The sequence below is a fragment of the Stenella coeruleoalba genome, assembly GCF_951394435.1.
Source record: "Stenella coeruleoalba genome assembly, chromosome: 14".
NCBI lineage: Eukaryota > Metazoa > Chordata > Mammalia > Artiodactyla > Delphinidae > Stenella > Stenella coeruleoalba.
The window spans coordinates 71,126,361-71,198,449 of record NC_137160.1 but is presented as its reverse complement, the minus strand read 5'-3'; the positions used below and the strand labels follow the sequence as shown (position 1 = coordinate 71,198,449).

Here is a 72,089-nt window from a genome sequence, read left to right as displayed (position 1 = left end):
TCCTCCTCCCGTTGCCGGACCCCCAGGTTGGGAAGCCTGATGTGGGGCTCAGAACCTTCACTCCAGTGGGTGGACTTCTATGATATAAGTGTTCTCCTGTCTGTGAGTCACCCACCCAGCAGTTATGGGATTTGATTTTGCTGTGATTGCAACCCTCCTACCATCTCATTGTGGCTTCTCCTTTGTCTTTGGATGTGGGGTATCTTTTTTGGTGATTTCCAGTGTCTTCCTGTTGATGACTGTCCAGCAGCTAGTTGTGATTCTGGTGTTCTCACAAGAGGGAGTGAGAGCACGTCCTTCTACTCTGCCATCTTGACTGCTCTCTCCCATTTTATTCTTTAAAAAAAATTTTTTTAAAAGAACTTTTTAAAATATTTATTTTATTTATTAATTTTTGGCTGCATCGGATCTTAGTTGCAGCATGCGGGATCTTTTGTTGCGGCATGGGCTCTTCATTGCGGTGCATGGGCTTCTCTTTAGTTGTGGCCCATGGGCTCCAGAGTACGTGGGCTCTGTAGTTGTGGCACGCAGGCTTAGCTGCCCCGAGGCGTGTGGGACCTTAGTGCCCCGACCAGGATCGAACCCACGTCCCCAGAATTGGAAGGAGGATTCTTAACCACTGGACCACTAGGGAAGTCCCTGTTTCATTTTATTCTTAAAGTCTCCCCCAAAAGAAAACCAAACAAATAAATAAATAAAGTCCCCTGTGACATATACATTAGCCAATCTTACAGGCAGAAAAGCTGGGGCTTAAAGATACTAAAATAATCTGCCTCTAAATCCAGGATAACAATGATATCCAGCCAAATGAGGGGTCTTGAGACTAAAGGTATCTCGTGATGCAGCTTCTACAGCAGGGGGCCCTGGTGCAAGGTCCTGAGATGGTCCTCAGCGCGTTCATGACCTTTTTTTATGCACAACACGGTATGCATGTGCACGTGAGGATATTTTCTAAGGAAAGCCTCATAGCTCTGATAAGACATTGGAGGGGGTTCTAAACCCAAAACAGATAAAGAGATACTGGTCTAGAAGACAGCTTATACATGCTTGTTGACTTCAGGCAATCAGCCGTCAACACACATCTTTTCAGCACGTACTCTGCATGGAATACTAGAAAAACATAAAGATTGATATCCACCCATGTCTTCAAGGAGACAAATAACAGGAGGAACAAGATCAGGTCTTATCATTTCCCTGCTGAAGCCCTTCCACTGGTTTTCCAGCCCACTGAGAATAAAATCCAGACATTTCACTGTGACCTACCGACAAGGCTCAATAGGACTCCTACCTTCCCAACTCTTCACATATTGGGTTTCTTCTTATCCTCAGGACTCAGAACAAAGGTCATTTTGGAAAGAGCCTCCTTGAACTCATGTGAGTCTAGCGTATGCTGGGTTTCCCCTTAGCTGTATCGCAATCTCTGATCGTTGTGTCTGTGCGCTTACTTACTCAATGTCTATCTCCCCAGCTAGAATAAAAGCTCATGAGGGCAGACTAGTCCATCCTGGTCACCATTCCCAACACCTGACACTGTGCCTGGCACAGACTTGGTGATCAACAATATTGAGTGGATGAAAGGGCATGTCACTTACCCCCATTGAGCCTCAGTTTTCTCATCTATAAAGTACAGGTTTGGACAATGGATGGTTTCCAAATTATGCTCCCCAGGTCCCAAGTGCCTCCCCAAAGTGCCTCAAGACCCCATAGGGAAAAAGAGGTACAAATAGTGATGTTCTTGGCCTCCTAGCCCCACCCCAGCTATGTATTCTAAACAGTGCCACTTGGAATAGGATTTCATCTGAATGCAAAAGAATTCTTCAGCTTAAACCTGAAGTTTTAAACTGTTGGACTCTGAGCATCTTTGCAGCTCTAAAATCTATGACCTGTAACTAAAAACCACAAAGAGTGGTACAGAGGGGAAGGAGCCCCCAGGAGTTTTGGGGTTCGGGGAGAGATACCACACAGATGGGCTAGTCCCAAAGACCTAATGGAGGGAGACAGGATTTGAAGGACAACTTAGGAAAACAAGAACGAGGAGGCATAGAGTTTTGAATCACGGCAGTGAAGAGCATCTAGGGGGGACATTCAAAGAGCAAGAAGAGTCCTAAGACAGTGGTCTTGACGGATGGTCCCCAGATCGGCAGCATCAGCATTGCCTAGAACTTGTTAGAAATGCAAATTCTCAGACTCCATTCCAGATCTACTAAATCACAAACTATGGAGGGGGTGGAGCCCAGAAATCTGTGTTTTAACAAGCCCGCCACGACTGGATGCACGTTTAAGTTCTAAGGTTAAGGTTAAGGCAAGAAGGGTGAGATACCTGCCCAAATCCAACTAGAAGGCAGTCATGGAAGAATCCTGGGGGATGACTGAGTGGTTCTAAGTGGTTCTAACCACCTTAGTGGTTTTCAACCCTGGCTTCACATTAGAATCACCTGGAGAGCTTTTCCAACTCCTAATGCCCAGGCCACATGCAGAGAAATTAAACTGGAATCACTAGGGATGGGAGCAAGGAGTCTGCATTTTTTTAAACCTCCCCATACAATTGCACTGTACAGACATGGCTGAACAGCATAGTGTCTGTGCTTTCTTGTAGGACAGGTAGCAAGGGGAGCCAGGACCCAGTACACCTGGAAATTCTGCTTGATAATGTAACCTGCTGGGGTTCACCCTACTGCTACAGAGAGGTTGATGGTGGTACTGCTCAGGAGGGGGAATTAATTTATTACAAAGGGGAGAATGCATTTAGTTAATTAAGGATGGTAAATGTGCCTCATAAGTAGTTCTGTGAGAAAGAGGGTGGAGGGAGAAGGACAGGAGAGGTATAATCATGTGGTTGTTTAAGTTATCTCTTGCTGCTAGAAATAGAATGTACTGGATCAGTAGAATTAGAAGCAAAGGCTTAATAATGAAAAAGAAGAGAATGAACACCGAGGACATCTCAAGAGGAATATTTTAGACTGGAGTTTGAGAGGATGTTATGCAGAAGACAAGGAAAGATCATGCCTGTGTCATAGTGGTCAGGACTACGAGATCTGGAGTTGTACTGCCTGGGTTCAAATCCCATCTCGGCCATTTCATAGCTATGTGACCTCAGGCGTGTTGCTCAACCTCTCTGGACCAGTCTCTTCATTTGTAAAATGGGTGGGGGAGGGGTCATAAAAATTTCTATCTCATTGGGTTTTTGTGATGATTAAATGGGTTAATCTACACAATGTGTTTTGTACAGCAGCTCCTGGCACTCTACAGTGGGTTGCTATATTAATTGTTCTTGTTTATAAGGTTGTGGATAACAAGGGATGCACTGACCCAGGAGCTCAAGGATTTCTTGGCATGGGGCATGCTTCTTTTCTTCCCCCAACAACACGGCTGTGACTCTTGAAATAAGCCATGTGTTCATGAATCCATGTAGTCTCAAGAGTTCTACCGGTGTTGACTTCTTAACAATTGCAGAGATGGTTGCTTCAACTGCTCTCCTGCCTCTGGCCACCATCATAGAGTGTCAAATCAGCCCTAAGGGCATACAAAGAGCCCAAAGACCACCAACCAATGGAGTAGCTGAGCTGACATCAGAGCCCTCTCAACACTCCAAATCCATAGGAATGCTGGATAAAATATAACAAAACTTCACATACATAGCTCGGATCAAAAATAAAGGAAAAGAGGATCCCAGGTGCCAGAAAGGACAAGCAAACTACATGAGCCCAAAGGTCCATGTGATATCAGAACTGCATATACCTAGAGAGTCATAACACCAATGCCCGGAGAGCAGAGCTGCAGCCACAGGATGGGAGCTGATGAGGCCCAAAGCAGGGAACCATAAAGGGCTTTCTATCCATGAAAGGGGCACTAAAAAGCTCTACCTAGTGCCTTAAGCACATAGCTTTCAGGTGAATTGGCCACCCCAAACCACAGGTGGTAAAACACTCACTGAGAGAAATTTAAATATCGAGGCTGTGCCATGAGGTTCCCCAATCTTGGCTCCCTGGGAATCCCAAAGAAAAGAATCCCCACTGAAGATGAGCTCACAGTTAAAAATGATAAAGTACGTAAAGAAACCAAGCCCCCACAAGAGTCAGAAGATGCAACTAATGAAGGAATTCAAACCATAGAAACTAAATTCACAAGACCTCTTTAAAAGTCTCTTTGAAGTTATCTGAGTAATAAAAAAAAAAAAAAGGAAAGAAAATAGGGTCAATAGTAGCTACAGATCATTAACCATAGACACAAAGCCTGCATGAAGGAGACTGTTGCCTGTTCAGTTTCTGCCTGCTGATTTTAAGGATGTGATGCAGGAGAGTGAAAAAAGATACTCATACATGTGTAGGCTGATACGGCCTTTCTAGTCTTTCTAGAAAAGTCAAGTTTTCAACATGGATCAGAAGCCTTAATTATTTTTGCACACACTTTGGAGAAACCCACTTTTAGGGATTTATTCTAAAGAAATAATGATGGATATGAGCAAAGATTAGCTACAAGGATTTTTTTTTTCTTTAGTGTTGAACAACTGGAAACATCCTAAGTGTCCAGCAGCAGGGATTTATCAAATAAATGAGGATATATCCAGATGTTGGGGTTCTAGGCAGGCATTGAAATGGATGCTGTAGAAGAATGTTGAATGACATGGAAAGATGTTCATAACATTGTAAGTAAAAAGAAAACAGACTTTTTTTGTAATTGCATGGGCCATATAATTCCATTTTTATAAATGTAGGATAAATACTGTGGTTTAATATTTAACTGTGGAAACTCAATTATGAAAAATAGATGTAATACTGGAAACAAAAGTCACAAACAGGATTATCTGTGAGCGGTAATACATTATGTCATTGATGGAAACACACCACTGGCCCAGTTGAAAAATGAAAATTGTCTTTAATGGGAAAGGATATGAAAACTTTTGGAGAGCACTGCGTGAAGCAGAAAACAACACAGCTCCTCACAGACAGACACAGATTTACATTCTCCTGGAGCTCAGCATGAGGATGACAGCTGTCAATAATATGATTGTGTGGAATGAAGGCTCTCCCCATGCATTGCCCTCCAAGCTTCTCTTATCTGCCCATTCTGGAGCTCCTGGCTACCTGTCTGCTTGAATTCAGGTGAAAGTCACTGATGCAAAAGAGCCTAGAACATTCCTGAGAGTTCACTGCAAGACTGAGTTAAGAGGTGGTGTCTTCTCCAGGACCATCTCGTGGAGCATCATGGCCACCTGAATTCTAATAATGCAGGGATTACAGGAGATTTTCTTTTCTGCCCTTCTTTTTGCTTGTTCATATTTTCCAAACATATTATTCTGTGTATTAGTCACCACAAGCTATAGGGTAACAAAATAATCCCTAAATCAGTAGCTTAGCACAAGAACTGTTTTTCTTCAAACTAAAAGCCTGATACTATAACTATACCATACAGGATACACAGCTATGAAGGTTGAGGCAGCAGGGGAAGAGAGAGCATAGAGGTGGCACAACAGCTGCTAAATACCTTACGACAGGAGAGACACATCATTTCTGCTTACACTTCACTGGCTAGAATCCATTGGATAGAATTCCCAGTGCCCACATGGCAAGTTACTGGGAAGTATATTCCTCACTTGTACTAGAAAGTCTACTACACTATGTATAGAGAACACTGGTAATCCTGACCACCTCTTTAATAAATACTATTTTTAACACACTTTCTAAGGTGGGGAATACTGTCCCATTAGACTTAATATAAGAAGTAAATCCGGTACGGACACCAGGGCGGGAAAAGGGGGGTGGGATGAATTGGGAGATTGGGATTGACATATATACACCAATATGTATAAAATAGATAACTAATGAGAACCTTCTGTATAGCACAGGGAACTCTACTCAATGCTCTGTGGTGACTTAAATGGGAAGGAAATCCAAAAAAGAGGGGATATACATATACATATACATACATATAGCTGAGTCACTTCGCTGTACAGTAGAAACTAACACAACATTGTAAAACAACTATACCCTAATTAAAAAAAAAAAAAAGGTAAATCTGTATGTTGTCTCTACAGGAAACCCATTCACATAGGTCGCTGACTTTTGTAAAATAAGTGGATGAATTTCCAGGTCTTGAGAAGCTCTAAACAACCCATTATTCAGCCCCCTCCCACGGATACCTAAACCTCCCCCTCCTAGGGAGAGACCAAAATCAGAGAACAATTCTCTGTATTACAATGGGTCCAGGCTGGTCACCGGGGAACAACAGTGTCATCACAGCCCCAGTTGTTTTTCATTCTTTTACACTGCTACCCTCTGCATGGCCTCAGGATGGCTGGTTCTGCTTGAGACATCCTGGCCTCCCCAAATTTCATCCAAAGAGGAAAAAGAGAGTCTCCTGGTACAACAACTTTTATCAAGAAAGGAACCTTTTATACCAGTCAGGATGGCCATCATCAAAAAGACTATAAATAATGAATGCTGGAGAGGGTGTGGAGAAAAGGGAACCCTCCTACACTGTTGGTGGGTATGTAAATTGGTGCAGCCACTATGGAGAACAGTATGGAGGTTCCTTAAAGAACTAAAAATAGAGTTACCATAAGATCCTGCAATCCTACTCTTGGGCATATATCTGGAGGAACCATAATTCTAAAAGATACATGCATCCCAATGTTCACTGCAGCACTATTTATAATTGGCAAGACATGGAAGCAACTTGTATGTCCATTGACAATTGAATGGATAAAGAAGATGTGGTATGTATATATACAATGGAATATTACTCAACCATCAAAAAGAATGAAATAACGCCATTTGCGGCAACATGGATGGACACAGACATTATCATACTAAGTAAAGTAAGTCAGAAAGAGAAAGACAAATATCATATGATATCACTTTTATGTGGAATCTAAAAAAGTGATACAAATGAACTTCTATACAAAACAAGTATAGACCCACAGACATAGAAAACAAACTTACAGTTACCAAAGGGGAAAGGGGGAGGAGGGATAAATTAGGAGTTTGGGGTTAACATGTATACACTAGTATATATAAAATAGATAACCAACAAGGACCTACTGTATAGCACAGGGAACTACACTCAATATTTTGTACTAACCTATAAGGTCAAATAATCTGAAAAAGAATAGATACGTATATACGTATAACTGAATCACTTTGCTGTACACCAGAAACTAACACAACACGGTAAATCAACTATACTTCAATTTTTTTAAAAAAAGAAAGGAACCTTTTCCCAGAATCCCTCCACTCACACATCTAAACCAATCACTGGCTAGAGTTGTGAAATGACCATAATTGTATTTAAATAACCAACATACACCACCCTGGAATTGGGAAAGGGGCCATGAGGTACATGAAAGCCTACTACTTAGTCCAAATTGAGGTTCTATTAGCAAGAAAGAAAAGAGAAGTGGGAAATCAATAGTATTCTACAGATGTAATAGGCAGTACTTGTAGGTCAGTATCCATCTATATATTCCCTCAATAAATGTTTCTTGAGTGACTACTCAGTGCCAAGTGTCATGGTGGGCATTATGGAACCAGAGAAGGACTAGACACATTCCCTACCCTCAGTGAATTTTCAGTCCAGTAGAAATGGTTAGGCATTAATTACATAACCACAACAGATTGTGATAGATGGCCAGATTGATGTTTATGCTATATACGGAAGCATGGAAGAGAGACTTGAAGGCAATCATAGAAGGCTTCTCAGAGGAGGTGACATTTAAGCTGGACCTCGAAGGCTGAGGAGGAGTTCACCAGTTAGACAGTATAGAGACAGCAGTCCAGGGAAAGGCAGAAGTGAATGAATACATGACTGAATGAATCAATGAAAAAGACAATATGAAAAGATACTTCAAAGAAAAACAAGCCTGGTAAGAGAAGGCAGTGTGAGCTTTGTGAAGGCCTAACCAGTAAGGCCTTCCAGAACATCAAGAGGAGTCTGTGGGTTGTAGTACCTGTGATTATATGCACTACTGACTATGTAACTTCAGAGTAATTGCAGGGAAAGAAAATGAAGTGCATTCAAGTACAGGAAGACACCTTCACCAGAAGTAATAAATCTGAAAACCCTTCCAGACACAGACCTTTATGGGTGTGAAGTATCTTAGGGACAGTCAAAATCACGTACTATGGAGCAGTGCATCCTAATGCAGTGGAACCTAGGAACCACTTTCCCTCCTGCCTTGAATCTTTCCAAAACGTTAACTCTTTGGTGGCCAGTCCTCTTTCTGGCTATGGGGGAGGTTTAAGCAGTATTCTGAAAGCAAATGGGGGGACCTAGAGGAGAAAGGTGGCCAGGCCCCATTGCTGTCTCTCCCTGGGAATCTGGAATGCCCAGCCACATGGACTGACTGGAGACTCTGCCAGCCTGCGTAATTTTGTTGTCATTTTTTTCTGAAAATGATAATCAGCTGTTTTCAATGATTAAAATACAGGCTCACCTGGAGGCAGAAGGATGGCCAGTTTGACCTCTCAAGAGCTTCCTTCAGCCTTATATTTCAGGAGAGAGCATGGCAGAGGGAATGTGATACAATACAGAATGTATCTGCTTTGTTCTGTGTTCCTGGCACAGTGTTTCAAAATCCTTGGAATTTCTTAGTGATAGTAGTAGCTTTTGTTATTCATAATGAGCCCCTTTTGGTGGGGGGGGGGCGGGGGGGCATGAGGGGCGCTGGTGGCCAGGGGAACCAACAATGTGATTGGAGGGTTGAACCTTTCAGCCACCCGTTGGAGAGGGGAGGGGAGCTGGAGATTGCATTCAATCACATGGTTTAAATTAAATCAATGATTTAATCAATCATGCTGACATAGTGAAACCTGGATAAAAACTCTTAGGCACCAAGGCTTAGCGGAACTTTCCGGTTGGTGAACACATCAGTGTGCTGGGAGGGTGGTACACCCTGAACCCATGCGGAAGGAGTATGGAAGCTCTGAGCCCCCTCCCCTACCTTGCCTTATGCATCTCTTCCAATCAGCTATTCTTGAGTTGTATCCTTTAGAATAAAACTGTAATTTTGGGTATAGTGCATGCAGTGAATTCCTTGAGTTGTTCTAGTGAATTACCAAACCTCAAAGGGAATTATGGGAAACCCCAAATTTGTAGCAGAAGCATGAGTGGCTAGGGGACACCTGGGACTTGTGGTTGGTGTCTGAAGTAGGGGCAGTCTAGTGGAGCTAAGCCCCTTAGTCTGTGGGGTCTGCACTAATTCCAGGGCGTTAGTGTCTGAATTGAATTGAATTGGGCTGAAGTGAATGACACCCAGCTGGTACTGGAGCTTAGGGAATTAAGATGATGGTTGACACTTACTGAGTACTTATTATGAGCCATGTGCATATAAAATCTCTCATGTGCATTTTCTCAAACAAGAGTCCAGACCCCGCCCTGCTCCCAATATTGATGGTTGCAGTTTACATCGTAGATTCCTCAATATGTTATATATAGCTTTAAACCAGGTCGCACATTCCTTAGAATGGCCTTCAACTGGCCAGGGATTTCACACCTGTAGTTGTAGGTATCCCTCCCCATCTTCGGCCTTTCCAGCGAGCAGTTACAGATTTGTAAACACTCCAAGGGATGCTATTTAAAGACAGCCCTTTGTAAATCAGAGTGCTTCTGAAACACAAATGGATGTAATCACTCCCTAATTTGCCTGGTTTGTGGGTTTGAATTTGCTTGCTTGCTTTATTTAGACTGTTTTGAATCATTTCGTGGGCTGAGAATCAACAGCTTCAGCCATAAGTGCTCTGACTCTGTTTTGTTTTGTGCAACACCAGGTGTGATGTCAGATGAATAATGTTATTTTTTTCCCCAATGCTATACATTACACATCCAAGTGAGCCTTGTTTTTCAAAGTTCTCACCTCGAGGAGGCAAATGCTTTCCCCACCACTCCGTCTTGAGTACCTGGAGCACCCCTGGAGCACCCCTTCCCCCACTCCCTTCCCTAGAGCCTGAGGGCTCTTCCCACACAGCAATTGTACTGTCTGATTTCATATCAAATGTAGCACATGACTGGATTCTACACACCCCCCACTCTCTTCTCCATGGGTCTCGACATTCCAGTTGATGGGAAAGAATGGAAGCAAAGAGAAGAGGGTTGCAGGGGTTCAGGCGCAAGAGGGTTCAGGGGTTCAGGGCTCAGACTAGGGTGGTGGCAGTGGGGATCAGAAGAGGTGAACTATTTTTGGAGTCCACCATTCATTGGATGTATGGGATGTGGCAGTGAAGAAAAAATGGGTCACTTCTGATCTCTCACCAAAATTCTCAGTGACACTCAGAGCCCTTGTCATATTTGGTAATCAGAATTATTTGTGACTGTTTTTCTATCGTCTGTCTCCTAGACTGTGAGCTCCAGGAGGTCAGTGAGTAGCAGAGGGCTTAGCACCCCAGAGGACTCAGCAAATATTTGTGGAATGAAAAAATGAATGAACATCTTATCCCCCTGATAGAAGCCCATGCACAAACACAAACTTGCTGCATCCAGTGATCGAGCTTCCTAATCTGGCTCCAAAGCTTGAAAGGTCAGAGGTCATGGACACTTTTGAGAATCTGATGGAAGCTATAGAGCCTCTCCCTTTTCCCAAACGTGAACAGAATTTTCACAGTACTTCAGAGATTTCACTGACCACACATGGACCACCCAGAGTTCTTGGTCAAGAATTTCTGATCTCGGGCTTCCCTGGTGGCGCAGTGGTTAAGAATCCGCCTGCCAATGCAGGGGACACGGGTTCAAGCCCTGGTCCGGGAAGATTGCACATGCCGCGGAGCAACTAAGCCCATGCGCCACAACTACTGAGCCTGCACTCTAGAGCCCGCGAGCCACAACTACTGAAGCCCACGCGCCTAGAGCCCGTGCTCTGCAATGAGAGAAGCCACCGCAATGAGAAGCCCGCACACGCAACGAAGAGTAGCCCCTGCTTGCTGCAAATAGAGAAAGCCCGTGTGCAGCAACGAAGACCCAACACAGCCAAAAATAATAAATAAAAATAAATTTATTTTTTTAAAAAAAGGAATTTCTGATCTCTAATCCAAAGCTCTGGTTTTATAAATGTGCCCAGAGAGGAGAACTAACTTGCCCAAGATCACATAGCTAGAAAGAAAGAAGGGGAAGGAAACACTTTTTGAGCTATAAATGATCAGGACTTTTCTCATTTTTCCAGATCCCTCACTTCCTCTGGGCAGAGACAGCCAGCATATTCATCCAGAGCTGGACTTTTCTGCTTAAAAGTTCTTTTTTTTTGGCATGGAAATGTGTCTTCAGAAATTTTTTTTGGACCAAAATGTCCCCAAACTAGGTTTCAGGCTTTGGGAAGAGAAGAGCCGCATACTGATATGCATGTGTGTTGGGAGAGTTTGGAGAGAGTGGTTTCTGTTAGTTAGGGAAAGTACTTTTCTTTTTTATTCTCTTTTTACTGTTTTCCTAAGTGTTTTTCTGACTCAGTGGTGAACCAGAGCTCAGTTCTGCTCCATAGGATTAGTTAACAATCTTTGACAGTGCTGCATTCTCAGTGGAAGTCAGAACCCCTGCAAAACACTGAATTATTCACACCAAACAGGTCACATTTGCTGATGGAGCGAGTAGAATTTTGTGTCATGGAAAGACTCATTAAACTGAGTGCTTTGGTAAAACAAGCCTCACTGGGGTCTAATTGTTGGCACTGCTTGACATCTGCCTCCCAAAAGTAATGGGGGCCGCATCTACCTAACGGGCAGAGAGCGTGAGCCCATTTCTGTCTGTGGCCAGAACACATGTCTCATGGACCTGCCCCAAGCCCTGCCCTTCATCCATGCTATCAGCATTGGGACCTTGGAGACTTGCATGCTCAAAGCTCTGTGGAAGGCAGAAGGACAAGACTGGTCACTTTTTGGATGAGGATCCCTAATCCAATGATGCTCTCTTTACCAAGAATCATTTGGTTGCAAGGAACGAAAACCTCCTTAGACTGACTCAAGTAAAAGGAGATTGATTAAGTGGATAAAGGGTAATCTTGTGGATCTCAATGATGGAGAAAACCTTTTTTAAAATTTTACACAGCAGGTTCTTATTATCTATTTTATACAAATTAGTGTATATATGTCAATCCCAACCTCCCAATTCATCCCCCCACCCCCACTGGACCTTTTGAGAATCAAAACTCATTAGATAAACTACGTGTTTTCTCTCCTCTCTCTCTCTCACCATACGACAAGATGCATGAATAAATCCAGTAAACGGATACATAGGAATCCAAGCGCATCAGTCACGGCACTGCTTACATACAGCCCCTGATAACTTGGATGTAGCCTTACCTCAGCTGCTGGGGGGAGATGCAAATGCATGTTGCTGTCCAACAACAGCAAACAACCAAACAACCACTGAACACAATTTTCTTTTTCCCTAACACTGGGACCCAGATAACCTCATCCAAACTGGCTCAGGACATCTTAATCAAATTTTGAAAGAGGTGTGAAGGTAGAGAATGAAAAAAGAGGAAGATTGGGGAAAATGACAGGCCATTAGAGGCAAGCATGCAGGACCACAGTCCGCTAGAGATGATAGGAACTAAGCGTGACCATTGGCTAGGTTATACCAATGCACTCATGGGTTGTTTTGTTGTTTCATCTTCTATATTGATGAATAATCAGGTATTCTTCACAGTTGAAGGACAAATAGAATTACCAGCCTTGCTCCATTTTTTTTTTTTTTTTTTTTTTTTTTTTTGCCACACTTCGAGGCTTGCGGGATATTAGTTCCTCAACCAGGGATTGAACCAGTGCCCCCTGCTGTGGAAGCATGAAGCCCTAACCACTGGACTGCCAGGGAAGTCCCCAGTCTTGCTGCATTCTGATGCCATACTCAGAAGTGTCAGGAGCTCACCATTTTGTAATATAATCTAATTCCAGAGGTGTAAGAATCGGTTTTTGAAAACATTTCTTGTGTCAGACTTAACCTGCTCTCTTGTAACCACCACCCTCTGTTCGCAGTTCTGCTGCCTCTTCCACATGACAGCCCTTCAGACAATTAAAGCCCACCCTCACCTGTCCCCAGGTCATCCTTCCCCAATTGATCCTAGGACTCCTGTGCTATATCAGCTCATCCTGACTGAGCATCACGTGGAACCCAGAGATTAAAGTGAAACTTCTGAGATGAGAGTCTGTGCTAAAGACAGCATCTGAATGTTCAGTTTCAAGCAGTCCCAAGTCCTTCCCAGGTACTGATCAAAGATCCCCGCACTCTGCACAGAGCAGCGTTTCATCTGAATCCGCTCCTGGATGTGGGCCGTGGCATTAAGACATCAGCCTGGCCTCCTCTTTCTCCCTAACCTTAGACAAAGCGGGAAATGCTGTCATTACAGCAGAAAGGAGGCTAAACTGATGGCTACATCTTCACCTCAGTTCTCCTTGCTGCATCCCACATTCTATCCCATTGTCTCCATGAATTAGAAAATACAACCATCTGGGTGACATCCACTGATCTGTGGTCCCAATCATAATATGTAGTCTTTTGTTCATGCAGTGAACATTCACTGAGCTGCTATGGTGGGCCAGGCACAGATGGTTCAAAGACTCCTAACATCCAGACCCTGCTCCAGAGAAGCCCATGATCTGGTGAAGGAGAAAAAAGCATGTCAAAAACAAATGATTAAAATAAAATGGTCCTTTGAGATAAGGACCAAATTTGACACATAAGCAAGTTGCTTGGAAGAATTATGGAAAGAGGATAAGTTCTACTCAGCAGATCAGAAAAGGCTTTGCAGAAGAAATGACATATGGTCTGGGTACTGATGGGTGAATCAGAGTTTTCTAGGGGGCAAAAAGGTGAGAACAAGATTCCAGACGGTACTTGTCGAAGCACACAGGTGTGAGAATGCAGGGACAGTTGGGAGAAGGACTGATGGCACCATGGGGTGAGAATGTCGGATTCACACCACTTAGGTCAACCAACTAACAGGAATGAGCCCCCACTAAGGGCCAGGCACCAACAATATAGTAGTGAATATGCCAGGCTTGACCCGTAATTTCCTGGCGCCTCTACTGCTTCAGAGAAGAACTTCAGGAGATGATGTGCCCATGGAGATGCCTCCATAACACCTTGCGCGTCCTGGGGTAGCACGCGTCACTCTCCAGAGCTACTGTCTGTTGACCTATGATTAGACAGTGACTTCCTTAAGAACAGAACGTTGTGCCATTTACCACTTCTGTGTCCCCTATGCCCAGCGGTTTCTGGCACATACTGGCCGCTCAATAGACGTGCGATGGAAGAATAAATGAAAAGCTGGTAGGGCCAGTTTGTGGTCTGTCTTTCCTCCTAAGCCTCTTGAGGGAGAACTATTACTGGTACCTGTATTCAATGCAACAAGGCAGGGATTTTTTTAAAGCAGCAATGATTGCATTTCCCTAACCCAGGACTGAATTAAACACTACCTTTAACATGGGTTGTTAAAAATGTTTTACTTCTCCGGCTGGCACTTAGAAGTCAGCTCTTTCTCAGACATTCTCTTCCTTCATTTACTTCTTATCAGGGGCATCAAGACCATTGGCATTTCAAAAGCACATTATGTTGGCTCTTTTCTTTCCAAGCACTGCAAAGGAAGTGATTTGACCTTTCATAAGGAAAACGGAACCCTGAGCTTCCCCTACATGGCAGTGATGTCCGGGATTTCTTATCTCCGTGTCAGGAGACCTTCTCTCCAGCCTGGCGGGAGTGAGGATGGGAGATAGATGGAGCCTATCTGATACGGTCCGTCAAGAGAAAATGCTGAGGGGAAGGTTTATTAATAGTGCAGACCAGCCCTGCCGTAGGCAACTGTGAGGAGGAGGCGGGAGGGCACTGGCTCCAGGGTCACAGTGAACTCTGCTGACATTTCATTTCTTTGACATCTGTGCAGAGAATCCCAGGCTATTGTCCTGGGGGGATGAAAAGGAGAGGATGGCCACAGTCAGAAACCTAAAATGGAAAAAACTGACTGACCCAGGAGCCCAGACAGATAGAATGAATTCCCTCATGGGAAAGGGCAGGTCTCAATAAGTCTCCTGTTTGGCTTGGAAATATAAGAAATAGATCTATTGCCATCCTCTGCTCATGAGAGCTCCCTTTTGTGATTCCTTTTACAGGTAGCAAGAATTAGGAGTGTGTGAGTCCTTGGAGTATATTGCTAAAACTATGGCAATTTTTCCTCTCACTGTGCCCATGCTCTTTGCAATGAGACTCTGCTGCTTCTCCCATCAAGGTGTGGAGCCTCTTCCCCACTCCTGGAATCTGCACTGGACCCTGTGACTAGCGTTGGCCAGTAGAACATGGTGGAAGTGTTACTGTGTCAGTTCTAAGCCTGGGCCTCTAGAGACTGTGCTTACTTCCGTTCTCTCTGGGAAACTTTCCTGGCCACCACATGAACAGCCTGGGCTAGCCTATGGGAAGATGAGAGATTGGAGCCATTGAAGAACATTTACCCGAGCTGAGATCTCAAACATGTGAGAGTCCAGCCAGGATCACTAAAACTGCCTACCCAACCTGTAGCTTGAATGTGGATGCAAGAATGTATCCAGGTAAGATCAGAAGAAACACCCAGCTGAGTCCACCCTAAATTGCCAATGGCAGAATTTTAAGCTAAATAAACTGTTGCTATTTTAAGACACTGGGTTTTGAGGGCATTTTGTTATACAGCAATAGCTAAATGATACATTTGTATTCTTATTCCAGCACCCCTAGAGGACAGGAGGATTTAGCACTTAGATGAGAAGATACCAGAACTCTAAGCTGGCATGTAAATCCCATGAAGGCAGCAACCATGTTTTCCTGGTTCAACCCAATGGGCACAGCAAGTGACACAGAGCAGGTGACAAATAAACCTTGTTGTATTGAGTCTGAAAATTGTACAGAAAATTGGGTATCTTCAAGAGGATGCCCTCATGAGAATTTTCCCAACTTGCCTCCTGGAGTAATTATCACCCTGGTTAAAGCTTCAGTAAGAATGGCTGGCACGATCAATTGAGCTTCTTGAATTTAATCTGAAAAATTGTGTGTCCTGGTTAAGAAGAGCCAGCAAAGAGTTAAACATCTCTACCACATACACTCCCTGCCCCATCCATTACTCCCCCAGTTATCTAAACCTATAGTCATTCTTGACATCCCACCCCCTCCTCTCCTTCATTCAGTCTCCATGTCCTGTTGCTTATGTCTCTTACATACATCTCAATCTATTCACTTCTTGCCACCACCGTAGTTTAGGCTTGAACGATCATATCAGCTCTTAAACTCGTCTCTTAATTAGTTGCTTGACCCCTTCTCCCTGGAACAGCAATTATGATCTTTCCAAAGCACCAGTCTGATCATCCCTCCCCTGCTAGCCTTCAGTGGCTCCCCATTTCCCCCAACAGGGTTTCTTAGTCTGCGTATGCCCACTGATGACTTTCCTCCCTCCCTTCTCCTTGTTCTCTGTTTCCACCAAACCACATGCCTTTCCTGTGATACTGAATTATTTGTAGTTCTCCTGTGACATTCTTGAGCTGGGATAGTCTCTCCACTCCCTATCCTACTGCCCAGCTATTTCCTTTCTTCTTTCCTTAGATGTCATAGTTTCCTTCCCTGATCCTCAGGCTGAGTAAGATGAAAGGATCTCCTCTGTTGTCCTTCAGCTTCCTGTCCACTTCCCAGATCTCACTGAAGTGCCAGTGCCTGTTCTTCTCTTCCCTCCCCCTGCCACTAGCCTATGAACTCTGTGAGGCTGGGGCTATTTCTTTCATCTGTGTCTAGCAAAGGACCTGACTTACAGTAAGTGGTTGATAGAATGAGTGAATGAATGAACCTAAAACAAGAGGGACAGGGACTTCCCTGGTGATGCGGTGGTTAAGAATCCACCTGCCAATGCAGGGGACACGGGTTCGAGCCCTGGTCCAGGAAGATCCCACAAGCCGCGGAGCAACTAAGCCCGTGCGCCACAACTACTGAGCCTGTGCTCTAGAGCCCGCAAGCCACAACTACTGAGCCTGCACCCTAGAGCCCGCACGCCACAACTACTGAAGCCCGCGTGCCTAGAGCCCGTGCTCCGCAACAAGAGAAGCCACTGCAATGAGAAGCCCGCGCACTACAACGAAGAGTAGCCCCCACTCTCCGCAACTAGAGAAAGCCCGCGCACAGCAACGAAGACCCAATGCAGCCAAAAATAAATTAACTAATTAATTAAAAAAAAAAAGACAAGAGGGACTTTTGGCAGCCCCTCCTGAGAATGAATCAGACTTGAGAGAATCTTCTAGAGAGAACTAGAAGAACCAGTTCCCACTTCCAGGTTACACGATCTTCTGGGAAGTGGATTAGAAGGAAGGATGAGCAGTAACGCATGTCTGAATCAGGCACAAACATGGAGCAAATTCACGAATTGGTAGCTCTCATTAGACTTCAGGTGTCAAAAGTGAGATTTGCTAACAATCAATAAGGGTTGGTGTTGATCAACAACTTGTATTAGTCGCTGTACTACGAGCTTTACAAGTCTCATCGCATCTACTCATCTCAGCCACACCGTGAAGTATGTTTTATCACCATCCCCCACTTTTCAAGTGAGACTCCAGAAGCACAGAGAGGTTAAGTAACTTGCCCAAGGTCACTCAGTCAATGGATTAGGTTAAGCAGAGTCATTTCGCTTGAGTGCAGGTTATACAGTCTTTATCTGATCACCTGCTATGAAATGTATGATGTGGGAAATTCAATACAATTATACCATTGAAACATACTTTGCTTGCTTATGGATACAGATCAAAATAAAGCATCACATTTAAATAATTAACCTCGTCAACAGAAGAGTAAACAGGATGTCAATCAATATACAGAGGTTTTTTTTTTTCTTTCTGAGATTATCAATGCACTTTTAAAACTGAAGTATAGTTGATTTACAGTGTTGTGTTAGTTTCAGGTGTATATCAGTGCACATTTTTTGCCAAGACATAAGCATTCTATTTCTGGCCACCAGACTCCTAAGAGTGAAGAAGGGAAAATTATATATGCATTTAATGTGCCCAATTAGAGTACTGCATGTCTATTAGTTTCTACATGTAACATCAATGTTGTTTCCCCATTTTCCCTCATATTAACTGGCCCCCACTATAAACTAGTCACTTACCCTGCAATTCTACAAACCTTGCCACCTCCTGGGCCCTTATCCATGTGGCTTCCCTTGCCTGAAAGCCATCCCCATGTAAATCTGTCTTTTAAGGTCAAGTTCACGACCACCTCTTTCTGTCTTGCCACACCTTCTCATTCTAGGAAATATGATATGGGGCTCAGTGCTCTTTCCGTTCCATCTTGGGCTGGTCAAGGAGCATCCTCCCCATCCACGTGTGTTTTTATTTGGCCTGCATGATTTGGCTGCACAGATTTAAAATCTAAATTAGTTGTCCACTTCCAAAAATCAAGAAAGTTTACATCAAGATCCAGCCTTCTGATTTTCTTGAGGTCACAAGATTTGATAACTCTGTAACCGTATACCTTCATGGCCAAAAATACCCAGAACTGAGTAGCTGCTTCCTTCGACAGGGTACCACAGATGCTGGTGTGCCCCCCATCCCTCCTACTCCCTCATCACCTACCATTTATGGGCACCCAGAAGGCCGACTGCCTTCCTGCTTGTCCACTCACGCAATTCTTTGGGTGAAGATTCCTTCTGCCTATGGAGGCTGCTCTGTCTCATTGCAGGACAGACCAGAAGTGCCAGGGAATAACTGTCTTCTCATCTCCTCTCAAGAGCAGCTCTCAACCAATGATGGCAAGACGTTGGTGAGCTTCCCTCATCACCTAAATGTTCCTGAGTTCCAACATCCTGGTGGTCTGCTTATTATCCAGTGATGCACAATAATAACCTCCAAACACAGTAGCTTAACACAGTGTATTAACTCTCACTGTCCTGTAGGTCACCTGGGCAGTTCTGCTCCACCTGGCAGCAGCTGGCCATTGGGTGGCTGCACTCATGTGCAGGTTCATTTAGGCTGTACCAACCAAGATGGCTGGAGTGAGCACCGGCAGGAACTTAGTGCTGGAAGTCAGTGAAGGATGCAGCTGAGGATGACTAGCAGCATGTGTATACGTGGCCTCTCCACGTGGCTTAGGCTTCTTGCAACGTGGCAGCTGGTTCCCAAGAGGGAGTGATTTAAGAGTGAGCATTTCCAAGAGACCCACGCAGAAGTGGCAGGTGTCTCATGAACTGACCTCAGAAACCACATAGCATCCCTCCACCACCATCTCCCCACGCTTCCTCAGCCTCTCCTTCCTATCTTCTGAAAGCTGCTGTGTGAGGCCACGAGGTCTGGCACTGCTGCAGCCAGCTCACAACCATGAGGTGAGGGGCTGCCAGGTGGTCAGAGAATTGTCGAGCCATTCGGGAGCTCAGAGTCCGCCATGAAATCTTGGAACTACCTCTCTTCAGACCTCTTCATGATGGTGGTAACTGTGCTTAGAATTTGAACCGCAGTCAGGCTTTCTATTACTCATGGCTAAATGTATCCAACCTGATGAACCAACTGACTTCAAGTATGGGACCCAGGTGGGTGTCACTTTTCTATGTTCCCCAGATTCTGATTTATAGCTCCTGATGTAGTCGTTTGCAGATGTCAGGAACTGGGAGAAAGGTTGCAAGAAAAGGCTTGGAGGAATGTCTTCTTGCAAAATACCTAAAGGACCCTGATGGAGAAATAACGCACTCTGCTGAGTGCCTCTCCAGAAGTTTCCCCTGGAGACTAAAACCTCAAATGATCCAATTTAAACAGTTTATTCTGGCTGGACAGTTAAGAGCAGTGCATCTCAGCAACCCAGCACCCTTAGAATACTGCCTAGCCTCGCATAAGAGTGTTCTTCAATGGCATTTAGTATTGAAACCACCTTGGGTCCTTGCGAGAATTCAGATTCTTGGGCTCCCTCTCCTAAAATATTTGGATTCATAGGTCTAGGGTAGGGAGAAAAAATCTACATTTTTATTAAGGATTTCAGGTGACTCTGATGTGAATGGTCGATGGATCTCATCTTGTGCTTTTCAAACTGTATTTTAAAGGAAGTAATGTGTTGGGTCGTGTGTGTGTGTGTGTGTGTGTGAGAGAGAGAGAGAGAGAGAGAGAGAGAGAGAGAGAGAGAGAGACAGAGACAGAGACAGAGACAGAGACAGAGAGACAGAGATCTATATAAACACCTGTGATCAGCTGAATTTAATTGGACCACAGCTGGTGTTGATTGCATATTTTTTAATGTGGCTTTTGAATACTCTCCCCTAGAACAGCCTTTATGACTGAACATCGGCATTGGTCCAACCTTGGCTGTCAATTTTAAGGTTTATTTAAAGGCACATGACAGCCAGAGCTTTTTATTCTTTACCTAAATGACACTACATATGGACTTGGGAGTTTTAAGTGCAGCATGTTGAAAGAATAATTTCTACCATGATTGGGCAGCTGCCAGTTAGTTTTTTGTTTTTGTTTTTGTTTAATTTTATTTATTTATTGCTGCTTTGGGTCTTTGTTGCTGCTGCGGGCTTTCTCTAGTTGCATCTAGCAGGGGCTACTCTTCGTTGCGGTGCGTGGGCTTCTCACTGTGGTGGCCTCTCCTGCTGCGGATCATGGGCTCTACACACACAGGCTTCAGTAGTTGCAGCACATGGGCTCAGTAGTTGTGGCGCACGGGCTTAGTTGCTCCGCAGCATGTGGGACCTTCCCGGGCCGGGGATCAAACCCATGTCCCCTGCATTGGCAGGCGGACTCTCAACTACTGTGCACCAGGGAAGTCCTGCTCCTAGTTGGTTTTAAAAACTGTGAGTTGCTTGCTCTCAGAGTCAGCTTGGGCAGATTATGTCATGACCCCAGGTCAGCAGAAGGTTGTCTACCCTGAAAATAGTCATCAAGGCTGCTGCAAGCCTAGATGAGTCTCTGTATGTGAATCAGAAAAAGGTGCCTCTTTCCTCAGGCAGAAAGGACTTCTCCTGGCTTAGTGAGTGGTATGAAGGCTGAAGAGTGAAGGAAGGAGGCTCCTAAAACAAAACAAAACAAAACAAGAGGCAACCGAGGTATTGTTACAATGAAGGGGAAGTGACGTTGGATGTGTTCCCTGCCACTGGAAAAGAGATCTCAGGGTGCTGACTTTGTATATGATCCAGGTATCCTTATGCAGTGCACAACCCATACAACTACACATGACAGCCATGTACGAGTTAACACAAGTCTTGTTCAGAATTGGAAGGGCTCCAAACATCAAACTGGAGGCTGTGCATGTTGGTGGAAAAAATAAAAACACAGCAGCAATACCATTTAATGAGCCAGATGGTAGAGGCCTCTTCTGTGAAGGGTGACCACAGGGAGAGAGACCTGTGATGGCATTAACCTCTGAGCAGCCATGTGAGTTTCTCCCCAAGGCCACAGTGGATCACGGTCACGTGGGATCCATCTGAGAATGTGTTCTCCATCAGAGAACAGTCCATGGGGGTCTGGGTCCAGCAGGAGTGAACACACCCAGGATCCCTTCCCCACTTGGGGTACTAGTACCCTAAAAAGTCATCCTTTGAAGAACTGCCTCACTTCCACTCCAGTTTTAGTGATTTGGGTGCTGAAACTCACAGCAGCTCCCGAGATGAACAAATGACCCAGGCTTCAGCAGTCAGGATAAATCTCCCGGGAAGAGCTTTACTTTGGATTCCACAGACTATGGAATCAGCTGCAGGGGCAGCATAATGCTAAAAGTGTGGGCTCTGAAGTCAGATTTCAACTCCACAAACATCTAGTCGTGCGACCTTGAGTGTCTTAACCCTTCTGGGGCAGACAGACTCTGAAGTGGCCATGGTCCCCACCTCCCAGTTACACCCTGTGTAGCCCACTCCCCTTGAGTGTGGGCAGGACCTTGGTCTGGCTTCTAACCAATAAATATGACAAAGATGATAAAATGATGTCACTTCTGTGATCATATTATGTAAGACTGTAACATCTGTCTTGCTTGAAGTCCCTCTCTCTGTGACTTGGAAGAAGTAAGTGGCTATGTTGGGAAGGAACTGGGGGTGGGTGTCTCTGGCCAATAGGCAACAATAAATTGAGATCCTCAGCTCTATAGCCCATGAGTAAAGGGCTGCTGCCAACAACTGTGTGAGTTTGGAAGCAAATCCTTCCCCAGTTGAGCCCCAGATGAGACCACACCCTGACCAACACTTCATTACAATCTCGTAAGACCCCAAGCAGAGAACTCTGTTAAGCTGTGTCCAGAGTCTTGACCCACAGAAACAGTAGTATAATAAATGTGAGTTGTTATAAGCTGCAAAGTGTGTGGTAATTTCTGCAGCAACAGATGACTAATACACCCTCTCAGGAAGAGAATGGAGAGATAGTCACATGGTTGAGAGTAACGCTTTCAATATGATGTCAAGTACCCAGCAGATTGTTGTGAGACTGTAGGATGCTGCAGGGGTGTGCCTGGCACACAGTAGATACTCAATAAATTGCACTTCCCTTCCTCCCCTCAGTAAGACCAGTGTCATAAGTTGGCAACCTTGGAATAAGTTGGCAAACTCTGTATCGGAAGTTTCCAGGGTCACCCTAGGAAAACCAGCAGAAGTTAAAAAGCCAAGCTTCTTTTGTGGAAGGTAAAATCATTTTACATCATCCAAGAGGCTTCATACAAGGCAAAAACTGTTTCATAATCCTGCCATGTAAACCAGCTGGGATTTTCCTTCACATAAATTGGATTTTGATTTATATGTCAACAAATGCCCCCAGAAACCTCATCATTTGAAAGTTCATCAATCTCAGCTAGAACTGCAGATATGGCCCTACAGGTACCTCCCTGGGAAATACAGCTCTCGTTTACTAGCCCACACGCTGACAGGGGCATGAAAGAGGAAGCGGGAGGCAGGAGAGATAGGATCACCTACCGGGGCTTTGCAGTGTCAGGCTGAGGATGTGAGTCCCCAGAAGAGTGTGAGAGAGCCTGGTGATTTGGGGGACCTGCGTGAAGGTGTGGCACGGCTGGAGCATGCAAGGAGTGGCAGCTTGAGATCAGGGAGATAGGGAGGGGCCAGGTTATGACTAGCACTGAATGCCAGGACATGGGGCTTGGATTTTTTTTGTTTGTTTGTTTGTTTGTTTTTTCTTTTTGCTGTACGCGGGCCTCTCACTGCTGTGGCCTCTCCCGTTGCGGAGCACAGGCTCCAGACGCGCAGGCCCAGCGGCCATGGCCCACAGGCGCAGCCGCTCTGCGGCATGTGGGATCTTCCCGGACTGGGGCACGAACCCGTGTCTCCTGCATCAGCAGGCGGACTCCCAACCACTGCGCCACCAGGGAAGCCCGGGGCTTGGGTTTTGAAACAAGAAAATGGCATAGCAGAGGGGAATCTTCAAAACAGCGTTCTAGCTGCAGTATGAAGGACAGGATGGAGAGACAAGCCTGGGGACAGAGAGACCAGCTGGGATGCCACTGCCATCCTTTCTATGAGCAATAATGGCATCCTGGATGGTGATGGCAGTCAGGGTGAAGAGAAGGGGATGGATGGAAGGACTCTTGGGGGATTCATGTTGGCAAACCTGGTGACTGATAGGACTGGACAGAGAGGTCGGGTAGGATGACACTGATTTCTGACTTAAGTCAGAGGACGGTGGCAGCATTTACAACCTGAATTGTGGAAGAAAAGTAACATAGTCAATGACCAACCGGAAGTCTTAGAATAGTCCCAGAAGAGGTTTACATGGAAGAGAAAAGGAAATCTCAAGGCAGGAGAGTAGAGCCTCCAGCTAAGAGAAAATTGCCCCAAATCAGCTACTTCATGCATTACACCATGCAAAGCCCCCGTAACAGACACTTTGTAGAATGTCCTCTCTGGGGACATTATGGCCCAGCTCCAAATGAGTCACAACCTCCCTTTTAAAGCTAATAAGGCTCTTCTTATAGAGTAGTGGAGCCATGACTACTTTGGCAGCTCTGACATAAGGGATTATATTGATGTGGTTGAACATTTTACTGAGCAAGGGAGGTGTTTGGCTGGCCAGTAAAACTGAAAATACGTGCTGTGGGCTTGGGGGCTTGTCAATTCCATTTCCACTGTCCTTTCTTAAGTGAAGACTATACCAAGTCCCAAAAGACTCCAGTCGTTCTGCCCTTCAATCCACGCGGCACATGGCCAATTATCCAGTATCCAAGCTCAGAGGGTCTTTGTGAGGACTAGAGGCCATGATGGGTGTAAAGGACTTGGCACAGTTTCTGGTACAAAGGATGAGCTTAGATTTCCCCGTCATCAGCACCATCCTTCCTGATGTCACTAACATCATCACTGTTATCATATAGTGTGGAGCTGATCAGACCACTCCCCTGCTCAAAAGCCCTCTCTGGCTCCCCACTGCACATAGGAAAGAGTCCACACTCAAGCCTGGCCGTCACTACGCGACATCATCATACCAGTCCAGGTTTAACTTCTTCAGCTCCTGAACACCTGTCCTACATTTTAACTATACAACCATGTAGGCATTTGCAACAATTTGCCAAACAATAGGGAAGGGAATTAGACATGAATTAGACTTTCACTGGCCTCATGAAACTCATGCTCTATCTGTAGATTAAGACATCCCTAACGAGAGTCCAGAGCAAGCTAAATGTTGGGCAAGGGACAACTTTATATCTAACTGGGGATTTAGTGCCTGAGCCAGGTGGTCCCTGATGAGCAGGAAAGAAGTCTGTGGAAAATCCCCTTGCCTAGACCCAGTGCAGGGCATGATACCAGGCATTTCACACAATCATTCAGTTTGGGGCCAGGCACTATTCTAGGTATTTGACATATATTATCTCATTAAATGAATCACAACTCTACGAAGTATGCAATCTCATCCCCATTCTACAGAAGAGGAGCCTGAGGCTCAGGGAGATTAAGTAACTTGCCTAAAGTTTCCCAGTGGATAAATGGCAATGTCAAACAGAGCCTAGATATTTTTAACTGCAAATCTCTTAGTACTTTCAAGACCACTGGAGTGGCTTTCAGGTTTGGATTGTCATTGGAATTCACAAGACACATGATAGGCTCACCAGGCATGAGACTTCTTTCACCTTAAGAAGGGATACAGAATAAGGAGCACAGCAGCATCTTAGGCTAGCAGCATCACAAAGGCCTTGGACATCCAGAGCCAATGTCCAATGTCCTAATCACCATTCTGGTCTAAAGCACGAGAGCTGGTGTGACTGTGGGTCACACTGGCATAGGGAAGCTTCAGGATCTTGGAGCCTTGAATACCTTGCTAGTGACGTAGTGCCCTGAGGGGCACATGTTTCTCATTCTTCAGCAGCTGCACTCCATAAACTACAGGTCATGTAATAAGGAAACCCAACAAGCAAGTACAGTGGGCTCCGAGACATCATTGGATCAGTGATGAGCCTATAGCCACCCCAGGAACAGCATCATTTGTCTCTAGTGGATACATTCCTTCCGTCATTATCAGAAAGAGTCCAACTTTCCTCAAGCATTCCTGAGGATGGAAGAAAGATTTACTGTTCACCTGTGAGTCCCAGCCCCTTCCTTCTGATGATAACGATGATGACCAACACTTATTAAGAACTCACTATATGCCAGCTCTGTGCCAAACTTTTTATCTGCATTATTTCAACTAATCTCCATAAGCCAATAAAATAGGTCCAGTAAATATTGTTCCCATTCTATAGATGCAGAAACTGAGACTTAAATAGAGAGATTCCGTAACATTCCCAGAGTCACACCTCTAGGAACGGAAGGTGCCAGAATTTAACCTGGTGCCCTTGACTCCCTAACTGGTGTACCTAATCAGTCTGTGAAACTGGATGATGGAGTCAAAACCAAGTTCATCCCTCCCAGTTAAACTGGTTGCGTGCCTGAGTCCTAAATCAAACAATAAACCAATTCAACTGGAAAAAAACATCTATTAAACTAGTAGATTGTCTAATTTGGTCAGTTCCTGAACCAAATTGACAAGTCATTTCATTTAAAATAAGTGAGCTAATAGCCGTGTGTAGGGATGCCATCATGGCTTAGTTTCAATGATTAACAGCTTCGCCCAGTTTTATCACATAAAAGCTGTGTTCCTGAATGCGTTCTCTGAGGCACTAGAGCTTCTGCAGGGGCTGTGCTGTGGTCAGGGTCTGGCAAAAGTGGAATTAAGCCTTGTTACGGGGATCACTTTAATCTCAAGAACCTTGAACAGGATGCTTCCTATACGTTGTGAATCTCTCTTCTTGTCAGAAGTGCAAGGATTCCCCCAAATCCTGTTCCCACGGGCCCCTCTTTGGGTGAGAATATATTCCCAACACACACTGGGAAATGCTGCCCTATCCTTCTCATCTCCCTGCTCCTCTTGATTTTCTCTTCTCAGAACTGGAGTCTTTCTTCTGCTCCCATCACTCCTCAGGTCAGCTCCCAGCTTCCCAGAGCCCCATCTGCAGCGCAGCAGACGTCACGAAGAGTACAGTTACCCAGGGAACAGAGGCATGGACTTCACGTTGCATTAGGTAGACCCTGCCTAGCCACTGTTGAGTACATCAGCTCAAATAAATGATTTACAAAGACTACTAGAGCAAAAGAAATGCGAGTACACATACGCACGCGCACACACGTGCACACACACCCCTATAAATGTTATTGGCTTTCATCCATCAGGATGCCTTTGAACAGATCTCATAAACATTAAAAAAATGTTTACTAAGGTGAACAATGTACTGTAATATCTCCTGAATAATTTGTGCTCTCCGGAGCACCCACTGCGGTATTTTCTAGTTTTTGTCCTCTCCAGCAGCTGCTGGCCACTCCGAAAGAAACGAGCTTCCAACTGTATTAATAGCTTTTTCATCTTCCTGCCACTGCTCCCTCTAAATGGCTTGCCGTTATCTATTCATGAAATAAATAACTGCGCCTTTCACGTCTCCCAAACCTTCCTTGTGCCTGGTGAGATTAGAGAAGTCAAAATCTTTCCAAGGAGCTCTCTAAATGCCTGTGTTGCAGGAGAACCTGGGAAGGCTAGCTCTGTGTGAAGTCAGTGGAAACTAGGTAAGTCTGGACCTCGTTTTGTCACAGGGGAGTTCCCACAGGGCCTCGGTACAATGTGCTTCAGTGTGCCGGTATGTTGGATGAAGGCTTCACCGGGTTTGTTATCCTTTCCACCAGTTCCCTGTGAGTTTTATAGCCACCCCTCTGTCTGTGGGAAGCCACAACACGTGGCAGGTGAACATTCCATCCCCAGAGTCTAAAAGATGTGAATCCAAATCCCAGCTCTGACACTCACTAGCTGTGTGACCTTAGGCAAGTTGCTTTGCCTCTCTGAACCTCAATCTCTTCTAGTTGATACAAACAACAACAAAGCTATAATACTGCTTTTGTTGTTAATTTTATTATCCCCACATTGGAGCAAATGGATCCAGAGAAGTTCAGTAGCTTGCTCATGTGCACACCTGAGTGTGAGTGGCAAAGGTGGGAGTTTAATCCAGTTTTATCTGATGCCAAAATCTGTGCTCATTCCAACTACATGGTCAGCACCAGGAAGGCAAGGCCTTGTCTGTTTGTTTCCACTATGTCCCTAATTACCAGCCACGGGAGGTGCCCAAGTCTTAATCACCTCTTACAACTTACTTGGTAGGCAATGTTCTGATCATTTCCTAATATGCCCTTATTTAATCATTACAACAACGATATAAGCTGGGTACTGGTATTACCCCCACTTTAAAGATGAGGAAATGGGTGGATAGATGCATGCATGAATTCCATTACTGTTTTCCAGATTAGCCTGATCATAGAAACCACCTAGGTTCTTATTAAAAATCAGATTCCTGGACTCCCCATCACTTCCTCTAACCCCAGGGCTTCTGTTTCAGTAGGTTTCGGCGGGCTCCAATCCTGGGATATGTATACAACAGAGTCCACCCATGAGGTCTGATGAGTTTTTTAAATGGAACGAGGGTCTAGTTCTCAAAGAAAAATTCTGGTCCAAGGATGATACTCATAAGCACCTGCTGAGAAGGAAGCCAGTTCTTATAATTCAACACAGTCTGGGGAAGGGGAGCAGGTCTTGGAGTCCAGCTGACCTAGATATGACTTCCCACTTGCCCCTTAATAGATGTCTGATGGGAACCAAGTCACATAACCTTGCTGAGCATCAGTTTCCTCAACTGCAAAGCCTGGATAATCGTCCCTTCCATGAATGGTTATGGTCATATTTAGCAACAATATATTTACGATGTCTCCATGATGCCTAGAACATGGTCAGAGTTCAACAACTAAGAACTGATTACAAATCGTGTAGGACACAGCATGATCCAGAAAGGAAGCTTTTGAGCCAGGCAGACTTCATGTGTTTATTCAGCAAATATTTAGTGAACATTTAGTGCTTACTGTGTGTCAGGCACTGTGCCCAGAGCAGTGAATACAGCAGTTAACAAAATAAATTAAATACCCTGCCCTGAGGGATAGTCAAGTAGGAGTGAGACAGGCAATTAAATATATGCAAGATAAATAAGGAAATTATATAGTAAGAGATTGTGTTTTCGAAGGCAAAAAGTGCTTTGGAGAGAAGAACAAAGGAGGGTGAGGAGAAACAGACATGGGGGCAGAGAGAGAAATTTTAAAAGGATGGTCATGATACGTTGCATTGAGCGAGGGATATCTGGATAAGATTTTAAAGAAGTAAGGACTCGTGCTTTGCCATATCTGGCATTTGAATTCTAGCTTTTCTATTTACTTTCTGTGTGATTTTGGGAAAGCCATCTTATTTCTCTAAGTCTGCGTTTCATGATCTGTAAAATGGGAATAGTGGTACCCAGAGTCATCAGATTTCATAATAATGTATACTGTTTTTTGTGCATAAGATATTTTTAAGAAAACTGGACAAATAATGGCTAACATTTATCAGGCACTTCCTCTACCTACCAGGTCCCCTCCTAGGCATTTCATATGCAGTATCTCATTTTAATCCTCACCATAGCTCACTGAGGTAGCATTCTAGTCCCATTTTACTGATGAGGAAACTTAGGCTCAGATATTTGAAGTGACTTGCCCAACATCGCTAAATGAGGAAATGGTACAGCCAAGACAGGGACCTGGATCTGACTCCCAAATCTACTTAACCCTCTCCCTCACTTACTGACTGTGTGACCTTCAACAAATCACCCCCAAGCCTTCCTTTCTCATTATTTAAGAATCAGAGCACTACTTGTTTTCACATCAAATGATGTGAAAGCAAATCATCATCAAATCTTCATCATCAAATGATGATGCCTTGATTAGCATCTTAATTCAATCCATGTATCTGAGGCTGTCTGACAGGAAAAGACAGATGCCTAAACTCAAAGAGGACATAAAACAGCATCCAGAATCACTTGGAAAACTGATTTCACCTATAACCCAATTTTGATCAGTGGCAGAAGGTGCCTGGTTCCCTCTGCTGGGAAGGATTTTAAGATCACGACTAGTCTGAGCAGGCTGTACTGCCATGATCTATTAGTGATGTCTGGCACAGATGAAGAAGTGGAGAGCAGAGGTCTGTGTGATGCAAAAGTCACTTCTGTTGGTCCTAAATGGAAAATCCAAGTACCCTTGCAAAATTAAAACCTGCCCTCTTATTTTCTTTGATCCAGGTAGAAAGAAACTTAACTTACTTGAAGCCAGTTACCAACTTTGACAAAGTGAACATGAACTTAGGAGTCATCCTCTCCATTTTCTGGACATTATCTAGTTCTTGACGTTTATCCATCAATTAAAATATTTTTGGCAACATGGTAAAGACACGAAAATGGTTTTCAACTATTTTTGAATTGAACATAGAGGGAAACCAAAGACATTTCCTTGGTTAGAAAGGAATCTAGTTCTCTCTAGAATTACTTAATGAATGGCAACCCAAGAAAGGCAGAGAAGAGGGCGTCTCCCAAACTGCTGATTCAGGAACCCGTGTCCATCTCAACGAGGTCAGAGGGCCTCCCGATTTACAACTCACAGCACACCAAGGAGACCTTAAACCAATATGCCAACCAGGGAATGCGCCAAGGCAAGCAGACTCCTTCCTACCTTCCGAGAAGAAGGATTTATATAGAAACGTGCTAAAAATAACTCGCAGGTGTGACAGGCTGCGTTGGGTCAGGCAGCTCTCAATTATCTGGGATGGAGGCAGCCTAGGATGCTGGTAAAGTGAAGTAAAGGAAAGCCCAGCCCTCGTGTCTATCTAGCCTTAGGGTTCAGTGCAAAGGCTTGGGAGTTTCGGACAGATCTGGGTCTGGATCTTGTTTGAACCACTTCCTGCTGTGTGACCTTGGGCAAGTCATTTCACCTCTCAGAGCCTCAGACTCCTTATCTAGAAAGCAGAGAGCGTTACACAGAGTAGTTCCTCAGTATCCGTGTAAGATTGGTCCCAGGACCACGCCCCCTGCAGATACCAAAATCCCCAGGTGTTCAAGTCCCAAAGGTGGCCCTTGGTATTGGGGATGTGGAACCCACTGACACAAAGGGCCAACTGTACCTTCTTGCCAGCATGTATTTTGAAGATTAAATGAAATAAAAAACACAGCACTCAGCAGAGTGCCTGCAACACGGTAAACCCTCCATCAATGTGCGTTTGCTTATTGTTTTCCGGATGAGGGAGGGGAGCATATTTCTATTTCTTAATGAGTGTAATGCAGGCTAATAGTAAAGTGAGTCAGAATCCCCGTATTAAATTCAAGAGGTGCAGTGGGGAAAGCTGCTAGGTAAGATAGCTAGTTCTCACTCTGTCCGCACCTGCTGTTCAGGCTTGGAATTTTTCCCCACATCTCTAAGATGTGGATGGCCCATTTGTCACAAAGAAAAGGGTAGCACATGGTTCAAGACACAGACATAGGTTTCAATTCCCAGCTCTGCCTGTTCTGAGTGACTGAGTCTTGGTTTACGGATCTGTGAAATGGGGATGATGATAACAACACCAGCCTCCCAGTGAAATGAACAAAATAAGCACCACAAAATTTTAGTAATACTAATCCTTAGTTTCTTAATTGTTTAAGTGATTATAGCTCAGGTACTACCTTGCTTCAAGAAGCCAGTGGTGGCAGCAGGATGGAAAGCAATCAAATTGCAGTGGACAATTTGCCCCAGATATGCTGCATGTAGGGAGCTGGGAATTGCACAGGGGCCTCCAACACCCCAAGGCTCTCCCTCCCTCAAACACCCCATTCTCCCCTCCCCTCCAAAAACAACCAAGATTATTCAGAGAAACTTTGAAAAATATAAATGCCCACTTCTCACTGCTCTGTAGTTCAAATTCCAAGAAATAGCAAAGCTCCTATATCAGCATTAATTAAACCGCCAGCTAGTAACAGTCCCATCACTCAACCAGTAAATCTAATTCCTATCTGTTCAGCAGGGATCCCTGAACCACATAAACCCAGGCTGGAGTCTGATGTAACCTTAAAGGACTCTTGATAGCTTCTGGAGTCTTTCTCCTCCCCACACATCTTGCAGCATCGAGAAGGTCTACTCTGTGAGTTAATGGGAGAAATAGCTTCCCCTGGCACTTTCCACATCTGTCTTAATTTTTTAAATTATATTTGTATTAAACCCTTAAGGAAAATGGACTTGCAGAGTTCTCATTAAACAGGGAACCATGCACTGCATAAAACAGAGAGATGAAAATTTTTTTTGAAAGCAACCCTCACAATTTGCCTTAATGAATTCTCCCTCCACTGCTGTATTACAGAGTGTGTGCAGATAAATAGAGCACTTTGTGAGTGGTGGATGGGCAAATGGATATGTAAGCAGCTGATAATAGTTCTGGCAGCCTCCAATTGGGATCTTTCTTCCTAGGAACTTAAAGCATTGGGTGCATTACGCCACAGTCTTTTCTCCCTGGCTTAATGCTGGGGTGGAAAGACAACTCATCCCTGGAACCTCTCATGGAGGGAGAGTCACTCCCACATAACAGTTTCAGAGCAAGCTGCGGGAGTCTGCTTCCTAGGAGAATACACAGTGTTTATCAAGCAGCTACTCTGGCCAGGCTTGTTGCTAAGCGCTTTTCCTGGCATCTGTGGTTATCAGCTGTGGTAAATTGGATTATGGCTCCCAATGCCACATCCTCCCTTAAACAGAATTATACACCCATGCTCTTTGCCATGTGACTTGTGGGTGGAGTCTACTACCTTGCCGCATTAGAGCTTAGTCACGTGACTTGTCTTGGCCAATGAAGTATGGGAGGAAGTCTTAGTGTTACAGTTCCAAGCTTCAAGAGGCATCACGTTTCCAATCTCTTGCACTCTTGCCATCACCATAATAAGGGACCTGCCATCCCCCATATGAGATACACAGCCGAGAGTTATAACCAACTGAAATTAGCCAAATATTAGCCCATTGGCACACACAAAAGTGAAAAAAAAAAAGAAGGCATACAGATGGCCAAGAGGCGCATGAAAAGATGCTCAACATCACTAATTATTAGAAAAATGCAAATCAAAACTACATTGAGGTATCACGTCACACCAGTCAGAATGGCCATCATCAAAAAGTCTACAAATAATAAATGTGGGAGAGGGTGTGGAAAAAAGGGAACACTCCTACACTGTTGGTGGGAATGTAACCTGGCTCAGTCACTATGGAGAACAGTATGGAGGTTCCTTAAAAAACTAAAAATAGAGTTACCATATGATCCAGCAATCCCACTCCTGGGCATATATCCAGAAAAGACAAATGCACCCCAATGTTCACTTCATTATTCAAAAAGACACATGCACCCCAGTGTTCACTGCAGCACTATTTACAATAGCCAAGACATGGAAGCAACCTGAGTGTCCATTGACAGATGAATGGATAAAGATGTGGTGTATATATTTACAACCGAATATTACTCAACCATAAAAAAGAATGAAACAATGCCATTTGCAACAACATGGGTGGACCTAAAGATGATTATACTAAGTGAAGTCACAAAGAGAAAGACAAATATCATATGATATCACTTACATGTGGAATATAAAAAGACAGATACAAATGAACTTATTTACAAATAAGAAACAGACTCACAGACATAGAAAACAAACTTATGGTTACCAAAGGGGAACAGGGTGGTGGAGGAGGGATAAATTAGGAGCTTGGGATTAACAGGTACACACTACTATGTATAAAATAGATAAACAACAGGTCCTGCTATATAGCACAGGGAACTATATTCAATATCTTGTAATAACCAATAACGGAAAAAAATCTGAAAAAGTATATATATATACACATTTTTTAAGATTATTTTTTTTGATGTGGACCATTTTAAAAGTCTTTATTGAATTTGTTACAATATTGCTTCGTTTTATGTTTTGGTGTTTTGACCCAGAGGCATGCGGGAGCTTAGCTCCCTGGCCAGGGATCGAACCCGCATCCCCTGCACTGGAAGGCAAAGTCTTAACCCCTGGACCGCCAGGGAAGTCCTGACACACACACACACACACACACACACACACACACACACACACACATACACACACACACACAAATATATATATAACTGAATCACTTTGCTGTACACCAGAAACTAACACAACATTGTAAATCAACTACAATACAAAAAGAAGGAAGAAACTAAACCAGACCTCAAACAAATCATCAGTAGGTTAGGTTTGGGTTTTTGTTGTTGTTGTTAATGTTGTCTTGGTTTGAGGTTTACTTGTCTGTGAAATGAAATGGTGACGACAGGGTGTTTTGAAAACAGCAATGTCCCTAATAAGGCTTAGACCAGTGCATGTCAAACTGTCTGCAATGAAGGGCCAGCTTTGTTTTTTCCCAGGACATCACGGACTAATCCTAGTTGTGCAAGGAGCTACTTGTCACTCGATCCTACTCTGCGTGAGTAGTACCCACTCACGCCACAGGCAGCTCACCACTGAATTTCAACAACACTCTGACTGGTCTACACCTGGTTCAACAAGGCAAGTGCACTTGGCCCCTGTGCAGGGCTAGATTGCTATGGAAGTTTCTACATGCCAGGTCTTGATGTCTTACTGATCTTGTCCCAGAGTTGACAAAGCTCAGAGGCACAGCTCAGAGACTACACTTTGAGTAGCACTGGACTGGAGTCAAGCAGGGCTCTCACCCCTTCCCAGTCCTGGGAAGAGCCCAAAGATGACTCTGACAACCTGAAAACCCCTACATCAGCCACTTCATGCTTCTTTCCAGCTCAGATTCCCGAAATGCCAACCGAGGCAGGAAAAGGCTTTTCACTGTTGGAGATACAGTGTCCAAGGTGGGATCTCACAGGAGCTTGGGGACCAGAGTGGACTGACCTTGACATTCACAAAGTGTAAGTTTCAGGACTGTCATCTGAATGCACTGCTAAATAAACAGGTACTCCCATACCTAAGTTTCATGACTAATTTTCTTAAGAGGGTCATTCACCTTGTATCAACTTCAGTTCCTCAAACCCGATCTGACCCTGCTGGGGACTTGGGCTGAAGTTCACCAAGCCATCAGGTCTACAAGGTGAACCAGCACATAGGCTGCAAGTCTGCAGGCAGTGATGTTTTACCTGTACTCCAGCTGCCTTCTCAAGGAGGAAGTTTTAGATGCGTGGCCAAAGAACCCTGGCGTGGGATTTTGGCAACGCCATCTACTTGCTGAGCTTGGATGAGCAGCTGTACACTTCTCAGAGCCTCAGTTTCTTCACCTGTACAATGGAACAAGAACAGCACGCATCAAAGTTTAACGGGGATACAAGCTCATGGGCTCAATGCAGGGCTGCATGTTTAACAGAGGCAGCGCATAGTGATTTAGCACTTGGCCTCCGGAGGCGGAACACTCAAGTTCAAGTCCTGGCTCTGTCACTCACCAGCTGTGTGACTTTGCAAGTTTTCCCACATCTCTGAGCCTCGGTTTCCTCAGCTGTGAAATAGGGCTAACATTATAATTCCCTCCCGGTGTCACTCTAAAGATTAATAAGATGATGCCTGAAAAGGATTAGCAGACTCCATAGGGCAGAGTGGGTGCTTATAAACGGCAACTATTATTATTGTGCAAACGCAGGCTTTGGTCTGAAGGATGCAGGGAAGATGTCAGAAGGCCAAGATTAGGGTTAAGGGATCCCATGACTCTGGAGTTGAGTTATGCCAACAGGCTACCCAGACCCACAACCTTGGGCTGTCGTGCCGACAGAGCCCACGCCCCACAAAGCCAGCCTGCCATAGGCCACCAAGGCTGTTTCCCTCTGCAGAGAGCTGGCAGCCGTGTGCACCTGTTCTCAATTCACTTCCATATCATTCCCCTTAACATCTCCCTGGGAGCTGATTGATGGCGACAGGCGACAATCTATAGCTATGTGACCGAATGTTTACTACCAGCCCTCTAGGAAATGATTACTTCGAGGTAATTTTGAACCTCCAGACTATGATGCAGTGTCTCATATATTAAACTGAAGTGAGCAGTGTATAAAAGTATTTACAAGGAGACCTTGTATTTCACAGTTTACTGGGGAAGAAGCACACAGGGGCTCCTTGGTCTGAAGTTGGTTTCAGGGGAAGGCGAGCATGGAGGTTTCAAATTCTTTGCATCCAGCCTTATGGAAGGAACAGAGAATTCAGCTTCGAGTCTACAACACCAAGGTCAATGCCCATTTTATCCCCCTGGACCGCTCCAGGGTGACCCTACAGCCCTTGCCACTGAGGACCCGCACACTATAGTCCATACTACCGAGGCTCTAGGACCCTGCCACGGCTGCTTCCAGAGGCTGGATGGATTTCTTCCTGCCCCTTGCACAACCATTACCCAAAAATGGGTCCCTTGGGAGTACCTCCTTCTTCACAAACCTCTCTTTCATATGAAAGTTTTCTAAAGGTTAGACATATCGACCAATGGAAAAAAATAGGGTCCAGAAATCGACTCACTCATAGTCACCTGACTCATAACAAAATTCCCTGGAAGCAGAGGGAGAAGGATGTTGTTTTCAATTACTGGTGCTGGGTCAATCCATGCTGGAAAACAAAAATTCAGCTTGAACCCTACCTCACACCATACAAAGAAATCAGTATCAGATGTATTGTACAGCTAAATGTGAAAAGGAAAACAATAGAACATTTAGGCAAAAACACGGGAGAGCGTCTTCATGACCTTGGGGGTAGGCAAAAATGTCTTAAATAAGTCACAAAAGTGCTACCTGAAGGGGAATACTGATAAATTGGACTACAGCCAATAACTGTTGATCATAATCAAAAGATACCATGGAGGGAATGAAAACACACCCAGGAGAGTGGGAATGGATATTTGCCAATTCAAAAAGGACTTTTAACCAAAGTATTAAAAAGAACTACAAATTTGTAAGAAAAAGGCAGACAACCCAAAGAGAAAAATGGGCAGAAGACATGAATAGGAAGTGCACAAAAGATGGTCTCCAACTGGCCAATAAGTACATGAAAAGGTGCTCAGATATTAGAGAAATACAAATTAAAACCACCATGTTAATAGTTCTCACTCTTACCAGAACAGACTAACATGTAAAAGGCATAGACACCAAATGTTGGAGCAATTGCAAACTCTCATATATTATCGGTGGCAGTGTAAATTGGTATAAACACTTTATAAAATGATTTCACAGTACCTGCTAAAGCCAACTATGCATATTATCTTTGACTCAGCAATTCTACTCAAAAGAAATGCATACCTATGTTCACCAATAAACATGTACAAGAATATTCATAGCAGCCCTACTTGTATTAGCTGAAAACTGGAAGCAGCCCAAATGCCCATTAACAGTTGAATTAATAAACTAACTATGGTATCACCACACATTGGCATCCTACCCTGCAATGGGGATGAGTGATATATGCACAATATAATTTATATTTCCATATTCCATATATATATAATTAATTCTATTAATTTCCATATATATCTTCATATAATATATAACTTTATATAATTCCATTTCTATAAAGTTCAAAAACTAGCAAAACTAGCCTATGCTTTAGAAATCAAGATAATAGATACTCTTGGGGTGACTGGAAGGAGGCCCAACCGGGTCTTCTGTGGATCTGGTAACACTGTTTCATAGTTTAGGCACTGGTTATAGGACTATGTTCAATTTATAAATATTTAGCAAGCAACATACTTAGGCTTTGTGTGATTTTCTATATATATATGTTACTTTTCAATAAAAAGTTTACCCCTCCCCTCCCCAAAAATCCAAATTTTCCAGCACTGGGTCCCAAGACTGGACCACAAACTTACAAGGGAGATGGCAAAGTGAGTTTTTGGCTTTTCTCTTGGGGACGTGGGACTCTGGTCAAGGGAAAATTCCCCCACCCAGGAAGGACATTATACTGATGCTCAGTGGCCAAAAGGCATAAAAAATGTCCACTAGAGGAGATGGAGGGGGAGAGGAGAAGAGCATCCACCCTTAAGTGCCAGGCACTGTACTGAGTACCTCTGTGCACACCTGTTCATTCAAGCCTCACCTGGGCTCAGGGGGTAAGTACTTCATCATCCCATGAGCTAAGCACTGCTGAGGCAACTGAGGCTCAGAGAGGGGCCAGAACACGTGGCCAGGTCTCAATGGCTCCAAACCCAAGCTCCCAACCTCCAAGGGTAGCCTGTAGATTGGTAGCTGCTTACTGTGCAGGAGCAGCTGTCATCCCAGGGCCCTGTGTCTCCGTGACCTCCCAAGAGAAACGTGGGGACCACGTGGGCAAGAGGAGCCTGGCCTTCTCAGCGGGTGAGTACGTGCTACCCTCCTGCTCAGCCTTGTCTCTGCCTTTAATTGGCATGACCTGCTCCACAGCAAGAGAAATGTTTACAGTGTTAACAAGGCAAACTGTTAATTAAGACAGCGGTACCTTCAGGGGGTTTTAATTTAGGGTAGGCACCAACCGGGATAAAGAAGACATTCAAATCATAGGATGTGTGCATTTTCTATACCCAACTGGCTACCTTGCAGAATTTTAATAAAGATGATTTCTGCTTTCTAGTTATGATTTCAAGCTGCCTGCAAACAAGGCCTTTGCTGTCTCAGAAGGGTTTGGAGTCTGTACTTGGGGTGCTGATAACTAAGGGAAGATATGTGAGGCAGTGAAGGGGATGGTGAGGAGGTAAGTGGTCTTGGTTCAAATCCCAGCTCCATCACTTACAAGCAGTGATGAGTCAGTCACTTGGCCTCGATGAGCCCCAGATTCCTCAGCTATATAATAAGGTCAACATGCCCAGCTAATAGGGTTATTGAGATTATAAGATTAGAATATATATGTGTATATGTGTGTGTGTGTCTGTGTGTGTGTGTGTGTACACATTATATATGTACATATACATATAGATATACACATCTCATTTCGCACAGTTCTGGGCATATAGCAAGTGCTCAATTATTGTTAGGACTCTGCTTACAGCTCATTGTCCTGGGTTCAGCTTTGGGAAACTGACCTAGATGTTGTAAACACCTTAACTTCAGAGAAATTACCTAAGTTGCCCAAGGTCTCACAGCTAGTAAGGTTTGGTACTTGGCCAAAGTGAGGTTGGGTCCCAACTGTGTTTGACTTTTGAGTCCCTCCTTTTTCACGGCCATCTATTCCAGGTGTGACCTGAATTTAGATCACCCAGTACCAGCCCAGAAGCTCCGCGGGGAGTCATTTGCACAGAGGTCCCAGCCAGGCACAGAGCGAGAACACCTTTTGTTAGAAAGCGGATGACCTTCACACCAGTGGCTCCCCAGTCCCACGGGGCTTTCCACTCTGGCTGCTGTTCTTGGTCAAGGATGAGGTAGGTTGTGGATTTCATAGCATCAGGAGGCTCCATTAAGGGTTGAGGCATAGGAAGAGGTCAGAATTACCAGATCCTCTAAAAGCAGCTGCAAGGACTCCCCTTGGTGCAATCATCCTTTTCCCACACTCCCAGAGAGTGATGAGGTGACCAGTGAGACTGGGTCAAAGTGTTCTAATGCTGGATTCCAAAATAAACAAAGCTGAGCTCCTCTAATGTCTAGAGTTCAGTTGCTTGAGCTGCATCCCTGCCCATCCCAGCTCTGGCCTCTATGCATGATTGGATTCCAGCCATGGGACTTGGGATTCAGATGTGGATTCAAGTTCATCTATATCCCGCAGGGAGTCAAAAAGACATGAGTTTAATCTAATCTTCCACAACATTGATATACTTATTGTTAAATTACACACAAAATCCTATACTAATACATCATGTGCATTATGGAGATGTGTCTATTATAAAACATGGAGAAAATACATAAAATGTAAAAGGAAGAAATGGAAAATAGATATAAATAGACAGTCTAATCCTTTCTTCCCACACCCCTGTACACAGAGTCGACAGTCTTGGTGACCGTTCCCTTTCCCAGGGGGTATACTCATTCATAAAAGAGCTGTCCTCTCATCTGAGCAACTTCCCTTGGCTAAAGGGAGATGTCTCACTTTGAAGTTGACACCCCTCACCACCCTAGGGTCAGGTGGCTGACAGAGGGACACAAAAGGTCAACCCCCTGTGATGCAATTCACCTGCCAGAGATCCCGTATGGACTAGGCTGAAGCTAGACTCCAGCTGACATCACACCCTTGCGTAGGTTTTTTCCCTCTTCTCCATACTGCTTCCCTGACTCTCGCATAGGTTTCTCCTGAGTGCTCCCAACCCCAGTAAGTCACACGGATCCAAAGCCTTGCCTCAGGCTCCACTTCCAGGGAACCTGAACTAAGACAGTACATTATAAACTGAACTAAGACAGTACATTATAAAACATGCCCAGAAGTATAACTTTCAAAACAGATATAATAGAAAATACACAGAAACAGAAGTTCTTATACCTTTTTCCCACACCTGGGAGGATACTCCTGCGTTGCCCCCAGTTTGCAGATGCCCCACTCCAGAGACCACTGCTACAGGCAAGCTGAGCCTTGGCAGGGTTTGAAGGAGGAAAGAGGCTGGGGTCAAATCTGTGGTTTGAAAAGAGGTCTCTGGTTGCCCGATAAAGAATAGAATGGGACGGGGGGAAGGTTGGAAGCGGGCAGAGCAGTAGGAAATAGCTATAGGCATCCAAGCAAGACACAATGGCAGCCTGGACAAGGGTGGTGGGAGGATGGAGAAAAGTGGCTGATGGGAAAAAGACTTAGGAGGTGGGATCTCCAGCATGAGGAGGTTGAGTGACTGTCAGGGGACAGGGAAGGAGGAAAGGGACAGAATGCCTGGGTGTCTTGTATCCGCAGTTGGTGCACTGTGCTGTGTTCACTGAAACCTTGAGGAGAAGCAGGTGCATGGGGTGGGGTGGGGGAAAGAAGAGTTGCATTCTGGACTCACCTCCACCACCTGAGCCAGGTTCTCTATCCCTGAAGGGAACTAGGAGTTCAGAGAAGAGCCACACACATTCCCCATCATGGGAGTAAATACCAGGGCACACACCACAAAGCGTATTCAAGAACGCTACAAGACCAGATGCAGTTTATTTTGTTGGCCCTTTGTTGAGCACCTACTGTGTGCAAAGCTCCTTGCTAAGCCTGAGGCAGACACGAGGCTGAAGACACCAGGGGTGCTACCCACCAGAAGCTCATGGTCCTAAGGGAGAGACAAACGCACTCAGGCAAGGCTCCGGGAGCCCTCACTAAGAACCCTGCGGACTTTGGAACCACATCTCCTGCTGGGGTCCTATCCTATCTTCTCAATTTAATTATTGGTTTAGCTTGGGTATGTTACTTAATCCCTCTGAGCCTCAGTTTCCTTGCCTGTAAAATGAGGATGAAAATCGTGATACCTACCTCGTGGGCTGCTGTGAGGATTAAATAACAGTAATAGCAGTAACTAGCATTTATTGAGCCCCCAAAGCTCCAGCACTGTGTACCTGGCACATAGCAGATGCTTGACAACTATTTGTTGAATGAATTAATTGAGCACTTACTGTGCTCTAGATGCTGGGGAAACTCAATAAATGTTATTTTTTATCCTTTTTTTATTACTGAATTTTCTCAGCAACTCTATGAGACCAACATGACTGTTTCCCCCTCTCTCAGGTGAGAAAACTAAGACCCTGGGACTTTAAGTGCATCATCCAACATCACACTGCTAGTAAACGACCGAACAAGATCCAAACCCAGGATCCAGTCTAAGTCTGGAGCCGGTGCCCTTGGACCAAAGGTGATTAATAATTTAATGTATGTGAATTACACCCTGGTTCAGGGCGTGCTGTGTGTGTCCCCTCAATTCCAGAAGCCTCTCTGAGCCAGGCTTGGGCACCGGGACTCTTTCCTGTAGGTAATAGGGAGCCCCGGGAGGGATTCGATCAGGGGCCTGATGTGATCACATGTGTGATTAAGGGAGATAATTCTGGCTCCCATGCAGGGCCGGAACTAAGGTGAGGCGAGCAAGGCACCTACCCCAGGCACAAAATTTAACGAAAAGCTGAAAAGACTCATTAACATGATAAATAAAGACAGAATCTGTATTACTGATATTTCCTTTCTCTCCAGGCTTCAATATGGCTCAGCAAAGCCCTGTTATTAATCCTGTCTTAATTTAAAATGTTGGTTCTTTGTTCATCATAGATTTTTTTTGCAGTAATTAAACAATATGGCATTAGAATATCATTGCTCTTGATTGCCGAGTTTTTCTGGTGTCCCCTTAACTTTGTGCCTGAGTCCAGGTCCTCCTCCCATGACTTATTTATTCACGTTTCCTCAAAGCAAAACTTGTCCAAGTCTCATTTTCTACATCTGTGAAATGAGTATCTTAATACTTAACCTCTCAGAGTTGCCGTGAGTTCTAGATAAGATTCTGCAGGTTTAAGCCTTGCTTTGTGAACAATGAAGTGTGTGACTCAGGGAGGTGACTGATCTCATGAAACAAGGCACCTGGCAATGCCTTTGGCAGAGCTGGGAGTCATTCAGGATTTTCTTTCTAAGCCTCAATTTTGGTCACGCTGTCTCCCATCCTATTCCCTCATCTGCACCTTCCAACCCCCGCTGCCCCCCCACCCAGTAAAGACAATCACACAGAGTGGCTTATTCCCAAAGAAGTTCTAGAGCCAGAAGAGTTCCCCAAGAATGTACTGCAAAACAGAGTCTTGATCTTTGACAAAATCCACTCTGAACCAGGCAGCTGAAAACAAACATTGCTTCCTCCACTGGTGTCAGAAAACCATATATTGTGTTTTGAGGCCTCCTGGAGAGGGCTGAAGTATTCTTTTTCTCAGGAGAAATTAAACCTGGCCTCGTACACTGCAGTTGGAACTGCTTCCAACCCCACACTCAGGATATTTGCTATTCTGATTGTATAAGCTTGAGTCAGGTACACATGCTGGGGCTTCTGAATATATTTACAAGGAAATCAGCATAATACACAGTTAATATTCAGCATATGATTAATCCAAAAGCTCCGCTCCATATTCCAATTACATCCACTGCTCCACTACGTCGGCCAGGTTTTGCTTAAATGCATTTGGAGTCAGTGGAGCGCCAGATTTACGGAGGCTGCCGAAAGGATGGTGCTCTGATGGTAATAAGTTATATTCCTATTATGTGGTGGGCAATAAAGAATCTGATATTTATTGTTCTGGATTTTTGAGAAACTCTTGGAAAGAATCTAGGCTGCTGGAACACAGTGACATATTTCACAAGCAAATGTCCCCACTGCAGTTTGACTGTTTAGAGGAGCTGGGGCTGCCTTTGAAACCCAGCACCCTAAAAACTTTTTTTGATTTTAAAAATAAATTTAAAAAATTTTAAATTTAAAAATAAAGGGACTTCCCCGGCAGACCAGTGGTTAAGACTCTGCACTCTCAATGCAGGGGACACAGGTTCAGTCCAGGGTTGGGAAACTAAGATCCAACATGCCGCACGGCACAGCCAATAAATAAATAAATAAATAAATAATAAAAATTAAAATAAGAAGTAAAAATAATTTTAAATTTTTAAAAAATTAAATAAAAAAAAAGAAACCCAGTGCCCAAGTACTCGAGTAGGTCAACCAGCACCTCCATCATGGTTGGAAGTTTCTCACTACCCTTAGAGAGACACCTGGTTCTGTCCTCCTGGAAATCACAGGCTGTGTGACCTCGGGCAAGACCCTTACACCTCTCTAAGCCTTTTTCTCCATCTGTAAAATGGGAATAGCAATAGTAACCTCAGAGTTCTGTTGCCAGGATTAAATGAAATACTGAGCGTGCACCTGCCTAGGCCGGTGCCTGGCATGTCGTGAGCTTCTAATGGATGGTTTTTAAAGAAGAACTGGAATTTACAAATGAATAAGTGGATCAAAGTTAATTTCTTCAACTCATGAGGGCACTTATTAGAACAGTGTGTCCTCAAAAATGTGGTAACCAGGGACTTCCCTGGCGGTCCAGTGGTTAAGATTCCACGCTTCCACTGCAGGGGGCACGGGTTCGATCCCTAGCTGGAGAACTCAGATCCCACATGCTGCACGGTGCAGCCAAAAAATGAATAAATAAATTGTATTAAAAAAATTTTTTAATGTGGTAACTGTACTACTCGGGGGTGTAGGGAATGATTTTTGATGGAACGTGGATGGTGAATTTTATTTTTAAAGTTATGTGCTTATTTTAGTGGGTCTTGAAGGGAAATAATAAACACTCAACCTCGTGATTTTGTGAACATGACTGCTTGAGCCAAAACTATAGAGGAACGACTCCTAGAACAAATCTTAGAAAAAAAGAATGTGTAACCAAAGATAGGGCAAAAACCTTGAAGGTGATATTAAAATAACTGGGGTTTGGGAAGCACTGTTCTGAAAGGAGAAAAATAAAAACTCTTGGGGTTAGCAAAGCAAATCGTGGGGTCAGCATAAACATATGTTTATGTTTTAAACATAAAAAAATCAGGAACCATGAAGGGTAAGATTGTGGGTATCTCAGGGTTGTTCCGAATTCCCCAGATGGTACCCACTGCCTATTCCCACCCATCCCCCACCCGCAGGAAAGCACATCTGGAAGTAAAGCATTGAAAACAGCATCATTATAGAAAGAAACTTGAATGTTCTCAAACTTATTGTTTAAGCAAATAATCTGCTACCTTTGGTATGTCACCAATAGCTCAGACTATTTTCCAACGTCCTTGATAACTTATGGCCACCCAGTGGTGACGCCATGCTGTGGCTGAGAACTGCTGGTCTCCAGAACCATGCCACGTGGTTAAATTAAAACCACCTTGGGTATCAAGAAGCTCAACTCGGACTGTAAACGGAGGGAGTTGTAAACGGAGAGCTCTTTCTGCTGGTGTTTCAACATCTAGAGTGCTGCTAAGGCCTTTGTCCTCTGCTCTCCTAATTCCAGAGCTCCCCGCTCCCTGGAAGAGAAAGTCATTCCAGGCTGGAAACTGCAGAATGACAAGCTTCTGAAGCAGCAAGCATGGGGTTAGGTTGGTTAGCGGGGCGGGGGGAGAGAAGTTCTCTCATGCACGTGGTTAGGAGGAGAAGCTCTTTTCCTTTGGCAAATGCTAAGGAGCTGACGGCTTTTCAGATTGCCAATGGCGGGGGTTCTCACTCAGAAACTGGGGTAAGATTCAGGAGGTCTATGGACCCCCTGAAATGACTGGCAAACCAGTGAAACCAGTGTGTGCGGGGGGGGTGGTGGTGTGGCGTGTGTGTGTGTGTGTGTGTGTGTGTGTGTGTGTGTGTGTGTGTGTGTGTGTGTGTGTGTGTGTGTGTGTGTGTGTACACACATGCGTTTGAGTACTTCCCCAGGGGAAAGTCCATGGCTTCCACCAAACAGTCAAAGGGGCTGCTTTGGGTTTTGTCAGCTGTTTGGAGCTTCAGTGATATGGAATCTTAATGCAAAAGGTAAGAGAAGGGAAGCAGATGCATCAGTTAAGAGAGGAGAAGGTGGTTTGGGGTGTGACTGGGATAGAGGAAGAGGTTTAAGAAATACTTCTGTGGAGCATAAGTCGTCTCCTAGTGTTGGGGAATTACGATAAATGAATGTAAGTTATTTTGAAATTATTCTTGGGATCATGAGACTCTTCTGTTGATCTCAACAGCTCTTGAGACTGGGTCACATGGATCCCTGAGGTATAAGCACTACATCAACACTTCTCTCCATCTCTCTTTTCTTCTTCCAGGTGCTCATCCCCTAGAAGGCAGGAACTCTGGCTAATGACACATCATATCCTCCACCACCTCCAAAGCTGGTGCTTTGCTACATCCTTGTGGAAGGAGTGACTGTGCCGATCTTTAGGAGTCATTGGTCAGAAGAGCACGAGCTCTGCACCCAAATGGACATGGACTTAAATTGTGATCTCCATCACGTAGTCAGAAGGTTTTCTTGGGCAAGTTATGGAGCCATTTTCATCCACAGTTTCCCATTTGAAAGATGGGGGTGAACATTTCTAGTTGGCATGGCTCTCAAGATGATTAAATGAGTGAGTGGATTTCATGAGCTTAACGCCGTTCCTGGTACATGTGAGGCACGCGGCCAATCGTAGTTATTGCTCTAAAAACACATTTGTTTGAAAGACCGACCCTACTTAATTGTTTAAAAATCATTTAGGGTCAGCAGCATAAATCTCAAACAGAAAGATTTGCTGAGAGTCTTCTGCATGCTTTCTGTGTAGGGCAGCAATGATGCAATTCTTGCTTTCATAGGCTCCCGAAGGAGAAGCGATGGGTAAGCTGCACTTTGCAAGCTCAGTGAGAGCTCGATGCCATGAGCACCCCCCTGGACTTGGGGTCAGAGAAGAATTCCAGATGAAAAGACATGAGAGAAGATGTAAGAAAAGAGTTGGAGAGGTAGCGAGGGAAAGGTGCTGAAAGAGGATTGTAGGTGAGGGACCTCCATGTGAGGAACCCTGAGCCAGGAAAGGGCTTGGTGAGTTAAAGGATCTGCCAAGGATCGCAGTGGGATGAGACAAATCCCTCAGAACGTCCTGTGCTAGGACTGCTGCAGGGTCTCCTACCTGTTCTCAGTACCATCCTTCCAGCCGCCTTCTCCGTCCTGCCCACAGCAATCAGAGGGATCACTGAACAACATAACTCGGATCCTGCTGCTCCTTTTTTTTTTTTTTTTGCGGTACGCGGGGCTCTCACTGTCGCGGCCTCTCCCGTTGCGGAGCACAGGCTCCGGACACGCAGGCTCAGCGGCCGTGGCTCACAGGCCCAGCCGCTCCGCAGCACGTGGGATCTTCCCGGACCGGGGCACGAACCCGTGTCCCCTGCACCGGCAGGCGGACTCTCAACCACTGCGCCACCAGGGAAGCCCCCTGCTGCTCCTTTTTATGGCTCCCTGAGGCCAGCAGGATGAAGTCCAAGTTCCTTTTCTTACCCTAACTGACCCCTGCCGACCTCATCTCTGGCCCTCCTGACACACCAGGCTCCTCTGATTCACCACACACACTGTGTGTCAGCCTCCTAACAGCATCCTTCCGCTTCCCTGTCTGGCCCACGTTTGCTCCCACCACAGGGCCTTTACACCTGCTCTTCCCTGTGCCTTGAATGCTCTGCTTCCTCCGGTCCTGGCCTTGCTGCCTCCCTCTCTCCATTCATGTGTCAGCTCTGCTGTCCTCTCCTACTTGTTTTCTCCACGTAGATCCCACAGTTGCCCCCTGTCACATCACCCTATGCTTCCTTCACATTCCTTACTATCTTCTAACACTTGGTTGCTCTAAATCAGACCTTTACGTAAAAAGAAACAGAACTTTCTTCTCCCGACTCTACAGTGGCTACATTTATCCAGCGTCATCAGGGCATCCATGGGTATTTGCCCCAATTGCCATGGAAAACTTGATTTCAAATCCAGAAAATCCCTGACAAATCATAAGGCCCAAGAATTAGAAATTCTGATTAACTGGATTTTCCAGTCAATTGAAGGCTAATCAGGAAAGCTTTCGCGTTTTAATCCCTCTGGCTGGTTATCTTTCAATACCATGTTGTGGTTCTCTCCTGCTCTGAATCCCAGCTCTATCCTTGAGGAGCTCTGTAGCCTTGGGCAAGTTACTGAATATCTTAGTTATCTATTGCCACATCACAAATTTCCTCAAGCTTAGTGTCTTAAAACCACACGCAATCAATATCTCGCTGTTTCCATGAGTCAGTAGTCCAGGCATGGCTTAGCTGGGTCTTCTCAGGGCCCCACGATGATTCAATCAAGGTGTCAAGCGGGCTCCTTCCCAGAGCTCAGGGTCCCCTTCCAAGCCTGCAGCAGTATTGGCAGAATTCAGTTCCTTGTAGCCGTAGGACTGAGGTTCCCATTGTCTTCCTGGTTGTCGCCTGGGGCTGCTCTCAATTCCCAGAGGACACCTACAGTTCTTTGCTATGCGACCCTTTGTAAACATGCTAATTTCCTTAGCATTAACTTGTGTAGTGTTCACCAAGATCCTCTGAAGGAGATGCAATTATTATTCCTACTTAGCAGATGAGGAAACTGGGGTTTAATAATGTGCTACGATTGGTACAAGGATATCCATCTGGCAAGTGGCAGAGCCCAAAACAAAGTCAAGTTGGTCTGGCTACAAAACCCATGTGCTTACGTAACCACTACAAGATTCCGCGTGTTGTATCTTATTAAAACCTGGCTGAGGGCTTCCCTGGTGGCGAAGTGGTTAAGAATCTGCCTGCCAATGCAGGGGACGTGGGTTTGAGCCCTGGTCCGGGAAGATCCCACATGCCACAGAGCAACCAAGCCCGTGCGCCACCACTACTGAGCCTGCGCTTTAGAGCCCACGAGCCGCAACTACTGAGCCTATGTGCCACAACTACTGAAGCCTGCATGCCTAGAGCCCGTGCTCTGCAACAAGAGAAGCCACCGCAATGAGAAGCCCGCGCACCACAATGAAGAGTAGCCCCCGCTCGCCACAGCTAGAGAAAGCCCGCGCGCAGCAACAAAGACCCAACGCAGCCAAAAATAAATAAATAAATTTATATTAAAAAAAAAAACCTGGTTGAGTTTTGTCTTTTTTATTCTAGAGTATAGCTCTTGCACACAGGATGTTCTTGGGAAAAGGAGCCAGGTCTCAAGTTATATGTGTCCTAGATCCATAACACAAGTTGTAGCACATAATGAGTAATTCATAAACGTTTGCTAAATGGATGGATAGGGTGGGCAAGTGGTGGATGTCTGGATGGATAGATGGATGGATGGATGGATGGGACAGATGGGTGGGTCTGAAGGGAGATGGAGTGGGTAGAGGAATAGATGGATGAAGAATGGGGTGAGTATTAGGTTGGATATGGACTGGGCAGTGGGTGGAGGGATGAACGTGTGGCTGAGTTGGTAGGAGATGGGTATGGGTATGAGATAACTGGGTAGAAACAGATAGTAACTTCTCTCTGAATAGCTTCCTAGACATTTTCTACTTTCCCCCTGTAATCCTCTTATACTGTACACATCATGTATCTACAAGATTCAGGCTGGCCTAAGTTCGTCATTGGCTTGATACCCATAAATGTATATTTGGATTCAAGAATTCACAAATCCTAGGCTATTACAGGGACTGGCAGAGCCCTGTTTCTCTAGAACGTAGCAAGCTGAATGGCTGTTTACTAGGTGGATGACCCCAGACCACCAAGAGGTTGATCCTAGGAGAAATTCCCTGCCCAGTGCATCCCAGAGCTTTGGAAGGCTGAGGGATGCCTCAGCTCCTACCTGCCTGGAAAGGAGAAGAATTTTACTTTTCTAAGAGCCGATGATATCCCACTGACCGAAGAACTGTGCACAGCCCTCCCGATAGCAGGGGTGGGTAACCCAGTGCTGCAGCATCAAATGGAGCATTCTGTGATATCCCAGCCTATTCCGGAGTCTCAGTCTTTACCCTGAGCTCATTTAGGACATGTGTAGTTACAATAACAGTTTAACAAGCATTAGCAAAGAACTCTGCCAAGGGCATTAATGTACATCCCATTTAATCCTCAAAGTGGCCCATTAGTTCAGGAATCAGGTGAGGTCATCCTTCAAAGTCACCCAGCTGCCAAGAGGGGAACTTGGGCTTCACAACCACTTCGATCTGACTTTAAAACTTTCGTTCTGCACTTGTGTTCTAAACTGTTCCCGTCCAAGGAGAAGAAACGCCTTGTCTCTTGACTAGCAAGATACTTGGAGAGGACAGGACAGAGCTGGGCCTCTTGTGAACAATCTCTTGCAACACATGGTTTTGATAAAGACATTGGGAGGCACAGATTCAAACAAATATTCTCTAAATCCCCCTCTCAACCATAATAATCTTGGGAATGGCTCTTGCTTGGCTGATGTATTGGGGAGGGGGGAAATTCCTGAAATAACTGTAGGATTGTTCAAGGAAGCCCTTCTGGCTAAGTCCACGGAGAGATCCCAAAGACCGTTTCCCATCACTGGCCAGAGCAAGAGAAAACCAGGGAGACTGAGAAGGTGCCCAAAGGGCTGTACATAGATGGGGCTCCTTGTGCAAAGCCCCACAGTGCTTTGTTAATTCAAGTGCTCCACACACCCTCTTTTGCTCTTAACTGCGCTGCCAGCTTGGGGTAATTAAGAATCAGATGGACAAAAATCACGCCATCCTCCTGCTGAGCTCACACTGTATCCTGTGCGTGGTGCTGATTTATCTTTATGTGAGTTATCTCATTTAATGATCATAGCCGCCCTGGGCAGGGACTTCTATTACTATCTCTATATATGAAAACTGAGGCTCAGAGTGGTAGAGTAACTTCCCAAGGTTACTCAGCTTGGAGGTGAAAGAGGCAGGATTCCATGCCAGGTCTGCCTGACTCCACAGTCTCTTAAGGACTGCACTTGACAGCCCCACATTGCAGTAAAAACAAGGGCTTTGCAAACACAGACTCATTTCGTCCTCATCTGTGCAACTGGTTCAGCTAATTGCCCATCTTACTGAGGAGAAAACCAGGGAACAGGGCCCAATTTCCTCAGAGAATCACAGGTAGAAAACAGCACAACGAAAATACAAATCCAGTTCTGTCCACTCCAGAACTTAATGTCTTTCTTCCACGCCTCACTGCCAATCAAATCTACTCTCTCAACGAGACGATGTCCTGAGCAGGTCCCAGTGGGAACTCTGGGCAGCTCTGTCCACAGCCCCTGGACAGAGGTCTGCCTCCTCCACCCTCTGCCTCGTCTCTCCTCTAATAGCCCGGCCCCTCTCCAGACCCTGCAAGCTCTCCACCCCCATGTCAACTGCTTTTCAGGCTGCCTGTCACCCATGATTTACAGCTCACTCGATGAAGAGCAAATTCGTATTGATCTCAGAACAACTCAGGCTGTAACTAACTGGTCATGATTGGCTTGGTCACCTCAAGATGAGGATCTATCCACTGCACCAGGGGTCTAAATCTAATTATCATCCCAGAAAACCCACTGGCAGTGTGACCCAATGTCTACGTGAAAAGAACTATTAAGATGGCCAAGAGCTACCTGTAAAAATACATACCACATGATGCAGAGCTGGCCCTGGTCTTGGCTGATGGATCAAAGTCTTAGCGGCTTACTTTGGCCATTGAATTAAGTTTGAGACCTGACCGTGAGCCATTTCTGTTATTAATAATAGTGGTAATAATGACCATGGCACAACAATATAGCTAATACTCACTGACCCCTTTCCATGCAGTATTTCATGCTCACAAAAGCCCTGTTACTTATTAGCTATGGGATTCTGGGCAAGTTACTTAGCTTCTCTGCACCTCTGTTCCCTCAGCTGTAAAATGAGGAATAATATGAACAGCTCCCTTATCACAGTGGGGGAAAGGTTAAATGAAGTGATTTATGTAAATTGCTAAGATCAGGAGCTAGGTGTACTCTTACCCTCACTATTCATGAAGAAACAGAAGCTCAGGGATGTTAAGAGACTTGCCCAAGGTCACACAGCCAACATGGGGTTTTATTATAGATCACAGTGCATTGTTTATAAAATGTTCAACTGCCAACACCGAAAAATAGAGATGACTTCCTGTTTCTCTTGAACATTGGGGAAAAAAACTGGCAGCACTGAGCTCACCTTTCTTTCCACCATATTTTTCTGCTAACCAAATCTGTTCCCTCCCATCAGCTAAGCCCCACAATGCCTAAATCTGCCCACAGACTCTTGAAAAAAAAAATTCTGGGATTTTGAGGTTTACTAGAATGCCTGGATCAAATGCCTGAGTGCCCTGGAGCAGATGACGCTGGCCAGCAGCTGCCACCACTCCACGGGGTTAGGGCTCCTGGTTTACCACAGCTCCCAGCACTCCCTGCTGCCCTACACCTGGCCTACTTCTCACGTTCACAACGCCTGCCTGGCCCCTGGAGGCACCTGAGACTGTGGAATACATTAGCACACTCGAACCCCTGAGGGGATGTGCCATCGTCACTCCCAGGTGCAGAAGCACGGTCAAGGAGACCGTGACTTGCCCAAGGTCACCCAGTCAGTGAGCGTCAGGACCGAGATTCCAACGTAAGCCTACCTTCTCCCAGAGCCAACCTTCTTTGTCCTTTGCCGAGTTTCCTTCCCAGGCTCGCGGGCTACGTGAAAGTCTGCAGGCAGAGACAGGAAAGAAAAATCAATATCAATCTCTCACCCTGGGGAAGGAATGTAAAAAGAGAGTCTTCAAGTCGTCTTTCAGGTCTCACAGCCTCTCCTGAAATGACTCTTCTGAAGACAAAGGGCTGTTTCCAGTGGTTAATGGCTTGGTCTGTGAAAGACCCATATCGGGGAGAACACTGAGCTTACATGTGTCCCTGTTTTGTGACCGTCACAAAAAGGCTCCCACGTTCAGGTTGCCGTCCCTTTTTCCATCTTCAGACCTCGCAGGAAAGAGGCAAGGAGGGCTGTGGCTGACAGCCACCCCACGCCCAGCCCCGACCCCAGTAGGTGACAGCACCTAGGCCCGTGAAGAGACGGCTCCCCCCACCCCAATGAAAGCAGCCCCCCTTCCTGGCCCCAAGGCTCGGGAGGTGGGGCGGAAACGGAGGCGGCGCCTGGAAGAGAGATTTCATTTTCTCTCCTCTTCCAGAGCTGACAGCTTGGACAGTAGCTTCTGAGGAACAAACTTTATTCTCAGGCAGACCGACAGGCCTGAGCTTTAAGTGATGCCATGAATATTTATGGCTTTTCTCCCTGCTTCTTCCTCAGCCTTGGCCATTACACAAGGTTCCCCTCACTGCCGGCAGATGCCTCATTATTGCTCCGCGGAAGCCGCTTCTCTGTCCCCGGGGTGAAGAGCCACCAGGTGGCGCTGTTGTCTCTCGTGAATGTCGGCGACGATAAATCTACATCAGCCTCTGTAGTTTATGGAGTGTTCTAAGAGCTTTACACAGGTTACATCATTTAATCCTCGAAACGACCCCGAGGAGGAGGCAGTGAGGCGCAGAGAGGAGAAGCTACTTACCCAAGGTCACACAGCTAGGAAGTATCGAAGACAAGATTCAAATCTATACGCCGGCGGCAGAAAATTTCTGTAGCAAAAATGTCAGTATACAAACACCGACTGTCCCTGCCTGGGAAAGGCTATGGTTTTTTTTTTTTTTCTGAAGTTATGTCCTTCTAACGTTTAGGTGTTAAGATGGATTTTCTTTTTTGAAATGATGGAGACGGGATGCGTGGTGGGTTTTCATGTCTTTAATAAGCAAAATTCTAAATTTCCTATCCAATGGACCTAGAGATTATCATACTAAGTGAAATAAACCAGATAAAGACAAAAATATCATATGATATGGCTTATATGTGGAATCTTAAAAAAATGATACAAATGAACTTATATACAAAACAGAAATAGACCCACAGACATAGAAAACAAACTTAAATTACTGAAGGGGAAGGAGGGGGGAGGGATAAATTAGGAGTTTGGGATTAACATATACACACTACCATAGATAACCAGCAAGGACCTACTGTATAGCACTGGGAACTATACTCAATATTTTGTAATAAACTATAAGAGAAAAGAATCTGAAAAAATATATATACGTATAACTGAATCACTTTGCTGTACACCAGAAACTAACACAACTTTGTAAATCAGCTATACTTCAATTAAAAAAATTTAATAAATAAAATTTCCTATCCAAAACTTTTTCCCCCCAATTTTCAAGCCCCAGATATTCAAGATCAAGGACCATTTCCCTTAATGGACAAGCTCTGGTGTTCAGTTAGGAGGAAATTCAAGTTTGTACAACAGAATTCTGTTGGTACCCCAGTCACACAGGAGTACAATCAGTAACGCATCGTCTGGTACAAGTGGATGTAGACGGGACCCAAGCTCTCTGGGCCTCAGTCTCCTCACTAGTAAAATGGGATAATTACAGCAACTCACCGTCTTGTGATGAGGACTGAGTGAGATGATGCGTGTAACTTGCTTATCACATTATCTGGCCAACAGTAGGTAATCTGGTGTCTGATTTCCTTCCTCTGTGAGGTTCATCTATCTTGTTCCATGCAGTTGTGGTTTGCTCATTCTCTGCGTGTGTAGCGTCCCACTGTGTGAATATGCCACGCTTTATTCATCCTGCCATTAATGGGCATGTGGACTGTTTCACGTCTGGGATTTCACAATCTTAGGGACTGTGGTCCTATGAACATTCCAATACATGTGTATTTGTGAACATAAGTACACATCTGTGTTGGGATTATGCAGAGCGGAGACTGTAGTGTCCAAGGTCTGGATGTACTCACTTTTAGAAGATACTGACACATAGCTTCCCAGAGTGTGTGTCAACTTACCCAACTGTCAGCCCTGGAGGAGTTCCAGTTCCTCCACATCCTCAGCAACACTAGATATGAGAACTTTTATATACTTTCGACATTCTGGCAAATGTGTGGAACTATCACATTGGGGTGTCAAACCGCATTTCACTGAAGAATAATGAGCACATTTTCATTTGAGTTTTAGCAATGGATATCCTCTGTTGGGAAATGTCTATTCATGTCCTTTGTTCATTTTTCCTTTTTTTTTTTTTTTTTGCCACATCCTTTGTAGGAAATGTGTTTTGCAGAAAGCCTTTTCCATTGCACTTTACTGTTTCTTTCACTTAATGGTGTCTACTGATGAATGGAACTTCTTATTTTAAAATAGTCAATTTTTTCCCTTCATGGTTAGCACAGTTTTATCCTAGTTACGTAATCTTTGCCTACTCCCATAGTCATGAAAACGTTCTCCTTTGTTTTATTCTACAAGTGTATTGTTCTACCTTGCATAATTAGATCCACAACAGACCTGGAACTGATTTTGAGGTCGGTTTAAAGATTTCCATATGGAAAATTTATTGAAAAGCATGGCCAAATTTATTTTTGTTTTCACTTCCAAGAGTGAGGTGTTTTAGCTGCAATCATCTTTAAGTGCTTGTCGTAGAACCTGCAGTAGTTTATTCATTTATTCAGCCAACATTAACTGAGGTTGTACTTTGTGCCAAGCTCTGTGCTGGGCACTGTAGACACACGGGTGCTGCCCTCAAGATTCCCTGGGGAGTGGACACAGGACATACGGTCCACTGAATGGATCTGTCATTCATCTCTGTATTCTCCAAGCCCCACACAGTGCCCAGCCCATAGTAGGAGCTCAATAAACAGCAACTGCCTTGGGCAACAGAACAATATTATGTCTCTGGCATCTGGACTTGGACAAAAACTTTGTCAAATCACAGCCTGTCCAGTTATGTGCTGTGTGACTCTGGGCAGGTCACACCATCTCTCTGAGGCTCGATTTCCTGGTACGTAGGATGGGAATTTACATCGCAGGGTCTCCTGGGGGTTTAAGGAGCTAATCCATGAAAAGAGCCTGGCACACACTGAGTGCGTGACAACTTATAGTTTTTGGAGTTAATATTGTCACCATGATGTCAACAAGCCCTAGTAAATACTACGGTCTCCATTCTCCCTTCTGGAAAATAAGGAGGACGGACCACATCACCTCTGTCTCCTCCGCACCAGGACCCTAAAGGATCAGACACGGCTGCTGTGAGACCTTCAAGATGGCGGAAGAGTAAGACGCGGAGATCACCTTCCTCCCCACAAATACATCTACATGTGGAACAGCTCCTACAGAACCCCTACTGAACGCTGGCAGAAGACCTCAGACTCCCAAAAGGCAAGAAACTCCCCACGTACCCGGTTAGGGCAAAAAAAAAAAAAAAAAGAAAAAACAGACAAAAGAATAGGGATGGGACCTGCACCTGTGGGAGGGAGCTGTGAAGGAGGAAAAGTCTCCACACACTAGGAAGGCCCTTCACCGGTGCAGACAGGGGATGGCGGGGCGGAGGGGGTGGGTACGGAGGTGGGGGGGCTTCGGCGCCGCGGAGGAGAACGCAGCCACCGGGGTGCGGAGCAAAGCGGGGAGATTCCCGCACAGAGGATCGGTGCCGACCGGCACTCACCAGCCCGAGAGGCTTGTCTGCTCACCCGCCGGGGCAGGTGGGGGCTGGGAGCTGAGGCGCGGGCTGCGGAGGTCAGACCCCAGGGAGAGGCCTGGGGTCGGCTGCGTGAACACAGCCTGAAGGGGTTAGTGCGCCACAGCTACCCGGGAGGGAGTCCGGGAAAACGTCTGGAGCTGCCGAAGCGGCAAGAGAATATTGTTACGGGGTGTGTGAGGAGAGGGGACTCGGAGCACCGCCTCAATGAGCTCCAGAGACAGGCGCGAGCGGCGGCTAACAGCGCGGACCCCAGAGGCGGGCATGAGACGCGAAGGCTGCTGCTGCCGCCACCAAGAAGCCTGTGTGGAAGCACAGGTCGCTCTCCACACCTCCCCTCCCGGGAGCCTGTGCAGCCGCCACTGCCAGGGTCCCGGGATCCAGGGACACCTTCCCCGGGAGAACACATGGCGTACCTCAGGCTGGTGGAACGTCACGCTGGCCTCTGCCGCCGCAGGCTCGCCCCGCACTCCGTACCCTCCCTCCCCCACGGCCTGAGTGAGCCAGAGCCGCTTAACCAGCTGCTCCTTTAACCCCGCCCTGTCTGAGCGGGAACACGCCCTCAGGCGACCTACGTGCAGAGGCGGGGCCAAATCCAAAGCTGAGCCCCGGGAGCTGTGAGAACAAAGACAGAGGGAAATGTCTCCCAGCAGACTCAGGAGCAGCGGATTAAATCTCCGCAATCAACTCGATATACCCTGCATCTGTGGAATACCTTAATAGACACCGAATCGTCCCAAATTGAGGCGGTGGACTTTGGGAGCAACGATATATATATTTTTTTCCTTTTTCTCTTTTTCTGTGTATGTGTATGCTTCTTTGTGTGATTTTGTCTGTATAGCTTTGTTTTACCGTCTGTCCTAGGGTTCTATCTGTCCATTTTTTTTGTTTGTTTTTTAGTACAGTTTTTAGCACTTGTTATCATTGGCGGATTTGTTTTTTGGTTTGGTTGCCCTTTTTTTCTTTTTCTAATTACTTTTTAACTTTTAATTATTTTTTATTTTAATAACTATTTTATTTATTTTTCTATCTTTTTTTCTCCCTTTTCTTCTAAGCCGTGTGGCTGACAGGGTCTTGGTGCTCCAGCTGGGTGTCAGGCCTGTGCCTCTGAGGTGGGAGAGCCGAGTGCAGGACTTTGGCCCACCAGAGACCTCCCAGCTCCATGTAATATCAAACGACGAAAGCTCTCCCAGAGCTCTCCATCCCAATGCTAAGACCCAGCTCCACGCAACAACCAGCAAGCTACAGTGCTGGACACCCTATGCCAAACAACTAGGAAGACAGGAACACAACCCCCCCCCCCATTAGCACAGAGGCTGCCTAAAATCATAATAAGGCCACAGACACCCCAAAACACACCACCAGACATGGTCCTGCCCTCCAGAAAGACAAGATCCAGCCTCATCCACCAGAACACAGGCACCGGCCCCCTCCACCGGGAAGCCTACACAACCCACTGAACCAAACTTAGCCACTGGGAACAGACACCAAAACCAATGGGAACTATGAACCTGCAGCCTGCAAAAAGGAGACCCCAAACACAATAAGTTAAGCAAAATGAGAAGACAAAGAAACACACAGCAGTTGAAGGAGCAAGGTAAAAACCCACCAGACCAAACAAATGAAGAGAAAATAGGCAGTCTACCTGAAAAAGAATTCAGAGTAATGATAGTAAAGATGATCCAGAATCTTGGAAATAGAATGGAGAAAATACAAGAAACATTTAACAAGGACCTAGAAGAAATAAAGAGCAAACAAACAATGATGAACAACACAATAAATGAAATTAAAAATTCTCTACAAGGAATCAATAGCAGAATAACTGAGGCAGAAGACCAGATAAGTGACCTGGAAGATAAAATAGTGGAAATAACTACTGCAGAGCAGAATAAAGAAAAAAGAATGAAAAGAATTGAGGACAGTCTCAGAGACCTCTGGGACAACATTAAACGCACCAACATTCGAATTATAGGGGTCTCAGAAGGAGAAGAGAAAAAGAAAGGGACTGAGAAAATATTTGAAGAGATTATAGTTGAAAACTTCCCTAATATGGGAAAGGAAATAGTTAATCAAGTCCAGGAAGTACAGAGTCCCATACAGGATGAATCCAAGGAGAAACACACCAAGACACATATTAATCAAACTAGCAAAAATTAAATACAAAGAAAAAATATTAAAAGCAGCAAGGCAAAAACAACAAATAACATACAAGGACATCCCCATAAGGTTAACAGCTGATCTTTCAGCAGAAACTCTGCAAGCCAGGAGGGGGTGGCAGGACATGTTTAAACTGATGAAAGGGAAAAACCTACAACCAAGATTACTCTACCCAGCAGTTGTCTCATTCAGATTTGATGGAGAAATTAAAACCTTTACAGACAAGCAAAAGCTAAGAGAATTCAGCACCACCAAACCAGCTTTACAACAAATGCTAAAGGAACTCCTCTAGGCAGGAAACACAAGAGCAGGAAAAGACCTACAATAACAAACCCAAAACAATTAAGAAAATGGTAATAGGAACATACATATCGATAATTACCTTAAATGTAAATGGATTAAATGCTCCAACCAAAAGACATAGACTGGCTGAATAGATACAAAAACAAGACCCGTATATATTCTGCCTACAAGAGACCCACTTCAGACCTAGGGACACATACAGACTGATAGTGAGGGGATGGAAAAAGATATTCCATGCAAATGGAAATCAAAAAAAAGCTGGAGTAGCAATTCTCTTATCAGACAAAATAGATTTTTTTTTAACATCCTTATTGGAGTATAATTGCTTTACAATGATGTGTTAGTTTCTGCTTTATAACAAGGTGAGTCAGTTATACATAGGCATACGTTCCCATCTCTCTTTCCTCTTGCGTCTCCCTCCCTCCCACCCTCCCTATCCCACCCCTCTAGGTGGTCACAAAGCACCAAGCTGATCTCCCTGTGCTATGCGGCTGCTTCCCAGTAGCTATCTATTTTACGTTTGGTAGTGTATATATGTCCATGCCACTCTCTCACTTTGTCACAGCTTACCCTTCCCCCTCCCCATATCCTGAAGTCCATTCTCTAATAGGAAATAGACTTTAAAATAAAGACTATTACAAAAGACAAAGAAGGACACTACATAATGATCAAGGGATCAATCCAAGAAGATATAACAATTGTAAATATTTATGCATCCAACATAGGAGCACCTCAATATGTAAGGCAAATGCTAACAGCCATAAAAGTGGAAATCGACAGTAACACAATCATACTAGGGGACTTTAACACCCCAGTGTCACCAATGGACAGATCATCCAAAATGAAAATAAATAAGGAAAGACAAGCTTTAAATTATACATTAATTGATATTTATAGGACATGCCATCCAAAAACAACAGAATACATTTTCTTCTCAAGTGCTCATGGAACATTCTCCAGGATAGATCATATCCTGGGTCACAAATCAAGCCTTGGTAAATTTAAGAAAATTGAAATCGTATCAAGTATCTTTTCCGACCACAATGCTATGAGACTAGATATCAATTACAGGAAAAAATCTGTAAAAAATACAAACACATGGAGGCTAAATAATACACTACTTAATAACCAAGAGATCACTGAAGAAATCAAAGAGGAAATCAAAAAATACCTAGAAACAAATGACAATGAAAACACGATGACCCGAAACCTATGGGATGCAGCAAAAGCTGTTCTAAGAGGGAAGTTTATAGCAATACAATCCTACCTCAAGAAACAAGAAACATCTCAAATAAACAACCTAACCTTACACCTAAAGCAATTAGAGAAAGAAGAACAAAAAACCCACAAAGTTAGCAGAAGGAAAGAAATCATAAAGATCAGATCAGAAATAAATGAAAAAGGAATGAAGGAAACAATAACAAGGATCAATAAAACTAAAAGCTGGTTCTTTGAGAAGATAAACAAAATTGATAAACCATTAGCCAGACTCATCAAGAAAAAAAACCATTAGCCAGACTCATCAAAAAAAAAAACCATTAGCCAGACTCATCAAAAAAAAAAGAAGACTTAAATCAATAGAATTAGAAATGAAAAAGGAGAAGTAACAACTGACACTGCAGAATACAAAGGATCATGAGAGATTACTACAAGCAACTATATGCCAATAAAATGAACAACCTGGAAGAAATGGACAAATTCTTAGAAAAGCGCAACCTTCTAAGACTGAACCAGGAAGAAATAGAAAATATAAACAGACCAATCACAAGCACTGAAATTGAGGCTGTGATTAAAAATCTTCCAACAAACAAAAGCCCAGGACCAGATGGCTTCACAGGCGAATTCTATCAAACATTTAGAGAAGAGTTAACACCTATCCTTCTCAAACTCTTCCAAAATAGAGCAGAGGGAGGAACACTCCCAAACTCATTCTATGAGGCCACCATCACCCTGATACCAAAACCAGACAAAGATGTCACAATGAAAGAAAACTACAGGCCAATATTACTGATGATAATAGATGCAAAAATCCTCAACAAAATACTAGCAAACAGAATCCAAGAGCACATTAAAAGGATCATACACCATGATCAAGTGGGGTTTATCCCAGGAATGCAAAGATTCTTCAATATACTCAAACCAATCAATGTGATACACCATATTAACAAATTGAAGGATAAAAATTATATGATCATCTCAATAGATGCAGAAAAAGCTTTTGACAAAATTCAACACCCATTTATGATAAAAACTCTCCTGAAAATGGGCATAGAGGGAACCTACCTCAACATAATAAAGGCCATATATGACAAACCCACAGCCAACATCGTTCTCAATGGTGAAAAACTGAACCATTTCCACTAAGATCAGGAACAAGACAAGGTTGCCCACTCTCACTGCTATTATTCAACATAGTTTTGGAAGTTTTAGCCACAGCAATCAGAGAAGAAAAAGAAATAAAAGGAATACAAATCGGAAAAGAAGAAGTAAAGCTATCACTGTTTGCAGATGACATGATACTATACATAGAGAATCCTAAAGATGCTACCAGAAAACTACTAGAGCTAATTAATGAATTTGGTAAAGTTGCAGGATACAAAATTAATGCAGAGAAATCTCTTGCAGTCCTAAACACTAGTGATGAAAAATCTGAAAGAGAAGTTAAGGAAACACTCCCATTTACCATTGCAACAAAAGAATAAAATACCTGGGAATAAACCTACCTAAGCAGACCAAAGACCTGTATGCAGAAAACTATAAGACACTGATGAAAGAAATTAAAGATGATACAAATAGATGGAGAGGTACACCATGTTCTTGGATTGGAAGAATCAATATTGTGAAAATGAATATACTACCCAAAGCAATCTACAGATTCAATGCAATCCCTATCAAACTACCAAAGGCATTTTTCACAGAACTAGAACAAAAAATTTCATAATTTGTGTGGAAACACAAAAGACCCTGAATAGCCAAAGCAATCTTGAGAAAAACGGAGCTGGAGAAATCAGGCTCTCTGACGTCAGACTATACTACAAAGCTACAGTCATCAAGACAGTATGGTACTGGCACAAAAACAGAAATATAGATCAATGGAATAAGATAGAAAGCCCAGAGATAAACCCATGTACCTATGGTCACCTTATTTTGATAAAGGAGGCAAGAATATACAATGGAGAAAAGACAGTCTCTTCAATAAGTGGTGCTGGGAAAACTGGACAGCTACATGTAAAAGAGTGAAATTAGAACACTCCCTAGCACCATACACAAAAATAAACTCACAGTGGATTAAAGACCTGAATGTAAGGCCAGGCACTATAAAACTCTTAGAGGAAAACATAGGCAGAACACTCTATGGCAAAAATCACAGCAAGATCCTTTTTGAGCCGCCTCCTAGAGAAATGGAAATAAAAACAAAAATAAACAAATGGGACCTAATGAAACTTAAAAGCTTTTGCACAGCAAAGGAAACTATAAACAAGACGAAAAGATAACCCTCAGAATGGGAGAAAATATTTGCAAATGAAGCAACTGACAAAGGATTAATCTCCAAAATTTACAAGCAGCTCATACAGCTCAATAACAAAAAAACAAACAACCCAATCCAAAAATGGGCAGAAGACCTAAATAGACATTTCTCCAAAGAAGACATACAGGTGGCCAACAAACACATGAAAGAATGCTCAACATCACTAATCATTAGAGAAATGCAAATCAAAACTACAATCAGATATCACCTCACACCAGTCAGAATGGCCATCATCAAAAAATCTAGAAACAATAAATGCTGGAGAGGGTGTGGAGTAAAGGGAACCCTCTTGCACTGTTGGTGGGAATGTAAATTGATACAGCCACTATGGAGAACAGTATGGAGTTTCCTTAAAAAACTAAAAATAGAACTACCATACGACCCAGCAATCCCACTACTCAGGGGTTTCTCAGGCATATACCCTGAGAAAACCATAATTCAAAAAGAGTCATGTACCACAATGTTCATTGCAGCTCTATTTATAATAGTCAGGACATGGAAGCAACCTAAGTGTCCATCGACAGATGAATGGATAAAGAAGATGTGGCATACATATACAATGGAATATTACTCAGCCATAAAAGGAAATGAAATTGAGTTATTTGTAGTGAGGTGGATGGACCTAGAGTGTGTCATACAGAGTGAAGTAAGTTAGAAAGAGAAAAAGAAATACCATATGCTAGCACATATATATGGAATCTAAAAAAAAAAAAAAAATTGTTTTGAAGAACCTAGTGGCAGGACAGGAATAAAAACGCAGACGTAGAGAATGGACTTGAGGACACGGAGAGGGGGAAGGGTAAGATGGGACAAAGTGAGAGAGTGGCATGGACTTATATACACTGCCAAATGTAAAATAGATAGCTAGTGGGAAGCAGCCGCATAGCACAGGGAGATCAGCTTGGTGCTTTGTGACCACCTAGAGGGGTGGGATAGGGAGGGTGGGAGGGAGACGCAAGAGGGAGGAGATATGGGGATATATGTATATGTATAGCTGATTCACTTTGTTATACAGCAGAAACTAACACAACAATGTAAAGCAATTATACTCCAGTAACGATGTTAACAAAAAAGAAGAAAAAAAGAAATGGCTGTTGTGTTGGGTGGGTGTAGAGTGGCATCTAGTGGAGAGGAAGAAAAAGTGACAAAGTGTCACAAGGATGTTTGGAAGAGAACGTTTTCAATACTGGCAGAAAAGCCAGGAAGGTGACTGGCACGTACTTGTGTCCCCAGCAGGGGAGGTACACAAACTGCCCTCGGCTGCACTCAGGACTCCCTCGCATGTGCCTGAGCCCCACGTACTAATGGAAGACTCCCCCCTCGCTCTCCCCAGGCCTCTCTGGGTGCTGGGTCTCTGGGTCCTGTGGACTCAGAGGCTCATCTTCCATGTTCTGCTCCACCTGCCCCGTGTCCAGCTAAGGGCATTGCCTCCGCTGCCCCCAAGTGCCCAGCTCTCAGGATAATTAAGACCATGTAAGTTAGCAATGTTCAAACACATTTTTCTGTTTCCACGTTTTGCTACTCCTAGTGCAGGAGCAATCTAAGGCCTGACTCCAGCCTTTTGTTTTCCCTGTTTGTAAACAAATCAGTTTTCTTTGTGGTCCTGACAGGTCATTGGTCTGCAGCACCTTCATGTGACAGAGTCAGGCAGGACCTCTGTAGGTTCAGATCACAATTTTACTGGAAGCAAAACCTGCGAAGTCTTCTTAAATAATGTATCACAAAATCTTCCACTCTGTGAACACAGCATATCTTTCCATTTATTTGTGTCTTCTGTATTTTGGTTTAGCAATGCTTTGTAGTTTGTGGGAGATGGGATATCTCTGCAGATGGCAATATGGGGACAGAGGTACCATTGCTGGACACCAGTAGGTGTCCATGGACAGAAGGAGGATGTGGAACTAAATGGAAGAGTATTTTCCATACTACGTGGGACGTGAGGCCTTAAGCAAAGTAAAGAGGAACAATGAATCTCCAGATATCATGGAAGAAACTGGTCTGATTAATTTGACTGAGTAAATTGTGCTTAATTTGTGAAATAACAGCTTTGTTTTCAAATTACAAACAACTGAACATAATCTTACTGTTTTCCCCCACCTAAAAATGTATCATAAATTAAGTATCTTTCCTTTCTTTGTGTACATTTTTTGTAAGACCAAATTTTGGTCCTATTTGATAATGATTTATCATGTGATTAGCAGACACAGAGAACAGACTTGTGGTTGCCAAGGGGTAGGGGGGTAAAGGAGGGATGGACTGGGAGTTTGGGATTAGCAGATGCAAACTATTATACATAGGATGGATAAACAAGGTCCTACTGTATAGCACAGGGAACTATATGCAATATCGTGTGATAAACCATAAAGGAAAAGAATATGGAAAAGAATATATATATATATATATCTGAACCACTTTTCCATACAGTAGAAATTAACACAACATTGTAAATCAACTATACTTCAACAAAATTTAAAAAAAAAATTTTTTAATATCAAAAAGAAATCACGTGATTAGATGACTCTTACAGATTCAATGTTTTAGCAATGGGAATAAAGACTCGGGGAGATGGTCTGTAAGAGGCCAGGTTAATTCTAAATGGTTGGATTAAACTGTATTGCATCTAGAAAGTAATCGCCCGGTGTTTGCTTTTTGCTGGGTTCTTTGGTCATTGTAAAGACAGAGCCCAGCGCTCCTGTATTATCTAATTAAGAAAAACGGAAAAAGACACATCTCTAGCTGAAAACTGTGACACGTGTTCTGTGAGGTGGGGGCTAAATTTCAAGTGTAAAAACAAAAGACAGTGGAAATAATTTATCTCAATATCAGAACAAGTTTATACAGCATGCAACCAGTGAGCTGGGCTTTCAGTTTTTGTGGAGCCAAACACGCTCATCCCTGGGCTGAAAGGAGGGCATGTGGATGTCGCTGGAAGAGTGAAAACAACATAGGCTGGCTTTTTACCTTTTGTTCCCACTACGCGGCATGGGGGATCTTAGTTCCCTGACCAGGGATCGAACCCACGGCTCCTGCATTGTGAGCGTGGACTCTTAACCACTGGACCGCCAGGGAAGTCCCGTGTTTATTAATTCTGTAGATGTAACTTGTAGGGAATAGGTGGACCCTGATGACCGCACTAATGGGCAAATGCACAGTATGTCCACGAGGTGGCGCGAGGACGGTATTCTGTGACCTGTGGAAGGATGTACGGTATTTGCCTGCGGTGCTCCCAGCAGCTGCGCTGATGAGCATCTTACGTGGCGGGGATGGCTGGGTGCTGAGACCAGGATGAAGACAGTCATGGTTTTGGGGAAAGTTAACAGAGAGCAAGGAGCTGAAGTCTTGGAGCAATGACGGGGTAGGCCCGGCAGCTATTGCGTCCTTGCAGTGAATCCATGTATGGCCCTAAGCAAGATGCTGAAAGAGCACAGTCCCCAGCAGAGGTCCAGCAAGGCAGCAGTGTAACCAAGGAGACGCCAACTCCGGTGATGGAAGCAGAGGGTGGAACCTTCAGAGAATCAGCTCAGGACACGTGGGAACTGTGGGTGAGCGTCCACGATTCTGAGGCAGCCAGTGGAGGGTTGATGGGATGCCAGAGGGTGAGGCACTACCAGGTCCCACCTGCACGGAGCCAGGGGTGATCCAGGCAGTGGGTGGGCTGTGAGGTCGACACCTGGGGGCAGGAGCATCAGACAGCAGGTGTGCCAATTTTTTAGATGTTGGTTACTACTATAATTAATTTTGTGAATGATGGAAATATTGATGGCATCATCGCTTAAAATTCACTGTGGATAACGTTTGCTTTGTTTTACCAAGAGCTCAAATTGACCTTTTTTAGTCTTTTATATTATGTACATATTATTTTGATAATGTTATTTAAGAAATAAAATTTCCAAATTGTGTTACATTTTTAAACAATATTGAATATTTTTAAATTACATTTTCAGAAGTTTCTTTTCTGAGTGTTCACCGACGAATGGTGTCAGAATGACCAAGACAACTGATGGTTGCAGGGCAAATTTTATTGTGCTACAGTTGCAGATTATATAGACTAGAAAAGGGAAGGTTGCCTTTCCCCTCCCCGTGTCCTCAAGTCCATTCTCTACGTCTGCATCTTTATTCCTGCCCTGCCCCTAGGCTCTTCAGAACCGTTTTTTTCTTTTTTAGATTCCATATATATGTGTTAGCATACCGTATTTGTTTTTCTCTTTCTGACTTACTTCACTCTGTATGACAGACTATAGGTGGGCTACTTTAAAGCGATACGTCTGCCTCCTCCCTGCTGAAGGCCTGGACGAAAAAGCGCGGGCAATGCAGGCCACGCCCTGCGCTGAGGCCCCGCCCCCTCAACACCGTGTCCAACCAGGGCCTCCTGACTGGGGATGGACTGGGGCGGGCCCCGCGGGGCCCGCCCCCGCCCCCGCCCCGCCCCTCCCGCATGCCGGAGAGAAGGCCAATTCCTACACCAAGACCCGCGCCATTTTGCGCCGCCTCTTGTCACTCTGAGGGAAGCAGATGTGCCAAGGAGGAAGGTTGGGCCCAAATGGAGTCCCAGCAGGCTTTCCCCAGCCAGACTTTGCCCTTTATGGCTAACATTCAGCTCTACTTATATGCGCCAGATGCTATGTTGAGTGCTTTCTTTGCGTAATCACCTGAAATCTCCTCAACAGTCCTGGACCCCGGAAGGTGAGTCAATTAGTCCTTATCTTGGAGTCTCACTGCAATGGGGGTGCTTCTTTCTGGAAAATAGGGGGCTGGAAAGGTACCGAATGATCCCGCTGCGAATGAGATGCCTCATTTTTTTGTAATCAAAGTTTTTATTTTGAGATCACTGTCGATTCCCACGCAGTTGTGAGAAATAATACAAAGAGATCCCATGGATCTTTGACCCAATTTCCCCTAATGGTAACATCTTGCAAAACAATAGTACAGTGTCACAACCTGGATATTGACATTGGTCCAGTCAGGGTACAGAATTGATCCATGACTACAAGGGTCCCTCATATCCCTTTAACTCCCACATCCTCTTCCCTTCTCATGCAGCCTCTCCTTAACCCCTGGATTCCACTACTTTTTTTTCTCTGTAGCTGCAAGAATGTTGTGTAAATACACCATACAGTCCTTTGGAGATTGGCTTTTTCCACTCACGTAATTCTCTGAAGGTTCATCCAAGATGTTAGGTAAATAGTCTGTTCCTCTTTATGGCTAAATACTATTCGGTAGTATGGACGTTCTGCAGTCAGTTTAGCCTTTCACCCACTGAAGGACATCTGGGTTCTTTCTAGTTTTTAGCTATTATGAATATAGCTGCTATAAACATCCATGTACAAGGTTTCTGTGTAAACATAAGTGTTCATGTTTCTGGGAAAAAAAAGAGATGCACAATTGCTGGGGCATGTTTAGTTTACCGGTAAAAACTGCCCAAATGTTTCCTGGAGTGGCTGTACCATTTTACATTCTGCCAGCAATCTATGAGTGATCCAGATCCTCTCCGACCTCAGCAAAATTTGGTGTTGTCACTGTTTTTTATTTTAGCCATTCTGATAGATATATAGTGGTATCTCATTGTGGTTTTCATCCCTGATGGCTAATGAATGTCAAAAATTATTTTTTCTCTGTAAATTCCTCTTTGGTGAAATGACCCTTCACGTCTTTTACCAATTTTAAAATTGGGGTGTTTTTTTTTCTTTCTTTTTTGCGGTACGCGGGCCTCTCACTGTTGTGGCCTCTCCCGTTGCGGAGCACAGGCTTCGGACGCGCAGGCTCAGCGGCCATGGCTCACGGGCCCAGCCGCTCCGCGGCATGTGGGATCTTCCCGGACCGGGGCACGAACCCGTGTCCCCTGCATCGGCAGGCGGACTCTCAACCACTGCGCCACCAGGGAAGCCCATGATTTCAAGTATATTTTTAATTGCTAATTTGAGGATTTTTACAATGGCTGCTTTAAAATCCTTGTCAGATACTTCACCACCTCTGTCACATCAGTGTGGGCATCTACTGACTGTCTTTGTTCAGTCCGCTTGAAATCTTCCTAGTTCTTGATGTGATGAGTAATTATCTATTGAAACCTGGACATTATGAGTATGATGAGACTCTGGATCTTATTTAAATGTTCTGTTTTAGCTGGATTTTCTGACCCTGTTCAAGGGGAAGAGGGTCTTGCCTCATTGCTGCCAGTTGAGTGTGGAATCCAGGTCTCCCAGTTGGCCTCCATTAACCCTCGAGGGCTGAGGTTCTCCTTACTGCTGGTCAGGATGGGCCAGGAGAGTGGAGTTCCAGCTCCCCACTAGGGCTCCAGTGATACATCGGTGGGAGGGAGGGGTATGAGTGCCTCATTAGTGCTCCCCATGTGACCTCACTGACATCAAGGGTAGGGAGGGTGGCCTCAGTAACACTGAGTGGTGGTAAAATCCTCCTCTGACATCACCTCAGCGGGGAGAGGGAGGCCACCTCTTTACGGCTGGGTGTTGTTGGAAGTCCAGGCTCTCTCCAAAATCCACTGACACTGAAGAGTGGAGGACTTCCTCATCACCTGGCAGGGATGAAATTCCTGACTCCATACTCAGCCTTCTCTGGCACCACCATACCCCTGTCCCGCCAGAAGGGGGTTGGAGTGCCTCATTACAGCCTGGAGAGAGTGGAAGTCGAATTTATTTACTCAGTCTTTGCAGGTATGGGTGGGTGACTTATTCAGACTAATTACCCCTGGTTTCTACTGTGTGCCTGGATCAACTTCCCTTGACCCTGGGATATAGATGAAAAGCAGACCAGTCAACTGGCTTCTTTGAAATGTGGCCAGACATTCTCATTGTCTGAGAACAATGAGGGAAAGGGTCAGAAGGAAGAAACAGGGCTTGCAACCCAGAATAAGTACTGTAAATTTTTAATCCCTATTAATGTTGGAACTGAATAACACACTCTGGCACAGCTGCAGAGGATAGCAGTCGTGAACATGAGCTTGGGAATCAGATAGCCCTGGGTGCAAATTCCAGCTCTTCCACTAATTAGCTGTGTGACCCTGGGTAAGTTATTCAACTTCTCTGATCCTCATCTATAAAATGAGAATTGTTAATGTAACACGTTTTGAGTTCCTACTGTGAACAAATAATTGCTATTATTTTTATGCTACTTAGGACCCCATCACAACACTTTGGGATGGTTTGTTACACAGCACTAGAAAACTGATACAGAAACCTTATCCTCCCATTTTACAGACTGAAGAAAGTGAGGTTTGCTTGAAACCGTGGAGCCACAGTTCAGTCTCTTTCCACTACATCATCAGGGTGAGGCCCCTTCTGACATCCCCAGCCCCATGAAGCAGGGCCAGTTACTGATAACACAGGGGGTGGGAGACTCCAGTTTTCATTTCCAAAACTCTCATCCACTCACTCTTGACTTTCAGTTTTCACATAAAATGGGGTCACAGCACCTCCTGGAGGCTTACTGTGAATATCTTTTCAGGTGGGAGATTCTGCCTTCTTCCTATGAGACTTTGGGACTGGCCTTCCCACTTGGGGAATCAGAGGCTGAGACACCTCCCTGTGTCTCCTTGAGGGTGCACTGGAAACAGTGCACCTGGAGACCTGCAGGCACATGGGGCCCACAGCCAGGACCCTCCTCCTGGAGCCTGGAGGGCTGTAGGAGACTGGGGGGTGGGGGGAGGTGCCAGGCTTGGAGGAGACAACATATACAATGGGACCAGGTGCTAAGGCTCCAGGTCCATGGCTGGAGCTGGAGCAGTCCTGGGGAGAAAGACTGATGGGCCTCTGAATGTTGCCTGGTTGCACAGAGCAGAGGTTGGTTGGGCGGGTGCCGTGTGGGTGTGGCCCCCTGCAGTTCTAAATGCTGCCCTGCTGCTGCTCCTTGGGGCTGAGCTTGTGCAGGGGAGGCTTCTGCCAACTAGATGTGGGCATGGGGAGTGGGGTGAGGTTAGGGCTGTCCTCTTCTGGAGCTCTGAGAGCTTCAAAAGAGCCAGAAGCCCAGAAGATGCTGGCATTGTAGCCCTTCACCATTTCAGGTTGGGGGAGGCAGGCTGAACTCCCTCAAACCAAGAATTCACTGTATGTCCCCGAATCATCTACTGTCCCTTCCTTCATTCAACAAATAGGTCTGGGGCTGGGGTTAAGACCCTTCTTCCCACCACTGTGTGATTTGAGCAAGTGACTTCACCTCTCTGAGCCTCAATTTCCTCATCTGTAAAATGAAGATGACAGTAACACCGCTTTCATAGCTTTTTGAGGATTTAATGAGAATACAAGTAAGGCCCTTAGCAAGGCGGTATTACTGTTGATGCTCTCCTCCACGCCACACCCTCCCCACTCCCTCAGCCCAGGAGACCCCTGCCTGGTCTACCCAGAGGCCCAGCCCTGCTGGTTATTTGGGGTTGCCCAGGGAGAATGGCTAAGGCCAACGCTGGAACCAGCAAGATATAGGCTCAGTGACATCCCTCTCTGGATCTCAGTTTCTCCACCTGTGGAAGACAAGAGCTGTACTGTAAAAAATGAGAGACAGCAGTGCCTGGTGCATTTATGGAGTGCCAACGGTATGCTCCACACTTCACCACCTTCCCCACAACCCTAAGGGGCTGCCAGTGTCATCAACAGCCCCATTGTACAGTCACACAGCTAGGAGTAGTGGTGCTGGGCTTGAAGCCTCACTCTCCTGTCTGAGGACCTTGGGCCCCTGGGAAAGCAGGGCTAACTCTGGAGGGACTTCCTCTCTCCCTCCCTCCTCCCTCCTTCCCAGCCTCCACTGGGAGGTGTGCCCTGGAGGAGCAGCTGCCACCCCACCTCCACCAGGCTCAGCACAGAGGCAAGGGCAGGGCTGGTGCTCTGTCTCCACCTCAACAGAAATGGGATGGAAAAACACAGGAGAGTCAGCCTGGAGGGGAGGGCGCTCAGGGGCTGGCGCTGGCTCTCTGGGGCTGCAGCACAAAGAACTGAAACAAGATTCAGTTCCTTTGGGCATCTGAGCACCTACTGTGTGCCTGGCACTGAGTGGGGCCCGAGGGGCGGGTGGGAGAGTAGGAGCCATCCCTGCCCCCAAAGAGCTCATTCTCCATCACACAAGCCGTCCGTTACTTCACTTACTATAGGGGACTCACTATGTCCCTTCATTCACCACCACTGAGCTACGGGTGCTGTTATCCCCAAGGGTTGTAGCTGGAAAATGAAGCCCAGAGAAAGAAAGTGAGTTGCCCAAGCTAGCTGGTGTTGGAGTTGAGAATTATGATTCTTTTTTTTGAATCACACAATTTATTATTACATATTGACTTTCTAAAGGCAAAACAGTGCTTTTGGTCTCCAACCATATTTAGTTTGCTATTTATTCATGTACCTTCAATAATCTTTCTCTTTCGCTAATGTTTGCCTAGTATAACTTCCCAACATTTTAATCAAAAGTATGTATGTGGGGGCTTCCCTGGTGGCGCAGTGGTTGAGAGTCCGCCTGCCGATGCAGGGGACGCGGGTTCGTGCCCGGGTCTGGGAGGATCCCACATGCCGCAGAGCGGCTGGGCCCGTGAGCCATGGCCGCTGAGCCTGCGTGTCCGGAGCCTGTGCTCTGCAACGGGAGAGGCCATAACAGTGAGAGGCCCCTTTAAAAAAAAAAAAGTATGTATGTGTACTTATATATAGTCATGTCTTGTATGGTTTATCTAATCTGGATAAAAGCTTTTTAACTCTCAAGTTAAGCCCATTTAAATTTAGTATGAGTGAATATTTTTATATTCATATTTATTTCTATTATAATTTTGATATCTTTGTATTTATTTTACTATGTTTTTTGCTATTTGTTCTGATGGTTTGATGCTTCCTTTCTCCTTTTCTTTTTTCTTTTGGATTGACTAACTGTAATTTTTACCATAATACTATTATGTAATTTTAAAGTTACTCTTAAAACTTTAACCTACAAAGTTAGCTTACAATGCAAAGTAATCTTTGTGCCTACCTCACTCTGAACAAAATGAGAACTCTTCAAATCTGATTGCCATCCTTCTCACCCTACATGTTACTTTTGTCTAGTAGTTTGCTTCTTTTTTTTTTTAACTCCCAATTTGGAAAATACTATTCTTTCATTTGGTGAGTACTTCATTTCTACTCACCAGTGTTCACTGAATATCCCAACATCTCAAACTTTCATTCTGAGATCATTGTCCCTTTAACTACCTCAATTTGTCTCTGAAAAATCATCTTTACCGTTTCTTTTCACTGTTATTTGAATACAAGTAAAAGTCTATAATTCTACACTGATCTTCTTTTGAATCTTAGCATATGAAAGTGTTATTTCAGTTCCTTTTGTTTGTACTTTTGCTGGTTGTTCTTATGGGATAAGAATAGCCCTTTCTCGTTGCTCCGTTTGTTTTTCTTGAGATGCACCGCAATGTAGCTCTACATGGATTTTTTATTTATTCACGTGCTAGGGTTTTCATCCTGCTTTCTGAAGATGAGAATTCACATATTTTTATCACATCTAGGAAATGCTCGGCCGTGATTACTTCCAGTGTTTTCTTTCTCCCATTCTCTTCATTTTCTCCTTGGAATAAAGTTGGAAGATGATGAAAGCTTCTCATTCTGTGTTTCGTATTGTTTTACCTCTTTATTTGAGCATTCCATTTCTTTGTATACTAAATTGGGAAAATATGTCAGACCTAATGTCCATTTCTATGTTTCTTTCTTCACCTATCTCTAATCTTCTGCTGTAGCTCATTAAATGAGTTTTTAATTTTAATTTCTGTATTTTTCACTTCTAGTAGTTCAGTTGTTTCCTTTAATAATCTGGCTGGACATTTCTGATCATCTGTGATTCCTTTCCATGTTTTTAGTTCTACATTTAATTTTTAAAATATTTAAAAGGTCTTTATGATTCTGACAATTATAGAATCTCAAGCCCTTAGGTATCTAGTCAAACAG

The 72,089-nt window shown here is 44.6% G+C and overlaps 1 long non-coding RNA gene across 1 annotated transcript; it reads right to left on the bottom strand.

Moving 5' to 3' along the window:
• Positions 1–20,395: 20,395 nt before the first annotated feature.
• LOC307197197 lies at positions 20,396–51,625 on the bottom strand. The gene is made up of 4 exons (XR_013831348.1): positions 51,523–51,625; positions 51,257–51,326; positions 34,446–34,583; positions 20,396–20,968 (listed from the first exon to the last, which is right to left on the bottom strand). It is a non-coding gene; the product is annotated as an uncharacterized lncRNA (long non-coding RNA).
• Between the last annotated feature and the right edge of the window lie 20,464 nt (positions 51,626–72,089).